We start from the raw sequence: 72,089 nt of genomic DNA, 5'->3' as shown, positions 1-72,089 counted from the left end.
CTCTCTGAAATTAGCATCTTATTAGAGAGTTGCCTAAGAATGCACACGAGAGAATAAATGACCTATCTAGGGTTTCCCTGCTAATAGGCAAGACTTAGATCAAGGTCTTTCTAATTTTGAGGCCAGCTCTCTACCTATTATGCCACAGAGTCTCTTTTACAAATGTAAGACCCAAAATATACTTGAGAATTTAATAGATTTTTGTTGTCCTTTTTGTTATTGGGTCATTTTAGGTCATGTCTGACTCTCTGTGACCCCATTTGGGGTTTTCTTGGCAAACATACTGGAGAGTTTTTGCCATTTCCTTCTCCAGCTCATTTTATAGAAGAGCAAACTCTGGAAAATAGGAGTAAGTGATTTGCCCAGAGTCACACAGTTAATAAATGTCTGAGGCCAGATTTGAACTCACAAAGAGGTCTTCCTTACTCCAGGCCCACCATTCTACCCACTGTACTACTTAACAGCAGCACCATTACAAACATAAGTATTCCCCACAATCATACAATCATAATTTAGTGATTTTTTGAGTGGATGTCATCAAATTGAATGCACTTTTTTTTTTGCAGGGCAGAAGACAGGGCAATTGGGGTTAAGTGACTTGCCCAAGGTCACACAGCTAGTAAGTATGTCAAGTGTCTGAGGCCAGATTGGAACTCAGGTCCTCCTGAATCCAGGTTCGATGCTTTATTCACTGCACCACCTAGCTGCCCCAAACTGAATGCTCTTAATCTCCAAATTACATGGAACAAAAAGTTTTCAAAATATAAAGGTCTAACATAAGAAATCAATATTGTGTGGGAACAGGAGGAGATACATTTCACACCTATCATACTATTTCCTATTGGCATTTTCCCAAAATGCTTCTGATGAGACTAAAGAAGATGAACTTACAGCCCCATACTCTTATTGAATTACAAAAATAAGAAATAACTGTTTTATCTACTAGTCAATAGGCCACAAAATATTAGAATAAAAAAAAATAGCAACATATCAACTTAAATTCAGACTATTTCTAAGTTGTGTCCCATTAGAAGAAATAAGAAGCATGAGATAATATCAACAGTAAAAATAATAGCATATATTTATATAGAGCTTTCAGACATGCAAATCACTACATACATTATTCCACATTAATCCATTGCAGTTTTAAAGAAGACACTCTGGTTTAAAGAGTTTGGAAGACTTAACCAGGATCACATAGATAATAAGTGTCTGAAGATATATTCCACGATTAGAATTTTGTACCCACATTCTAGCTGTAGCATCCTAAAGCTTTACTTCATTGGTCTATCTCACAAAATTAAAATTCAATCCTAAGACTTTGATTTTTTCCTCACCCCAACAATGCCAGTTCCCTGAATATGAGTTTATCCCTCCCACCTCTATACCCTCATTTTAAGTCCTGATTCATGCTACTTCCCCTAGAAGCAGCTAAATAATACAATAGATAGAATGGTAGACTTGGAGTTCAAATCTGGCCTCAGACACTTACTACACGTGAGACCCTGGATGAGTCAATTAACTATGTGTCACAGTTATCTCATCTGAAAAAATGGGAATAAAAGTAGCACCCACCTTCTGGGATTCCAGAGAGAATAAAATGAGACTATGTTTGCAAAGTACTTTACAAACTTCAAAATATTATCATATTGCCATTATCATTGTCATCATCATTATTATCACCATCATCACCTTCATCATCACAATCTATTCCTCTACCTAATCTTTACCTGTTACTTTGGGAGCCATCTCCAGTCATCCTGATCTCTGTCTTGCCACTGGACCCAGATGGCTTCAAAGGAGAAAGTGAAGCTGATGACTCTGCGTGGCCCTCCCTTACTTAAATCTAATTCACTTGAAAGTCCTGGCATCACTTTCCTCATATAATGGTCATCTTCAAGAATGAAGAATTGTAGTAGCAATTTAGATCTGAATATCTCTCACCCACTAATAGATCGTTCAACCTGCTTACATCACAAGAAGCCTAAGTAACATGTGGTGGGAGGAGCTTCCTGACAGGAAAAGGAAGTTATGTCACAGGAAATGGAGAGAGAGAGAGAGAGAGAGAGAGAGAGAGAGAGAGAGAGAGAGTGCAGTTACGTCTGCTAATGGCTGCTAATGGCCACCATCATGATGGTTAGAACTGAACAGGCTGACTTAGCTCTACTGTGAGTTTGTTTTTGGGAAGACCCCAGCAGGGGGTTGGAGAGGTGTTTGGGATAGCTGGGCTCCATGTTGTGATATTGTGTATTGAATGTTTTACTACTCTGATGGATTGGATAAATGACTTGTGGGATAATGGTTTACTTCTACCTTCTATCTGGAGAGTCACATATACTTTGCAATACCGAACCACATAGGCACGTTGACAATTATCATCTACATTGTTATTATTGCCTTACTGATACAAGGACAAACAACAACAATCTATTATTTTAGATTTTGGGGGCTTGGGGGTGGGTGGATGGAGAAAGCATAGAACAGCCATGATCTAGGTGGCCAGATGAGTATGTGAGAACCTCATTGTCTTCCCTGTTTTGTTTCTTTTTTTGCTTGTTTGTTTGTTTTTTTGCTTTTTGAGCATGCTCAGTGGAGTGAAGAGGTTGAGTAAAGAGAAGTTTTCCCTTGTGGGAAGGCGAAAGAATGATCTATTCATTCCCACAAATTCCAAAGATGGGGACCAGAGAAAGGAATAAGTCTTCTCTTTCATTTTTGCTTTTCACCTTAAACCTAGAATGCTTACTTGACATCACCACTTGCTAATACAAATGTCTTTTAAAACTGCCTGATTGTACTGCCTTTCATCTAATTTTATATTATGTTTTAAGGTTCACAAGTGCAGCCAGGTGACACAGTGGATGGAGCACTGGGTCTGGAGTCAGGAAGACTCCTCTTCCTGAGTTCAAATGTAGCCTCAGACACTTACTAGCTGTATGACCCATAAGTCTCTTAATGTTGTTTGCCTCAGTTTCCTCATCTATAAAATGAGCTGAAGAAGGAAATAGCAAACCACTCCAGCATCTTTTCCAAGAAAACCTCAAATAGGACCATGAAAAATCCAATCCAATATGAATGAAAACAACTGAACAATAATAACAACACCAAGGTTTGTAAAGTATAACATATATATATATATATACATACATATATATGTATATATATACACACACACACACACACACACATATATATATATATATATATATATATATATATATATATATATATATATATATATATTCTCTCATATAGAATGTGTCTTTATCCCAGTGAGCTAATTGCACATTCTTGCGGTGAACAGGGTTTCTAACCCTCTCCCCCACATTGTTTATTCTGATTCCGCTTTCATCCCCAGCTTGAGCTCATACTTATGTTTTCCTCTGGGGTGTAACCCTGGGAAATACGTGTTGTTATTATGACCATTTTATGGATGGGGAATGTGAGGCTAAGGAGATTTGGTGGCTTTTCCAGGTTGCACGACTAGAAAATACCTAGAAGAGGGTTTGAGCTCAATCCTTCTTGATTTTAGACCCAGTACCCTATCCACTATTCTGTATAGCAGAGTGAGCAACTACCCATATTTTGATCAAGAATGCCTTCAGTGTTTGTGTATGTTATTCTCATAAGTACTTTGTAGAGATGGGAAAATATTCAAATTTCTTGGTCATTGCTGAAATTCTGTTAAGAAAACTATTTAGTTGTTCTTGTAAAAAGATAAGTTATTACAATAAAGTTAACAATATTTTCTAAAAAAATTCCATTTCCTTTTTAAATTTCAAAATGTCATTCAAATGCTTTTGTATCTTTCTATTATACTTCAGGTACTTATCACCGCATAACTCCAGGACTGAAATAGCATCCTCTCTGGTTTCAGTCTTTATCTTTTCCAACCTATTCTGTATAACATGACCAGACTTATTTGCTAAAAGCATCATTGATATTACACTACTGCTTAAAGTCCTGTAATGATTCCTCATTGCCTCTAGCGTAAAGTATAAACTCATTAACCCAAGATCCAAATCCCTTAGCTATCTGATCCTAATGTGTATTTTCAGGCTTATTTTTCATCATCCTCTAATGTAGGTCCCTGCATAACAGTCTTTCAGTACCACTTCATGAACATCCAGTACATCTTCCTTTCTCCATGCCTGTGCACAGCTAGTTCCTTCTACTTTGGACAGAATTCAGATAGATTTATAGATATTCTTGACAGTCCTCTTCAAATATAACCTCCTCCATATCATCCTTGATCAACTGAACATGTAATCATTTTAGTTATCCCACCCTCTATACTCTCAGGTGGTCTGACAAAAGATAACACATTCCACTTGTCACTTAGTGCCTTGAATTGTAGTTATATAAGCAAGTATTTTTAAAGACAAACACATACACACATGCTGTATGTGTGTGTGTATGCTTCCTCCCTTCTGTTGAGTCAATTCGGTCATGTCTGACTCTTCATGGCCCTATGGACCATATTGTCCATTGGATTTTCTTGGCAAAGATACTGGAGTGGTTTGCCATTTCCTTCTCCAGTGGATTGAGGCAAACAGAAGTTACTTGACTTGCCCAGGGTCACACAGCTAGTAAATGTCTGAGGCCAGATGTGAACTGAGGTCTTCCTGACTCCAGACCCAGTGCTCTATCTACTGAGCCATTTAGCTGCCAATGACCTAACTTCCCTATGACATTCCAAATAGAGAAGACCACAGATCACAGAACCATAGATTTGGATGGGTACCTGAAAACTATTAACTAACTTCTTTTGATGTGATTCCATTAAGGTTAGCATCTTCTTTTGGCTTTGTTTCTTTAAGGCTGGAATCTGGCAAGAGACAATATTATGCTGTGCACAGTACCAGCATCATTGTGCCATGATCAACTATGATAGACTTAGCCCTTCTCAGCAATACAATAATTCAGTAGAATTCCAAAAGACTCCTGATGGAAAATGCTCTCCACATCCAGAGAAAGAACTATGGAGTCTGACTGCAGATCAAAGCATACTATTTTCTCTTTTTTTGTGTGTGTGTTTTTCTTTCTCACAGTTTTTCCCTTTTATTCTGATTCTTCCTTCACAATCTGACTAATGTGAAACATTTGACATGATTGGCCATGCATAACCTGTATCAGTTTACTTGCTGTGTTGGGGAGGAGGATTGGGAGAGAGGGAGAAAAATTGGAACCCAAAATCTTACAAAAAATGAATGAAAAATTACTGGGAAAAAGTACTACTAAGTACAGAGAAAGAGAGAGAGAGAGAGAGAGAGAGAGAGAGAGAGAGAGAGAGAGAGAGAGAGGGAGAGAGAATATGATAAGGGGAAAGCTCTCTCCCTCCAAGGCCGACATGTGGCCTTGTGAAAATAGGCCTCTGTTTTTTACCTGCATTAATGTTGTCTTTTTTTCCCCCAATTTAGGTTAAATTAATCTGAAATCTACATCCATGGGAGTTTTGTAAAGTGAGGGATATGAGTTGCTCAGCCTTTGGGAGTCAACTCCATGCCAGATTTTGCAAGTAGCCCAGGATTTGTTCCCAAGGAATTAATTTCAGTATCCAGCCTAGGAGGAGCTGAAACAGAACTCATCCTTCAGGAAAGTTGTATTTGAATGTGAATTTGGTAGGAGTGTTGCTCAGTAGAAACTGCATGGTTTGAACCCATTCATCACAGAGATCAAGGTGATACAGGAAAATTTTTGTACTTCTGTTTTTGCTATATCTTTGAAATAAATATCTCTTTGTATAATCTTTATTTTTTTAATGCCCACTACAGTGTCTACCATAGATTATTCCATTTTGTCTACAAGTATAGCAGAAAAGACTTTGCTAAATGCTTTTCCAAAATTTAGACAAATAGCCATAACATTTCTCTGATCTACCAACCTAGGGATCCTGCTTAAAAAAAAGGAATGACACATGTACTATTGTTGATGTCATCATACTGGCTGGCTCTTTGTGATCAATACTTTCTTTTCTAGATGTTCACTAATGATACCATTAGCATTACATATTTTTTTGGACTCCAATTCAAGCTCATTGGTCTACAATTTCTAGATTCTATTCTTCTATTTTTGTAAATTAAGATATTTACCTTTTTCCAGTATGATGAAATCAAACCTATTTCCCACTGTGTTAAAAAAATACTAGGAATATCCATTTAATATCAACATAAAAACAAACTTTGTATAATATTTATGTACAAATTAAAGAATTTTAATTGATGAAATGAGTGAAAAAGTATTTCTCAAGTGCCCATTACATGTCAACCACTGTTCTAAACACTAGAAATAGAAATAAGATTTAAAAATAAGCAAGGAAAGAACAACAAAATGAGTCAGTCTTTGCTCTCAACGGGTTCAAATTCTATTTGGGGAGTCTACATGTGTGAGTTTATCTATAGGGTGCCTTAAAAGACCTGGAAATCCTTCCCTCTAAGTCACCATAAGGATTCCTTGTCCTTTCACTCTCATCCAATTTTCTTCATATGATCGTATTTAGTACATTCTCTACACCTCTGGTTCTACATTTTTATTTTCACCTTATTTAATAATTATTGATAATATCTCAGCAGTTGTAGCTGCCAATTATTTCAATACCTTTGAATATGATGTATCAGGACCCAGTGACATAAATTTACCATGAACTCCAGGTGGTCCCTTATGCTCTCCCTACGTATCTTGAGTGTCAATTCCCTGTTCAGCACTTGTGCTTTGTGAATGTTTAGCCTGGGTAAATTACACATAATCGGGAATTAATAAATATATGTTAATTGTAACATGTTGAAGACATAAAAGTATAGCCTTAGTATGTAAGAGAATCTATTCTTATTCCTGCTCGAGTCAACATATTAGGTGCTTCTCTCCCACCAACCAATTCAGTGCTCTTACTGTGAATAAGTTGCACCTAAGCCCATTCAATAAGAAAAACATACCCACCCACAAAGTTAACATTCATCTGGAATGAATGCCAGTACTGCTTATTGCCACAAAATTTGGGGAACCCTTTGCTGTTGGCTACTTGAACAGGAAGATAAATCTAAAAGTGAGAGCTGATTCTGTCTAATCTGAGTAGGCAGTTCTGGCAAGAAACAGTGAGGAAGAAAAAAGAAAGTGCTTTTAGTCCTGGCAAAGTTGCCCTCCTGCATGCCCACATGCTTAATTACAACCATAATTCATAACCTCCCCCATTTTTCCTGTACACTCGTAATATTATAAATATGAACTACTATTTTTCCAAGGTTGCTTATGTAGGCCAAGAAGACTACTAAAGCCAGAAAGCAAAGTGATGTACACGCGTGATTACAAGCATGAAGACATCAACTGAAAAGGAGCTGTTTTTTTTTTCTCCCAGTTGATTGTATGGTATATTTCATTCACCAGTGGAAAATACCCAAGATTTCTCAAATAAAAACTGAACTATCAAAGGGTGAAGAGATCCTGCCTTGAACAACCATAACAAGGGAAAAAATGCTATGTCCCACTCCCCAAAGGTTCTATTTATTTATTGTCTCAAGTTCAGGTCCATAGAGAATAATCTTCAGACCTAGGTAGTATTTTAAAAGCAAGAAAACATTACCCATGCTGAGGCAAATTAAAAGAAGCCTGTTGTTTCTGGCTGGGGTTACAACCTAAGGATTCTGCAATATTAAAGATCCTGGTACTCCCCCTAAAGAAGAAGCCATTGGGTGTGACTTAGGTTCCCTAGTATTTTGGTTGTTTTTAAAAGTTTTAGTTTAGCTACTTAACTGATAAAAGTTAGATTTGATTGTTGTTCTCTGGGCTGTTTTTTTTTTTTTTTGGAAGAGCAAAGAAATAAAAGGACATAGGTGATGCAACAAATTCAGAATCACCCAATGTAGCTTCAAGGAAAGATCCACCAGTAGGAGTTTTGTCCTTCAGTTTTCCTTATTAATATCAATATAAATATTGATATTAATGTTCATATCAGTATTAGCACCCCATCCTTCTGATTTTTGTTGATGTGGTTCTGATAGAAGCAATGTGAGGACAAGTCTATACTCTGATATTTTTATTATAAATAACATTATAGCTATTGGTATCTCATTTGAATCTTTATAGATGAAATTTATATAGAAACAATCCTGGTTTAAATGCCTACCATTCTAATATTCTTTTATTATTAATATCTTTATAATTGCATTTGAATTCTTACAAATGAAGTTAAGATAGAAATAGTCCTGAACAAGTTGCTCTCCTTCTAGCATGACTTTATAGCGGATGTTCTATGAACCATTGCACAAGTAGACAAAGTAATCGCTTATTATAGCTGAATAAAAATATTTAGATGTAAGTTCATTCTTTGTAAGCTCACTGTAAGCATTCTCAGTGCCACTCCAATAGCTCGCTGTAGGATGGGGATAGTGTATGTCTCATCCTGTTCCCATATATGATTTTGATTTCATCAGTAAGAGTTCTATACTTTGAAAACTTTTTGTTCCCTGTAGTCTATTAAGCATAAGCATTTGAGATGGCAACAATTATTTAAAATATTAATATTGTTTAAAAAGATATTCTTAAACATTTATGAAGCAATGTCTAGGTGATTATGAGCAACAAATTGGTCAAAAATGATGGCTCGTTTCAAGAAAAAATATCACACAAAATATCTCTAGGAAATTTTGAATTCTTTATATATTTGTAGTGTGAAGACTTGCTATCCATTAGTTTAGGAAAAAGAGTAAGCTTCTTGTTAATAATTCCAACCACCCAGACTGGTTTTGGTATGTATTCGGCATGTGTTACACTTTTAAGCCTTCAATGATATGTTGCACAACTTCTACCATTTCGTTGAGTAATCTACATTGATTACAAAGTCCAGGCTTTCTAAAGATAACTCTTCTGCAACTTCCAATGGAAAACATCAAGTCCCAAATTGCCATCATAAACCTTTTCTGTTTCCACAAACAATTCTATGTGATTCAGTCATTTGATGACATATAGTTGGCTAAGTACATGTGGATGTTAGCCATGAAGAACCTTTTAGTATTATTATTGTTTTTATTTTGTTCCCATCTTTTTGATAGAGTTCACAGAGAAATGGTCCCAGGACGAAACACTACCCTATTATTCTTTTACAGGAAGGAAGGAAGAAAGAAACAAAGATGCATTAAGTAACTGCTAAGTGCCAGGCACTTTGCTAAGTACTTTGCAAATATCATCTCATTTGTCCTCACAACAACCTTGGGAATAGGCATTATCATTGCCATTTTAGAGTTGAAAAAAATGAGGTAGGCAGAATTTAAATGACTTGTCCATTCTCTGTCTCTCTCTCTCTCCCTCTCTCTCTCTCTCTCTCTCTCTCTCTCTCTCTCTCTCTCTCTCTCTCTCTCTCTCTCTCACCCTTGCTCTCCCTCTCGCTCTCGCTCTCACTCTCACTCTCACTCTCGCTCTCTACACCCACACATTGTTATATAGTATATAACGCTCAATGAACAATCATATAGGGAAGTAAAAGAGCTGCTTTTTGTAGCTGAAAAAATAAATTACCCTCTACAAACTCATTATAAGCATTCTTGGTACTAAGGATGAGGCTTATATATTTTTAGTATAGGGATTTTGTTGTCTGTGAATCTGTGAAAGACAGTGAACTTTTGATGTATAATTCTAAATACAGGATCATGTTTAGCAAGGTATTTGGTTCGGGTTAAATTTTTAGGGCCTGCAGTGTAATAGTGCACACTTTCTGCAATTTCCATGTATAATCTGAATTGAGTACCCAGTCAGAGTTCCTTAAGGATAACCCTTTTGTAGGTCTTGAATTGCCAGCCAGGTGATATGGAATTGTGACTGGTCATTGTGTTGATCAGAGTTACTAAGTTGTTCAAAATGTATTATCTTCACCATATCATTGTTATTCTGTACATTGTTCACCTGGTTATACTCCCTTCTTTTGCATCAGTTCATACAAGTCTTCTCAGTTTCTTTCCCTGAAACCATCTCCTTCATGTTCTTACTGCACAGTAGTATTCCACTACATCCTTATACTATAACTTATTCAGCAATTCTGCAATTGATGGACATCCTCTCAATTTCTAATTCTTTGCCACCACAAAAAAAGAAAAGAAGAAAAGAGAAGAGAAAAAAAGAAAAAGAAAAAAGAATGAGGACTTGAAAAGAGGTGGTCTACAATTATGTAGCACTTTACAGCCTGTAAACCTCTCTACAAAATCATATCATTTTATCCTCACAATTCTGTGACATAGGTACAATTATTGTTTCAACTTTAGAGATGTGGCAATAGAGGCAGATAGATGTTAAATGTCTTGCTTAGCATTAATGCTCTGAACCTGGATTTGAACTCATTCCAGGAGTCTTTCTATTGTATCACCCAGGTTCCACTAATAGAAATGTAATGATGATAGAAATGACTAGGTTTGGCAAGTGACTGGGTATATGGAGTGAGCATAAGTCAAGGATGACATCGAACTTGCCAGTCTAATTAATTGGAATGATAGTGGTGTCTTTGACATTAATAAGGAACTTTAGAAGAGGGTAACTTGGGAGGTCACATGGATGTCATTCACTTGTGGGCCTTGTGATTCTACTCCTTATTGTCCATTGTTTAGTCATTTCAGTCATGGATGACTCTGTGAACCCATTTGAGGCTTTTCTAGGCAAAGATATTAAAGCAGTTTGCCATTTCCTTCTCCACATCATTTTACAGATGAGGAAACTGAGGCAAAACTGGGTTAAGTGACTTGCCCAGGGTCACACAGCTAGTATTTGTCTGAGACCAGATTTGAACTCAGGTCTTCCTGACTCCAGTCTAATGCAACACCTAGCTGCCCTGATTCCACCTTTAGACCTTAGCAATTTCATGGGTATTATCATTATTATGAATAATTATTATATTCTCACTCTTTCCATCTTTTTAATGGCTCTAATCAAGAGATAAACCACTTTCAGTTATTACCTGACAAATCCAATTGTGTCTACCCATTGTTAGCCATAACTATTCTTTTTTGATGAAACATTTCACATTTTCTTTCATTTTTCATTATTTTGACTTCTTGTTTGTTTATTTCTTGATGTCCCATGGAGGCATGAGCTTCCAATTGACCAATTCTGATTTTTAAGGGATTATTTTCTTCCTTTTGTGCCTTTTCCCCCCATGTGGACAATTCTACTTTTTAAGGAGTTATTTTCATCAGTGAAGTTTTGATCCTCTTTTAAAATTGGGCCAGCTCTGTGAGGGGCAGCTAGAGCAGTGAGGTTTCATATCTTTTTTTACCATTTGGTCAATTCTGTTTTTTAAGGGGGTATTTTCTTTAATATTTTTTTTTCTGTGCCTCTTTTACCAGGCTATTAATTTTCTTCTGTGGCTCTCATTTCTTTTCCCAATTTTTCCTCTAAACCCATTTGATTTTTAAAATGATCTTGTACTCTTTCTTTAGCTCTTCCAGAATTTCTATTTTTCTTTGAGCTTCTAATTGTAGTTGTTTTCACATCATTGTCTTTCTCTAAGTTTCTGTCCTGATCTTCTCTGTTGCCATACTAGCTTTTTATTGTCAGGTTTTGTTTTTGTTGTCATTGTTTGTTTATTTTTTTCCACCTATTTCTTGACTTTGAACTTCATGTTAAAGTTGGGTTCTGTTCATTTTGGTGGAGGGCACTTTCCCAAGCTTTAGACATTTTGTGGTGCTATAGTTCTGATGGTTTGTAAGTTTTTGGTGCTTCTGAGGTAGTATGATCCAAGGACAGGTGTGGTCATTGCTCTCCTGACCTTATCCAAGCAGGTTACCTGCTTCCTCGAAGCCTCAGGCACTGCTTTCTACCCTCGAACTGTGGCTCAGTACTGGGTATGGGTTAAGGAGTTGCCAACCAGAGCCCAGTCCTGAACCCAGTGCTAAAACAGAGGTCCCTTGTGATCTCCTCCTGGCAAGTTGTCCAATCCCCTTGACATATCTGAGCTAAGAACTTCCAAAGCTGCTGCTTCTACTCTCAAAGCCCTCTCCAAGGTCCATAACTGGCGATGTTGTCGCATAAGTTCTGGGCCAGCCCCCACCTCACTGTCACAGACCTCTCCTTCTGACCTACTAAATTGTCTTTGGCTGGAAAAAAATGTCTCATCCCAACCTTTTGTGGGCTCTGCAGCTTCAGAATTCTTGTTGAAATATTAAAGTTGTTTGGAGGGGAATGTTGGGACAGCTCAGCTGTAAATCCACTCTGGCATTTTGGTTCAGCCATTACTATTTCTTGAGGAGGTAGATATCTAATTGTTCTGAAAAGCATTTCCCTAGGGTTTAAATGTGTTTGTCATGTTCTATAAGAATTTCTTTCAATCCTTTTTCCTCCTTTTTATGAGAAAGGTGTTAATATTTCTATGATTGCCTTGTAGTAATGATAGATCCTCTGCTTTAATAATATTGTATGTGTTTTTTAAGTATTCAATCTAAATCCTTTATGCTCTGTATTATAATTCTGAAAGTAGGGGCAGCTAGGTGGCGCAGTGAGTAGAGCACCGGCCCTGGAGTCAGGAGGACCTGAGTTCAAATCCGGCCTCAGACACTTGACACATGTACTAGCTGTGTGACCTTGGGCAAGTCACTTAACCCCAATTGCCCTGCCAAAAAGCAAAAAAAAAAAAAAAAATTAAAAAAAAAAATAATTCTGAAAGTGCACATTAGGACTGGCTATCATGGATGATAATTTCTTTGAATATATTCTTCCTAGCACTCGGCATAAATCATACAAAAGCAGCTATGTTGATAGCAAGAAATAAAGGTAGTTTAGTAACAATGGACACTAGTAGTTGAAGGATCAGAGGAGGCTTTAAGTAAAAGGAATACATGATCTAAAGGAAAATAGTGGTTTTTGAATGAAGTAAGGTATCCTTTGGGCATAGGTAAGGGGGAAGAACATTTTAGGTATGGAGATAGGAGATGAACACAAGGAATATCAAGAAGCTAGTTTGAGCAAATTGTAGAATTCTGTAGTTTGAGGTAGGTAAACCATAATATGCAAGGAGAATAGAAAAAGGTATCTTGCAGGCATTTGTGTTGTTTTGAAGGAACCTAAGGTTTTGAAGAGGTGGCAAAGAATGAGCAGATCTTAGTCCTTGATCTTCCCTCTGAAACATGAAGACACAGCTAAGTTTGATCCGGATTTATCTGTGTATTATACTTTTTTGAGCTTTAAAGTTTTCTCCAATTGTGGATTTTCTTTTGACAATTTCACCATTTCTTCCCAATGTCTTTTACATTCTTCTACTAGGTTTCTTGATTCAGTATCATTTAGTAAAATCAACCACATGATTTTGGCATGGGTACATTTTATTTGGATGACTTCAATGAAACAGGTTTGCTAGGCTCAATATTGACCAATTTGTCATTTTCATTGGGCATTTCAAGTGCACATCTCAATTTGGAATTTATTGGTTCAGTAGGTTTTGCTTTTTTCCACCTGGCCTCCATATTTAAAATATTCATGGAGCAAAAAATTATCTGTACCATAAACTTTTGTAGAACATTCTAATTTGGTCATAATTAAAAGGCTATATTACTGAAGCAGTTACAATGGACCCAGAAAACAATAATTCTACTATTCAAGTTCATATATTAGTGATGAGGTGCTATAGTCTTGACTCTGAAATACTCTTTTGAGATCATGTGTCCAGCCTAGAGAAGACCAAGGTATTCATCTGTAGATATTGGTTCAACATGGCCTTCCTTCTTTACTTCTTTCTTTCCCTCTGTCCTTCTCTCCTATTCCCTCCTTTCTTCTCTCCTTCCTTCTTTCCTTCCCTCCTTCCTCCTTTCCTTCTTCTTTTATTTCCTTGGTTTCTTCCCTCTGTCCTTCCTTCTTTGCTCTTTCTCTTCTTCCTTCCTCTTTTTCTCTCTTCTCTTTTTTCCTTCTCTTTCTCACTTTTTCTTTCTCCCTTCTTCCTTTCTTTCTTTCTCTCTCTTTTCTTTCTCTTTCTTTCTCTCTTTCTTCTTCTTTCTTTCTTTCCTTCTTTCTTTCTTCATTGCAATAGAGAACTCTTGGTGAGAAGAGTGCTCATACCAATGAAGATAAATAACTGCCCTGCACTTAAATTCTCAGTTGCCTGTGAAGCTAAGAAGTTAAGTGATTTTCCCTGAGTCATATAGCCCCTGTGTCAAAGTTAGGACTTGAATCCCATTCTTCCTACCTCAGTGCCAACACTTCCAAGTGCTGGCACAAACCAGATTAAAATGTAACTATTGCTTCTCCTTGTGTGTAATCAATGTACTCCATCACAGACTCCCTTTTACCTACAGTATTTAAATTTGTCTCTTCAAAATTGAATGTTCACCTGGAAACCTTTGATGAGAAGAAAAATATCCACCTAATCAACAAATGAATGTTTTAAATCCCTACAGATTTTAATGATAGTCATTCATTCATTCCACAAGCATTTGTACCAGTACTATGTGCAGATCTCTAAGTGGTGTCTGGGGAGAAATTTAAAGACAAGTCTTTGCCTTTGAGGATCTTGACAGAGAGAGAGAAAGAGAGAGAGAGAGAGAGAGAGAGAGAGAGAGAGAGAGAGAGAGAGAGAGAGAGAGAGAGAGAGAGGGAGGAAGGAAGGGAGGGAGGGAGAAAACATATACGAAGTACCATAAAATCAATAATTTAAAAACACACAGGTTTATATCGGGTTTATAGTACCAGCTTTATTACCATGCTAGAACATTTCCCAATGAGAATATATTCCAAAACTCCTTTAGCTTTGTAACTTTATACCCGTGGGACCTTAAGCAAGTTATTTAACTTATCAGAAACTTAGTTCTACATCTGTAAATTGAAAGGGTTTGACAAGATATCTTCTAAGGCACCAACTCTAAGCCTATGATTCTGTGACTTATGAACATGGAAACTTCCCCCTGCCTTTCTTTCTGTCTTCAGTGTAAATCCGTAATTTCATTATTATATGGAACTCCTGATGTGCAAACTTCTCACTGGTTTGGCAATTTTTCTTTCATTTATAGTAGGGCACTAAAAGATTAAATGATTTGTCCACAATTATATAGCCAATATGTGGGAGCTGTAGGGCTTGAATCCAGGTTTATCCTAATAGAAAGAAAGCCATCTAACCAACAGGCCACTCACTTCTAGTAGGAGTGGGGGAGAAAGAGAGAGAGACAGAGAGAGAGAGAGAGACAGAGAGACAGAGAGAGAGAGACAGAGAGAGAGAGAGACAGAGAGAGAGAGGGAGAGAACTTAAAACACAAAAATTCCAAGTTAGAATAGCTATGATAACCACTTTGTTGTTTGAAATCAGTGAGCAATATGAGAGATTCTGGACTAAAGTGAAGTAGAGATTTGGAATGATTATCTCGAGAATACAGAGAAATGGATCATAGTGAATAAGAAATTGCTTTGGGGCGGGGGCAGCTAAAAATACCTAGAAATTGAAAGGTTTTTCGGTAAGAATATCCCTGATACCTATCTCGATGCCTGAATAAGAAAGAGACTAGGGAATCCTGCACGTAACAAATCACAATGCACTTCCCTCTTCACCTTTACGGTAACCCAAAGGGCAGTCTTACCAAAGGTGGGCTGAACAAAAGGTCAAAGGGTCCTGAAAAAGTCTTAGCTTCTTGCACTTACTTGACTCCCATTTCAAACTCATTTTCATTAGGTGGGTTATTTGATTGCATGTGTGTTTTTCTTCCTCTGCCTTTCCCCCCTGCAGGGAGCTGTCTACCCGTTCTGTTTTTATTGCTGTACTAAAGACTCAAACAGAGGGCCATGTGATTTGGCCGCTTCCATAAAAATGAATTTACTGCAAAAACCCTTGTTTTCTTTTTATTCTTATGGGGACATGAGAGGCTGTCTGGGCGGCTGGAGTAATTGCAGTATAACCTCCGTAGGACTTGTCTGAAGTTGTTTAAGGCACGATATTTCAGTGGGCTGAGTGGGAATGAGTCTTGGACTTGATGTCAGTAGCCCTGGATTTGTCTGCTGATTTTACCATTTACTACTTAAATGACCTTGAGACTTAGTTTCCTCTTCTCTACTCTCAAAAGGCTGCACTTAAGGATCCAGAAGGCCACATGTGGCCTCAAGGCCACCAGTTCCCCACCGCTGCCCTAGACCAAAATTCACTTTCTTACTCATGACTCCCATATGTATCTCCCCTTATTACAGTGAATGAATGGATGGATAGTTATACGAATGAATGAATGAATGAATGAATGAATGAATGAATGAATGAGAAACACTTATTAAGCATTCTCCATGTGCCTAATACTCTTGATACAGACACCAAAGTGAGATAGGTATGGGCTAAGAGAGGAAACAACAGTTAGGAGAGCGGTATCTGGGGAAAGAAATTAAGGTAATCACAAAGATTGTGAGAGAAACAGTAGGGAATTAAATTGGCCTGTTCTTTCCAGAGGAAATAGAAGTTTTGAGTTGATTGCAGTTCTCAGCAAGAGATAGAGGAATGGGCTAGGATAGTTATGTGAGGAAAGGACAAAAAATGGTTGAATGAAGAGGAGACTACATGGACCTGGGTAATGACTGGCAAGGGGGCTTATATACTCCTGTACATGGTCTCTAGGGGTACAGTATGGACAGTAGAGCAGCAGCTGATAGAATAGTCAAGTCAAGTCAACAAACCACTATTAGGTCCATACTATGTACCAGGCTATTGTGCTTAGTACTGGAGATACAAAGAAGGGCAAAAACAGAAAAACAAGAATTTCAGATTCTATTAGATGAAAAAAATGCAAATAACTAGGTTTGTATAAGACTCTCTCTCTCTCTCTGTCTCTCTGTCTCTCTCCATATGTATATGTGTGTATGTATGTATATACATACATATATCTGTATGTATTAATAATGAAATATTTAACTAATTTATTCATTATTACCAAATACTTAATGGAATATTTCTTTTTTAATCAAATAAGGAAATTAATGAAGTAGCAATATTAATATTTATCAAAATGTGCATTTTTTAAAGAAAGAAAATGAGTTCACTTTTAAATATATCTAGTTGAAGACATATACTGGACATCCTGTTCAAGATGTCCGAAAGTCAGTTGGACATGTGAGATTGGAGTTCAGCAAAAAGAATGAAGAATCATAGATAGATTTGACAATTGCCAGCATCAAGATGGTAATTAAACCCATGAATTTTAATTTTTTTAAATAAAGTTTTAAAATACTGTTTTATTAAATATTTGGTTAAATAAAGAATAAATTAATCATTTTGTTATGTATGCATGTGTGTGTATGAGAAATTGAAGGTAGTCTCAGAGGAAAGACATTAATGATGGGGAGCTACGAGTGGTTGGGAAAGCCCCTTTGTGGAAAGAAGGATTTGAACTAAACAGAAGCTTATTCTGTATAACAGAGGCTATTTCATTTTTTTTTTGTATTTTTACTCCATATGCCTAGCGCAGTATCTAGTACATAGTAGGTGCTTAATAAATGCTTTTTTCATTACTTTCTAATGTCATCTGATGAATAGAAAGGTGTGAGACATTCCTTTGCAAATAAAGTGAAATAGTTCTCAGTTGAGAAACTTGTTTCAAATTTTATAGCAAAAGAAATGAGGCCACTCACTGTGAGCTCCCTTTTCTCCCCTCTTCCTCATCTCATATCACTCATAACTTCTGCCACTATTTCCTTCTTCACCCCTGTATCACATAATGAAGTGGCCTTACTCCTTACCCCTCTACTTCTTCAAGTGATCCCATTCCAACCCATCTCCTCCAATACATTACACTCTCAGTCTCTCCCTCTCTACTGGCACCTTCCCTATTGACTACAAATATTCTCATGCCTCCCTCATTCTCTTTCTTTTTTTTTAGAGGGGGTAAGGCAGGGAAATTGGGGTTAAGTGATTTGCCCAACGTCACACAGCTAATAAGTGTGTCAAGTGTCTCAGGGTGGATTTGAACTCAAGTCTTCCTGACTCAAGGGCCAGTGCTCTACTCACTGAGCCACCTAGCTGCCACCTAGCTGCCCCCTCCCTCATTCTCAAAAACCCCTCACTTTATCTTTCCATCACCATGGTCATCCTATAGCTTTTTTTTGTGACTAGACTCCCTGGCCATCTATAATTGGAAATTAAGTAATCTAATCCTACGAATGAGTGGGTCAAGCAATAAATCATAGAAACAATAAATAATTTCATTTAAAAGAATGAAAATATTGAGACAACGTACAAAAATTTATGGACTGCAGCTTCAGCTTAAGCATGATATATTCTGTTCCATGTTTTACCTTTACTCTGTGTACGTCTCTCTGCTTCAAATGTGTTTATTGTTTACAACAATACACATTATTGTTTACAACAAAACCATTTATGGGAGATTTCATCCATTCACATTCACAGTTATGATTACTGTGTATTTCCCTTCATTCTATGTTTCCCCTGTTTATACGTTACTCTCTCCTTTAACCCTGTCCCTCCTTACCATTGTTTTACTTCTGACTACCACCTCCCTCAATCTGCCCTCCCTTCTACCAGACTCCCCCCCTTTTTTTTTTCCTTTTTCCCTCCCAATTCTATTTTCCTATAGGGTAAGATAGATTTCCTTATGCAAATAAGTGTGTATGTTATTCCCTCTGTGAGGCAAATCTAATGAGAGTAAGGTTCAAACAATATTCACCCCCTCCCTTCTTTCCCTCTACTATATCTTTTCTACCTCTTCATGTGATACAGTTTATCCTATTCTGCCTCCCCATTTCCTCTGCTCCCAGTACAATCCCTTTTTTACCCCTTTTTTATCATCACATCAAAGTCAAATTATACCCACACCCTCTCTCTGTATATAGCCCTTGTAACTGCCCTCATAGAGATACAGTTCTTAAGAATTACAAATGTCATGTTCCTATGTAGGGATACAAATAGTTTAACCTTATTGAATACCATATTGTTGTTGTTTGCTTTCCTGTTTACTTTTATATGCTTCTCATGAGTCTAGTATATTTGAAGACCAATTTTTTTTTTCTGTTCATCTCTGCTCTTTTCATCAGGAAAGCTTGAAAGTGCCCTATTTCATCAAATATCCATTGTTTTACCCTGAAAGATTATGCTCGGTTTTGCTGGGTAGGTGATCCTTAGTTGTAATCAAAGCTCCTTTGCCTTCCAGAATATCATATTCCAATGCATTCAGTCCTTTAATGTAGAAGCTGCTAAATGCTGTGTAATCCTGACTGTGGCTTCTTGATATTTAAATTGTTTCTTTCTGACTGCTTGAAATATTTTCTCTTTGACCTGATAATTGTGGAATTTGGTTACAATATTCCTTGGAGTTTTCATTTTGAGATCTCTTTCAAGAGGTGATCAGTGATTCTTTCAATGACTATTTCACCCTCTGGTTCTAGGATAATCAGGGAAGTTTTCCTTGATAATTTCTTAAAAGATGATGTCTAAGCTTTTTTTTTTAATGATCTTGGCTTTCAGGTAGTGAAAATATTCTTAAATTATCCCTCCTTGATCTGTTTTCCGGGTCAGTTGCTTTTCCATTGGGGTATTTTACATTTTCTTCTGTTTTTTCATTCTTTTGATTTTGTTTGACTGATTCTTGATGCCTCATAGAGTCATTAGCTTCCACTTGCCCAATTCTAATTTTTAAGGAATTATTTCCTTCAGTTAGTTTTTGTATCTTTTCCATTTGCTCAATCCTAGTTTCAAAAGATTCATTTTCTTCAGGAGATTTTCCCCAAATTGGCCAATTCTATTTTTAGGGTTTTGTTTTCTTCAGTAATTTCTGCACTTCCTTTTCCAAGATATTGACTCTTTTTTCATAATTCTCTTTTATAATCTCATTTATTTTTCCCAATTTTTCTTCTACCTCACTTATTTGATTTTTAAAATCCTTTTTGAGCTATTCCAAGAGGACTTTTTGGGCTTGAGACCAATTCATATTCCCCTTTGAGGCTTCACATGTAGGCATTTTGACATTGTTGTCCTCTTCTGAGTTTGTATTTCAGTCTGCCCTGTCATCATAGTAACTTTCTATGGTTGGGGCTCCTTTTTTGTTGTTTTTTTCCTCATTTTCTAGCCTGTTGCTTGATTTTTCAAATAGAACTCTGCTTCTGGGGTACAGGGGGCACTGGCCCAAACTTCTGGCACTGAGGGGCAGGAACCTGGTCACTTGCTTTCCATACTAGGGCCTGCAGGGCTGGTGGCTTGCTTACTGCACTGGGGTGGCCCAGCTTAGTCAGTCCTGTTGCTCCTGGGGTTCTGGAGCTAGCAGTTTTCCTGCTTTGCTGGGGCTGGAGGCCTCTCAGCTGGCTTACGGTGCTACTGTTCTGCTGAGACAGGAAAATGGGGTGCAGAGGAGTGCTTAGTTGCTGATCTATGCTGTGGCTAAGAGCCTCCTACTGGCTTGCCCAGATACCGCCCGCACTGGGCTGTGCTCCCCTTTTACCCAAGCGAGACAGACCTTTCTTGAAGTCCTTCTAATTTATCTTGGACTGGAAAATTGTTTCACTCTGTCTTTTGTGGGTTCTGTCACTCTAAAATTCCTTTAGAGGTTTGATTTAATGTTGTTTCTGAGGGAAACTGGGGAAAGCTCAGACAACTTCCTGGCTTCTCTCCACCATCTTGGCTCCCCCGAACTTATTTTTTTCAAATAATTTAATATTGGCATTAATTATTGCTTAAATTTGAATTTAAATTCTTTAAGTTGGGTAGAATTCACTTTTAAATCCATTTGGTCCTGGGGGTTTTTTTCTTAGGAGACTTGTTGATAGCTTCTTTAATTTCTTTTTCTAAGACAGGATTATTTAAATATTCTATTACCTCTTAATCTGGGAAGTTTTTATTTTTGTATATAATCATTCATTTCACATGGATTGCCAGTTTTACTGGCATGTAATTTGACAAAACAGCTCCTAATAATTGCTTTAATTTTATCTTCATTGGTGGTGCATTCACCTTTTCATTTCTGATGCCAGTAATTTGGTTTTCTCCTTTCTTTTTTTTAAATCAAATTAATCATTGGTTTATCTATTTTATTGTTTTTCCCCATAAAACCAGCTCCAGTTTTATTAGTTCAATGGCATTTTTACTTTCAGTTTTGTTAATCTCTCCTTTAATATTCAGGATTTCCAATTTAGCATTTAATTGGTGATTTTTAATTTGTCCTTTTTTCTGTTTTTGTTTTGTTTTGATTTTAGTTACATGCTCAATTCATTGATCTACTCTTTGCCTCTTTTATTGGTGTACATGCTTAATGATATAAATTTTTTTCTAAGTATGGCTTTAGCCACATGACACATTTTGAAATATTATCTTTTTGCTGTCATTATCTTTAATGAAATTATTGACTGTTTCTATGATTTGTTTTCTTTGACCCATTCCTTCTTTAGGATTAGGTTATTTAGTTCCTAATTAATTTTTAATCTATGCTACCACAGCCCTTTATTACATATAATCTTTATTGCATTATGAATGATGCATTTACTATTTCTACTTTTCAGCATTTGGCCATGAGGATTATTTTTTCCCCAATAAATGGTTAATTTATGTGGAGATGCCATATATAACTGAGAAAAATATATACTCCTTTTTATACCCATTCAGCTTTCTCCAGAGATTTATTTTATCCCACATATCTAAGATTCTGTTCACCACTTTAACTTATTTCTTATTTTTTTTTATGGTTAGATTTATCTAGCACCAAGAGGCAAAAATTGAGGTCCCCCACTAGTAAGGCTTTACTGTCTACTTCCTCCTGTAATTCATTTAAAGTTTTCTTCAAGAATTTGGATGCTATGCTATCTATAGTCATAGGAAAAAATGTTCTAAATCACTATTGTTTAGAGAAATGCAAATTAAAACTTCTCTCTCTTTTTACCCTGCCATTCCTCTATTATCTTTTTTGTTTCTGACCACTGTCTTCTTTCATCTACCCTTCTTTTTGTCACTCCTCCCCACTTTCACTTTTTCCTTTCCCCTCCTACTTGTCTGTTGGGCAATGTGTATATTTATATATATGTATATGTATATATATATATATGCATATGTATATATATATATATATACACACACACACATATACATATACATACATTTCCCCTCTCTGAACCAATTTACATGTGTGTTAAGTACAAGTGTTGCCCACCCTACCCCCACTATTTTCCCCTTCACTTTAAAAACTTTTCTTTGTATGCCTCTTTTATATGAGATAATTCCCTGCATTCTTCCTCTCCCTTCCCTTTTCTCCCAAGGCATCTCTCTTTCTCATCTATCCATTTTTTTTACATCGTCCAATATAGTCATTTCACTCCCACAACCTCTTTCTATGTGGAGTCTTTCTAATTGCCTTAATAATGAAAATGTTATTATTAGTTGCATGTTTCATCTCATATTGGAAGATAAACAGTTTAATCTTATAATTACTCTTTCATGTTTACCTTTTTGCACATCTCTTGAGTTTTGTATTTGAAAGTCAAATTTTCTGTTCATCTCTGGTCTTATCAACTGCAACACTTGAAAAGTCCTCTATTTCATTAAATTTCTATTTTTTTTCTCTTGAAGGATTATATTCAGTTTTTCTGGCTAGGTTATTCTTGGTTGTAATCCCAGCTCTTTTAACTTCCAGAATATCATATTCCAAGACCTCTGCTCCTTTAACATGGTAGCTACTAAATCTTGTGTGATCCTGACTGTCATTTCATGTTATTTGAATAGTTTCATTCTAGCTACTGGAATTATTTTCTGTTTCACCTGGGAGGTCTGGAATTTGGCTAAAATATTCCTGGGAGTTTTCATTTGGGACGTTTTTCAGGTGGTGATTGGTATATTCTTTTAACTTCTACTTTACCCTCTGGATCTAGGATATGTGGAATATTAGTTATAGGATATCTAATTCTCCTAGACAATTTCTTGCAATATGATGTCCAAGATCTTTTTTTTTTCATCATGGCCTTCAGGTAGTTCAATAATTTTTAAATTATCTCTACTTAGTCTATTTGCCAGGCCAGTCATTTTCTAATGAGTTATTTCACATTGTCTTCCATTTTTTTTCCCATTCTGTTGATTTTGTTTTATTGTTTCTTGATATGCCATGCAGGTATTAGCTTCCACTTGTCCAATTCTAATTTTTAAGGAATTATTTTCTTCAGTGTACCTTTGTACCTCCTTTTCCATTTGGTTAATTTACTTTTTAAGGTGTTCTTTTTTTCAGTGAGAATGATTTTTTTTAAGTTTTTCCAGAAATTTTTTCTGGGCTTATGTTTAATTTACTTTGTTTTTTCTTTTGAGGCTTTGGTTATGACTGTTTGGACTTTATTGTCTTCTACTGCATTTGTGTCTTGATCTTCCCTGTCACCATAATACCTTCTCATGGTCAGGTTCTTTGTTGTTTGCTCATTTTTCCACCCTATTTCTTGATTTGGAACTTTGCGCTAAAGTTGGGCTCTGTTCCCAGTGTGAGGTAGGACATTATCAAACTTTAGGCTTTTTTTACACTGCTGTTTTCAGAGCTAGTTCTGGGGTTGGGAAGTTTTCAGTGTTTTTAAGGTGGTGTTATGTGGGGAGAGTACTGCTCTCCTGGTCTACACTCTGTTACTTAACCATAAAAAGCCCTTGACCCCTTAGGATTGGAGTTAATGCTGCTCCTCAGGGTCCTTGCTCCCTTGAGGCTAAAAACAAAACTGTTTTTCAGGGTCCTTGATCCTTCCTGATGAGCACTCATCTGCACTTTCCAACATTCCCCTCCAAATTTTAAAATAATGCCCCAAATTGAATTCTGGAGTGGCAGAGTCAACAAAAGGTCAGAGAGAGAGACACTCTTCCAGCCCAAAACAACTTAGGAGGCTGGGAAGACAGATCTGTGACATGAAGATGAAGGCTGACCTGAAATGCAGAAGGATGCAATAGCTTTAAGAGTTCTGAATCCAGAAATGGTAAAGAAATTTGGCAACTGGTCAAAAGAGATTAAAGGGGACTCCTGTGCTAGCACTAGGCACAGGACTAGACACTGTTTGACAGTTCTGTTGCCTATACCCACTTCTGGGTCATAATTCAAGGATAGAAAGCATTTTCAGTCAAAAGGGAATGTAAGCCCTGAAGAGAAGTATTACTTTTTATGAGGAGGGATCAGGGACCTAGAGGGTCCTCAAGTGCTCTGACCTAATCCAAGTGTCACAGAACAAATCCCCTTAATAAAAGGATTTGTTCTGTAAAACTTTGACTGATGCAAAAGGCCACATCCAAAGACCTAGAAGGCCATATGTGGCCCCAGGGCCACAGGTTCCCCAACCCTGGTCACTAGCCTAAGGGACACAAAGGCCCAGAATAAGTTGAAACTGGTATAGAAAGCTAAATCATAAAAAAAAAAGATTTTTTACAATTTTTATGTTGATTTTCACTATATTGGGAGGAAAAAAAGAGGATCCAAGAAGGGATAGGACCTTTGCTTTAGGGGTGGATGGAATGATGGTAACTGACAACAGAGAGAAGGCAGAGCTGCTCAATTCTAATTTAGATTATCTTTTCTCTGCAAAGGAGAATTACATTGACACTGGAAATGACAGAACATAAATATCAAACAAGAAGCTGATACACAAGAAGAGCTAGTAAGCTAGCTACCTTTGACGAATCCAAGTCACAAGGCTAAGATGAACAACATGCTTGGGTTCTGAAAGGTCTAGCAGATGTGATTACTGAATCACTTTCAGATGAAGCACAAGATTGGGGAAGGGCAAATAGTGTGTAAATTTCATAAAAGGGAATAGAATAGTCTGTGAACAAAAGCCAGTGAGCTTGATTTTGATTCCTGAGAAAATTATAGAATCAATCATTAAAGAAATGGTTGGTGGACATTTAGAAATAGACATGGTGATTATGAAGAATAAACATGGCTTTATCAAGAATGGGTTATGCCAAATTAACCTAATTTCATTTTTTGACAGGATTATTAAAATGTGAGATGAGGACAATGTCATGTGTTCTGGGCTAAGCCTGACTTAGGATAGTTCTCTGGTAGTTTAAGTTAAGTATTGGAATGAAATGAAATACTCCATTTAGAAATTAGCAAAAGTAGATTTACTAAGTCATAGTATTGAGGTTTAGGGGTGCCAGGATCCCAAAATAGCAACACACAGGTCCTGCCCAAATGAATTCAACTCAGGCTTTCTTTCAGCCAAAGACAAGGTTTATCAGAACACCAATAGAAGGTGGGCGTGATTCTAAAAATCCATCATATTGGCCAGACTCTTAAGGAATCTAAACACCTTAATGGAGGCAAAATGGATCTTATATACAGAAAGACTATGGGAAAGATCTAGGAGTGACCAAGTTGTCTGGGGTGACTGGGAGGTCCAGGGATGCCAGGGATCTGGGCCACATGGCCAACTGAGAATGAGGTCTAGATAGGATCAAGGGTGGGAAGTACTGGGAGGAGGGGCATGATCCAGAAATAATAGAGAATTGGGAGATTGGGCATAGGACACAATGAAAGGCCAGTTGAGAGCGTTACTAGAATGGGTAGATGAAGGCAAACACTAGAGTTGACTATGTGGGAATGTTCAAGGAGAATTGGGGGCGGGGCCACAAGGCTTGTACACTGTCTATAGCAGGGGAAGAATACTCAACAAAGATACACAAGTATATTGCAGCTTAATTCAGTTGAACTCATCTCCCTGTCTCTCGATTACCCATTGTAGTTAAATGAACCATGCCTCACAGAGAAGCTAAAACTAACATAGTTATTTTATATTCTGGAAACCAGGCAGTAATTTTAGTGACCTAAGCCAATCAAATCTCAAGGACAGTTTTAATACCTTTTAAGGAAAAATTAACCTAACTTGCATGCAGGCAAGGGGTCAGGATGCTTCTCCCAATACATTGTAGTTATAGTTTACCTGGGTTTTAGCACAGCTTTTGATAAAGTACTTTACACAATTCTAGTGGAAAAAAAATGGTGAGATATTGATTGGACAATACAAACAGATGAATGTAGAACTGGTTAGATGTCTGGACTGGCTCAATATTAACAGGACATGAAGTTGCTAGTGGAATAACCTCAAGGATCTGTGCTGTTTAACGTGTTTGTCTATACCTTGAATAAAAGTTATAGATGGTATGTTCATCAAATTTGCTAATGATGGAAAGCTCAAAGGGAAAGCTAATATAATTGATGATAGAGTTAAGATACAAAGGGATCATATGCTATAGCACTGGGTTGAACCTAAAAAGATAAAATTCAATAGGGATAAATACAAAGCCTGGCACTTAGGTACAAAAATAAATTTCATAACCTCAAGATTGGGAAGGCACGGAAGACAGTGATTGTTTTAAAAAATGTCTGAGGAACTTAGTGGACTGAAAGCTTAATATGTCAATGGTATACTGGGGCAATCAAAAAAACTAATGAGATCTTGGGTTGCATTAAGAAGGGACATCACTTCCAGGAATAAGAGATGATAATCCTATTATAATCGGCCCTCGTCAGACCTTATCTACTCAAGTCTGGCCACCATGGTTGAAGAAGAGAAGAATCAGGGCACATGATAGTTATTTTCACATTTTGAAACATAATAATCTAGAGTAGGGCTTAGATTTATTCCATCAGGCTCCAGAGGACAGAATCAGGAACAATGCGGACAATGTAGACCTGATGTCAGAGAAAACTTTTTAATAATTAGAACTGTCCAAAAATTAAATGGAATGGAATACATCTGGACCTGAGGGGGTCCTCCTCCATGAAGGTCTTCAAGCAGCTACTGGATGGTCCACGGCATGTACATTATAGTGTGAATTCTTTTTGTCTATGGACTGGAGCTATTCCTGGCTGATGAGGTCCCTTTCAACTCCTAAATTTAATGGTTTTTGTAAGTCCCCATTTGTTGCTCCAACTTGTTTTATTTTTTTCTTTGTGAAATCTTATACTTGGTATCTGCCCTTATGAAGATTATCTACCTTTCCTTTCTTAGTTCATATTAATACTTGTTTAGTACTCAAACTTTCCAGACTTTCCTCTCTGTTCGCCAGTTTTGTCTCGTTATTTCATGAGCTGCCACAAGGCATATCTGTGCCTGGAAAAGAAAAATCTTCCCATTTTTCATTTGCTGAAATCTTGCCCTTCCTTCAAAGACAATGTCTTCACTCTGATGCCTTTCCTGACAGCTATAAATGACTCTTCCCTTCTTGAATCTCTCATATCATCTGATTCAACCTCTCTTACACACTTACCACATTCTGCCTTTTTATTACACTTTTTCTTATACATCTTATCCCTTAACTTCTCCACCCTGTATTACATTTCATCTCCTTGAGAACAAAGGCATTAATAAGTGTTCATCAAGCTGATGTGAGTTAAATTACAGACTTGTGAGAGGAAACTAGGAAATCAGGAAGATCTGAGTGCAAGTGGCCTCCACGACACACACTAATTCTGTAACCTGGTCAAATCATTTGAATTCTAAGTGACCAAGGAATGCCCCTAAGACTCAAAGTTGCAAAACAGTGATTGACCTGCATTGCTGGAATTTCTTCATCCAGAATTCCCTACAACAGTAAAATCACAGGTCTAGTTTACCCATCAGAAATGTCCACACAATAACAAAATCTGGTAAGGAAATGCAATATATAGCAATCAAAAAACATTTATTAAGTATTTTGTGACCTTCCCAACTAATCTCAGCTAAACTCACACATTCTACAAGAAGGCTTTCTCTGTTTTCCTTACTCTTTGGGCCTTTCCCTCTGAGATTACCCCTAATTTATCCTGTCTGCCTCTTGTTTGTTCATAACTGTTTGCATAATGTATTTCCTCACCCCTGCATTAGACTATTAGTTCCTTGAGAAGAGGAACTGCCTTTTTCCCCCCACTTTCTTTATATCTCTAACACTTAGTAGTGCCTGATACATAGCAGATGATCAATAAATGCTAGTTGCCTGACAGACTAATCCTGAGGCTTGCCATTTTCATAGATGTCACTACCACCATCTGCACTTTCTATCATATTAAATGCACAAAACAACGTTCTCTGCCCTCCAAGTATTTGTACTCTAAGCTAAGTGTAAAAATAAATATAACTATGCTCAGGAAGATGTGTGTTGACAACAAGAAAAAGAAGAATAACAGGACTTTGAAAGTTTCTAGGGTTCAACAAATTTATCCTCATTTTCCAGTGAAAACTAAACAATTCCTAACCATCCAATTTTTAAAGTCCTTCAGTTTCCTGAGAAACATTACAATCCCTCTATCTATCCTGGTATAATCAACTTCTGTTTCTTTGATGTTTCTATTTCAAAAGTAGAGGTGAGAGACACTAACATGATTTGAGAAAACTGAAGTAAACAGGGTTAAGTGACTTGCCCAGAGTCACACAGCTAGTAAGTGTCTGAGGCCAGATTTGCCACCTAGCTGTTAAGCCAAAAGTGCATCCTAACCAAATATGACATTATTATGGTGTACGCCCTAGGATCAGGGGAGAGAGGCACCAAGTCAACTAGGGAGGGATGAACTGGACCAGGTTGGAAATAAAGCAGGTCAAAGATCCTGTGATGATAAGAATGGGATCAGTGGGATCCCATTAACTTCTCCACCCTGTATTACATTTCATCTCCTTGAGAATAAAGACATTAATAAATGTTCATTAAGCTGATGTGAGTTAAATTACAGACTTGTGAGAGGAAACTAGGGAATCAGGAAGTTCTGAGTGCAAGTGGCCTCCATGATATACACTAATTCTGTAACTTAGTCATTTGAATTCTAGGGGATCTAGAGATCCCCTTCACTACTAACTTAAAAGAGAGAGGGAGAACCAGTTTAAAAAATAGTAGAGCTGAGGAATCTCTGAGGAGTCAGAGCATAGCATAAAATATATCATAGATGTCTAATTATAGAATTCTAAAACTGGGAGGGAATTTGGAGAAAGCCCCTCACTTTATAGATTCAGAAACTGAAACTTTGAGAGGTAACATGGTTTGATTATCCCACCAATGCTCTTTCTACTCTACTCTGCAAAGATTCATATTTTAGAAGTATAGTTTCTTCTTTTAAAGCCTAGAACTGTTTCTTTTAAGAAAAAAAAATAGTAAGAAAACAGTTGACCTTGTTCCTTCTCCACATTGTAGGCGGTTCACACCAGATCTGAATTGCCCAGGTGAAATTATTTTACAGGTTATGGCCTCTTGACTATACAAGATCAAAGCTCCTCCTGCCTGTTAGTAACTTTGGGGTATAAATAACAACAGTTTGTTCACTTCAGAGCTGTATAAAGAATCTTTGGTTTAGCAGTAAAACAGTTATTTTTATGGAAGCCAATGTCAAGGGCTATAGCCACAGACTTAAAATATTACAATGGAGAAAAAAAAACAAGCCTGGGACCTTGTGATATTAATGTTTTAAGACTTTACCAGCAGGATAGCATTTATGAGAATTTTCCAAGCAAATGAAGTCAACTAACAGTAGAAGGCTATGCTCCATCTTAACGACATTTTATCTTACTCATCATTTATGGGATCTTTGTTGGTCTCCTCATGTAGTCTTAGGATTGGAAAAGTGGGACATAAATCCAAACTGGTCTCTTTAAAGAGAGACTTTGACAGTCTCAAGAGAGAATGGCATTGAACTAATTCCATTCTTGAACCAGTAAGCTGGAAAAGAGACCATAGTTCATATTTATCCCATCACAGCATGGTTCAAACTCTTATATGCATGATTTCCCTGTTTCAATGTGGAGCAAAATAATTTATTACCCAATCTCCAATGCATTTGTTGGTTTTGTTTCTCAGAGGCTTGTGTAGCATTGTTGGGAAGTTCACTCAGATGAACTAAAGCTTCATTTAAATCCCTCCTCCCTTCCTTTCCCAGTTATACCTGAAAACATATATTTGCAGGGCATTCAATAAATTATTTAAAACGTTGGTTTTCTAGCTGTTACATGAAGATAGACTCTCTAAATAAGTATAAGTTTTATGAAGGAAAGGAAAAGCAGCTCCTTGAATATTCCCTCTTCATGGCCTAGAACAGTGTTATAAACTCAGGAATTCTAGATTTTAAGTTGGAAGGGATCTCAAAGGTTATGCTAACAGTTAAATGAACAAGAGACTCATGTACATATCCAACAAGTGGTCATCCAACTTTTTCTTGAAGACCTTCAATAAACAGAAAATCATTTTCTGAGGTGACCTGTTCCACTTTGAACATAGCTCTAATTTTTAGGAAGCTTTTCTTTAAATCAAGCCTAAATTTGCCTCTTTGTGATTTCTATACATTTTTCTGTCCGCTGGAGCCAAGAGAAAAAGTCTAATCATTCTTTCATAAGAAAGTCTTTCAAATACTTAAGGGCAAATGTCAAGTCCCCCACTAAGTGCTTTTCCCCCTCCAAATTAAACATGAGTTCTTTTAATGGATCTGCAGTGGAATGAATTCAAGGACTTTTCACCATTCTGATCACTTCCCTTGGATACTCTCTAGTGCCTCTATATTGCCACAAACTCCTCCTCTTCTTGCTAAATTCCTTCCTCTTTCTCTTTTCCATCTTTCATCACCACCACCACCATCATCATCACCGTCATCATCATCATCACCATCACCATTGTCCTTTTTGTGTACCTCTTTACACTTAAAACACATTTTATATGTTTTTCATCAGATCAATCAGGAACCATGACAAAGTAGTATATTACTGTGTGATATTGGTAAGAATAAGAGCTAAGAGGGACAGCTATGTGGTGCAGTGAGTAGAGCACCAGCCCTGGAGTCAGGAGGACCTGAATTCCAATCTGGCCTGGGACCCTTGACACACTTACTAGCTGTGTGACCTTGGGCAAGTCACTTAACCCCAATTGCCCTGCCTTCCCACCTGCAAAAAAAAAAAAAGAATAAGAGCTACAGGAAAATTGTTTTAAACAAGCAGATTATTGCAAATTCTGTAGTATATGATTAAAATGCTCATACCATTCTAGACAAGTTTTAAGTACCTTCATCAGCCAACAAAAAAAAAAAATAGGTTTCCATAATTAAAAAAAAAGAAGAGATGAATCATTTCAAGTTTTTTTTCCTTCTATGCAATAGCATCCATAGGGTATTTATATGCATATATACATATGTGTGTATATGTAAGACACTCATACATACATGCATGTCTATACATATGTATTCATGTATATATGTGAGGATAGCTATGTATGTTTTTGCATATATATATTTATAGATATGAATATGTGTGTATATAATACGTAGTTAGCTAGGTCTCTAACTCTACATAAGAATATATCATATATATGTATTATGTGTTTAAAGAGGCACACATATTTATGTGCATGATAAATGCATGTATGTAACATGTGCTATACACATGTACAGACAGATGCACACATGTACATCATATACATTTAGAGGAACATATGGATATATACATATACATATGGGTATGTGTATATTATACACGTTTTATATATATGACATATATTATATATACAAAAAACCCTTCAAACACATCTACACATATGTGTGTGGTACATATATGCCTTGTGTATGTGTATATAACTTCAAGCCCACTGTATGTGGCACACGCCTTGTCTTCTGGCACCAAATCCAGTGCCCTTTCCAGTAATCTTCACAGCCTCCCATGGGTAATGTGTTGAATATGGTATGGGTTATTAAAGAGGCTCAACCTGCCTGCAATGTATCCCAGCTGTTCCATCAAACTATAAAACCAAACTGAACCACTCATCTGCTAAAGCACTTAATGATTTGTTTGGCTTCATTTTTTTTTCTTTTATGCTTTGATGAAGTAGCATCAGAGAAGCAAAGTGACTTTGGGAGACTGAGGAGGTCCAAGACTGCCTCCACAATGCCAGAGATATGAGCTACTATTGCATCTGCCACATAGGCTGGTATAAGAGAACAAGTAGCCTGATCTAAGGATTTCAGAAAGATGGCCCAATTCTCTAGGAATTGCCCTTGTTATGGAGGATTGCTCTCATAATTAAAAATGGACATTGTTCCATGATGTTTGTAATTTAGCAACACTAATAGTAGTTGTAATATTGCAATCTTGCTATTTGTAACCACTGCTTCATAAGTGGAATTTAGGTTGAAGGTCATTATATAATAAAGACATTTTCTTAGTCATTCCTGAAAAGAACAGGTGCAGAATGTGGGTGGAGGAACATATAGATAATATTAAAGACATTCTCCCCCCCTTCCCCCATCTGTTCTACGCATAAGAAAAAAGGAATTTGATCCATTGAACAGGTGCAAAGTATCCTGGGAGGGACCTTTCACTAGCAACAATTGCTATGTGCAAGAATTACACAGAAAGAAAAAAAAATGATAACAAGAATAACGCTCAGCATTTCTCTTTCCTCCTTCCTCGATGTGCAGAACTTTGAGAACCAGATAAGTTGTCATCATATTAAGAAAGTAAACATCTGTCTGGTGATGATAAGGATCTCCTCTGAACTTTCAGGAGCCTTCCGTGCTTTGCCTCCCAGCTCTCTTCTTATCACGGTGTCATTATAAACTATCATCTGCAGAGCTGGGCCAGCTTTTCCAAGCAACTTTCACCTGGCATCAATTGTGGCCATAAACGAAGTTTATGAGTAATGCAACAGCCCAGGTGTCTGCAATTTCCAACCTCCAACTCACTAGAAGTTTCACAGCCAATCAGCCACCTTCCAATTCAGTTTTCCCTATCTCTATGAAAGGACAGTGAAGAGAGCACTAAGAGTTGTTCCATGTCCACAGACCATGCTTGGAGGAGTGTGATGTCCTTCCTAATTTCCTGGCTTGACAGTAAATAATGTGAGTGATCAAAGAGCCATGACATTCCTGGAGAGAAGTGAGAGGAATTAGGTGGGGATGTGAAAAGCAGCTTACAAAATCATGGGGCTATTCTTGAGAAGAACTGCCTTGGCTTGTTAATGAACATTTAATTGGATAACTAGTTTGGTGATATTCTTGTACCTCTCTTGGGGTCAGTGCAGGGATCTGCACGAAGTAGGTACTAAATAAATGTTGAATTAAAATTCCAACTAGGCTGGGAGGAGATATTAGTGATCATTTTCTCCAATTCCCTCATTTGAAGAAACTGAGACCCAGAATGATGAAGTGACTTTCTCAGAGCTACAGGAAATAAAATGTCAAATCTCAAATTTCAACCTAGGTCTTCTAGCTCCAAATTCGGTGTTGTTTCTACAGGGTGTTCCTAAATTCTGGACATATAGGCAAAAATGCATATTTTCAAGAAATGAATGAAATTTTCAGCAACATTTTATTTAATTGGAATATTAACGAATAATATCTTCAATATGATTTCGGTCATTTGTGATGCAAAGGTTGATGTGCTTTGCAAGATTCACATGAACTTGATGCATTAACTCCACGTTGCCGTCAATTTTAGCACATTAACTCTTTATGCGTTCAATCAAATGTGTTGCATCTGTGTTTTTAATTGAGTACACCTTCTCCTTTAGCATAACCTAGAAGAAAGAAGTCACTGAACAGCACAGAGTCTTCGGTGAAATGGTTAATGAGATGTTAATGAGATTTCCTGTGTACCCAGACTTTAGGGACACCCTGTACACCTCACTGCCTCAAACTTCAATCAACATTCATGAAACAGTGAGCTGAATGAAAGTTGACAAGTTCAGAATGTGTCATCCAGAAAAGGTAGCTACATTAAAAGAAATTGGAGCCCTGGAGGCAAGAGTTGCTTGTTTTCCTAGACAATGAAATCCCGAAATCAACCAGGAGAGGAAACTTAATATCAAGTTCATTAAGATGAGAAACAGCCCCTAAAACAACTGGCCCAACATTTTTTGTGAAGAATTTATCAACTACAGCACATTCCCATGGGCCTGAGCACAAAAGGGCCAGGGAATCCCACTGCATTCTGGGTCATCTCCAGTCATCCAGATGAATATCAGGTCACTGGACCCAGATGGCTCTGGAGGAGAAAGTGAGGCTTGTGACCTTGCACACCCCTCCCTCACTAAAATCAAAGTCAACTGCAAGTCATGTCATTCATTTCCCTGATGTCATGGTCCTCTTCGAAAATGAAGGACAAACACAACAGCAACATAACAGTGATTCCATTGGTTTAGATACTCCTTTTACATTTCTTCTAACAAGCTTCTATTTAACATGCTGGTGTTCCCTATTGGCTACCACCTCCCTTCTCTTCACGGGGTACCCAAACAGTACATTCTGTCTTATGAAAGAAAGGACAGGCCTTTATCTGTGGAAATCACCTTTTGTAGGTTTTTAAAAGAATATCAACTATTATAGACACACTGGAAAATAATGGTTGGGAAAAGAGATATTTAAGGGATACTTTATTTCTATCACTCTCCAAATTTCAAAATCTTTCCACCATAATAGTAAATATCAGAGCTTCTGCTCCACTGGTATAATCTTCAAAGTCCTAGGGCCACTTCTGTGCAATGATAAGTATCTTGTTATGTACTTCTTCAATGGAATATTCATGAAGAAATATACACAAAAGGTACAGAACATTACAAAGGTATGAAGGATGTTTCTCAGATAACTCTCTAAAGTTATATAGTAAAGTTCAGATCTGCATCAATGGATGAGTTTTCCACACTGGAATCTCCCCAGTGATGAAATCACAGGTCTGGAAGGATTTTTAGTCAAACCTACATTTTTATAATAAACTAGGTTGATAAATAAATATCAATATATTAAATGCCTATTATGTGTCAGTCACTATTCTGGGCACTGGAAATACAAAGAAAAAAATGAAACAATCTGAACCCTCAAGGAACTTACATTCTATCGGAGAAGACAAACCTTTGTGTATATGTATGTGTTTGTATATGTGTGCGTATGTGTGTATGGACATGGATATATCTGACCAAGGCCTTTGATACTGTCAGACATAAGGGCTTATGGAAAATTATGTCAAAATTTGGTTGCCTGGAGAAATTCATCAGCATTGTATGTCAATGGGTTCTGGTTAACGGACAATGCTCTCGTGCCTTCCCAGTCACCAATGCAGTGAAATAAGGCTGTGTGCTTGCTCCCACACTTTTTAGCATGATGTTTTCAGCCATGTTGTCAAATGCTTTCAATGAGGATGAACATGGCATCAAGGTCAGCTACTACACTGAGGGTAAATTCTTCAACTTGAAAAGGCTACAAGCCAAGACCAAAGTGGAGGGAGTGTTGGTGCATGGTTTTCTGTTTGCAGGTGATTGTGCAATCAGTGCAGCCTCTGAAGCTGAGATACAACAAAGTATGGATCATTTCTCTGCTGCTTGTGCTAATTTTGGCCTAACAATTAACACCAAGAAAACACAGGTGCTCTATCAGCCACCACCACAGCATCTATACGTGGAACCATCAGTTACAGCAAATGGAGAAGTTTTGAATGCTGTGGATAATTTCACTTGCCTTGGTAGTGATACTTTCCAGGGATGTACACATTGATAACAAGGTTAACACACAGATTGCCAGAGCTAGCTCAGTGTTTGGGAGACTCCAAAGGGACGTGTGAGAGAGAATAGGTATTAGGTTGACCACCAAACTGAAGGTCTACAGTGCTGTCATGCTGACTTCATTGTTGTATGCCTGTGAAACCCAGACAGTCTACCAGTGACATGCCAGGAGACTGAATCACTCCCATTTGCATTATCTTAGGAAGATTTTGAAGATCACCTGGCAGGATAAGGTACCAGACACTGAGATCCTTACTAGAACTAAACTGCCAAGCATTCAAACTCTACTTCAGAGAGGGCAACTCTGATGGGCTGGCCACATTTTTTCAAGTGCAAAATGTATACTTGCTAAAAGATTATTTTATGGAGAACTCACACAGGGCAAATGCTCACATGGTGGTCAGAAGAAGTGATATAAGGACACTTTGAAGTCTATCTTAACTTTAGAATTGACTGTGTGACATGGGAGACACTGGCACAGGACCGCTCAGTATAGCATGCCCACATCAGAGAAGGCGCTGTGCTCTCTGAGCAAAGCAGAATTGAAACAGCTCAAAGGAAACACAGGATGGGCAAATTTAGAGAATCCACCCCAAATGTTCATATGGACTATTTTTGCCCAACCTGTGGCAGAGCATTCTGAGCTCGTGTTGGTCTGATCAGCCACAGCTGGACACATTGAAACTTGATGCTAGCAGAGTGATGTCATTTTGGTCCTCTTCGAGAACAAAGGACAACCAATATGTAAATATGTGTATATGTGTATGAATATATATATATATATACACATGCATAATACAAACACATATATGTATATGTACACACACACACATATATATGTGTATATATATGTGTGTGTATATATATATATATGTATATATATATATATATATGTAATCCCGATATGGATATACAAAATACCTACAAAGCAGATAATTTTGCAAGGCATTAAGAGTCAGGGAAATCAGGAAAGATTTCACGTAGAAGGTGATGTCTGAGGAACATTTTGAAAGATGGGGTAAAGATGCAGTGAATTCCCAGCATGGGTGGCAGTCAGTGCACAGACATGGAGATAGGAGCCAGTTGGACGGAATCAGAGACCATCGATGAGGATAATTTGTTCTCCAGAACAGTTAGACTCATTCACAGCTCTACCAAATACGTAGTAGTTTGTCTTCCTACAGTTGTAAAAACAGATCTGAGTTGGGGCAATCCTCAAGTAGTTTAGGTTCTATATTGGAATGAAATGAAATTGGAATGAAATATACTTATGCATATAGCAGGGGAAAGATACGTAAATGAGCATGTCCCATCGATTCAGCTGAGACTGGCTTCCCAGAGTTGGCGAACACAGTTGGTCCTTGGTCAGAAGGCTCAGATACTGAGCTAGAACTCTTAGTAGTTCTTTGTACTCAGGCTACCAGGAAATTACACCAGTGGCCCAAGCCTTAATACCACACAGCCAATTTAATCTCAAAGAAAGTTCAACACTTTTTAATGGGGGGAAGAGGGGTTGGGGGTGGGGAGGTGGGCAGGAGGAACTAACCAGCATAGGGCGGAACCTTAAGATATTGTTTCCGCTCTGCTACATTCCCTCTTAAACTGATTGTTTCTGAAGCAATGTACTCTAATACAGCATTTCTTTGTGCCCCACAGTTTAAGGAGTGCTAAAAGGATCACATGTGGAAAGTTTAAGAAGCCCTGCTTTAATAGATAGAGCACTGGACTTCATATCAGGAAGACCTGGGTTCGAATCCCTTTTCAGACTCTTACTAACTCAGTAACCCTGGACTAGTTATTATCTTATGTGAACCTAAATTTCTTCATATAGATTATAGAAAATGGGAATAACCCCACCAGGTTGTTCTAAGGATCAAATGAGATGACTCTGTAAAACACTCTGCAAATCTTAAAATGATGTATGAATGTAAATTACTCTTGTTTGCTATATTTAGGAATTCTTCCTTTTAATTTGAATGGCAGAGTGCAACTCACACTAAGAAAAGGTGGGAAATCTGTACAGGAGAAAATGGAATAACCAAAGCGAGACAGAGTTTACTTGTTTGGGAGTCCTTTGGCCTGTTAATACTCCCTGTATGCCTATAGCCTTTCTCAAAGCTTCTGTATTAAAATCTATAATCACTCATACTTGAAATAGGTTGTTTGACTAGCTCTCCAGGACAGGACTAGCTTTTATGCTTGATGATTAGTTCACAAGGGTCTTGCCACCTACAGTCAGACATTAATAAGCAGCTGCCTGCACTGGGACTAGTCTGATGTTTGCTCTTGCAGAAAGACTGAGAGAATAGTTGAAAGATTAAAGAGGCACTCCCATGTTGGGATCCATCTGTCAACAGGTTTGCCAAGGTTCTCCTTTGTAGCTGCAAATTATAACACAAACTTATCAAGTGGGAAATAATAGAAGACGTCTGCACTAGGAAGAATAATTGGCTTAACAGGGCCATTACTTTGTATGTGTAATAACCCTGAATCTCTAAAAAGCATGAACTTCTGAGTAACAAGCATAATGTGTGTACGTGGATGCACAACTATTTATATATGTATGAATACATATGATATGCATATACTATGTATGTATGTATATATGTATGCTCACACGTATTTATAAATAATGATGACCTTCTACCTAGCAGGCAGAGGCACCATACTTTGGCCTGGATGACTGTATTCCATAGGCTTATGTGATCAGAGATCGGACACCTAGACTTGAAAAGGACCTCACAGGGCATCTATGCCAACTCCCTCATTTTACAGATAGGAAACTGAGACCCAGGGCAATTAAGTGATTTGCCCAAGGTCACAAAGGTAGTAAAGATCAGAGGTGAGAACTGAACGCATGATGTCCAATGCAAGTCAGGGCTCTTTCCATTGTATCACTTTACTTCCTAATCTATATTGTGATCCTGACAAGGAAGGGAGGAAGTAAGGAAGGAAGGAAAGAATGAAGGCAGGGAATGGAAGAATGGAAAGAAGGAAGGAAGGAGGGGAGGAAGGAAGGAGAGAAGGAAGGGAAGGAGGAAGGGCGGGAGGGAGGAGAAGAGTGCAAAGGAAGGGAAAAGAAAGGATGGAAGGAAGGAAAGAAGAAATGAAGGAAGGGATGGAGGGAGGAAAAGAAGGAAGGAAGAAGGAAGGAAGAAATTTAAACACATTTATTAAGTGCCAACTATTTGCAAGACACTGTGCTAAGTATTTTACAAATGTCTCATTTGATGCCAACTCTAGGAGGTAAGTGTTAGGATCCCCTTTTACAGATGAAAAAACTGAGGTGAACAGAGGTGATTTGCCCCAGGTCCATCAAGCTGTGTTTGAAGCTGGATTTGAACTTGGGTCTGCTGATCTGAGGAGGGATCTTGTGGTCAAGAATTAAATACAAAGTATATATATATATATGTGTGTGTGTGTGTGTACATATGTGTGTATACATATGTGTGTATGTATACATATATACATATATATATATATATATATACATATCTTACAATGTCACATAGACTGCATTTAGGAGGGGGCATGTGAGTGGCACTTGAAGGATGCTAGGAAGTCTAGGAGGTAAGGTGAGAAAGAATGCCCTTCCTATTTGGGAGCTGGAGGTACAGGGAAGCCTATGCAAAGATACAGAAATTAGAGATGAAAATAATTGTCCTGGGATCAGCAAGCAGGGTAGTTTGACTGGAATGTAGACTGTGTGAAGGACAATAACGTACACTCAGCATAGAAAGGTAGGCTGGAGCCAGATTAGGAAGAGCTTTAAAAGCCAACAAAGAGTTGCTACTTTGTCTAAGAGGCAAGAAGACATTGGGGTTTCTTCTTGAGCTGAGGAGTGGCACGGTCAGACCTGTGCATCAGGATTATCAATATACTTTATGGAAGATGGATTGGAGGGGAAGAGAACCTGGAAACAGGAAGAACAAGTAGGATGCTATCAATACAATCATGACGAGAGGAGATGAACATCTGGACTACAATGGTGAGACCAGAGAGAATAGGGTACTCCTTGAAAAGATAGGGATGTGAAAGATTCTAGCTAAGCTAAATTCCCCTGTCGAACCTCATTCCTAATCAAAGATGTAAAAGAGTAGCAGATGGAGGAATGATCAATAAAACTGAAAGGAATAGGCTTCTCCAATCAGTCCAGGACTATTAAAAGAAAAGGCCAGAAGACCGAGATTGTTCTCAGGAAGGGATGTGCCATGGAGGACCTATGCACAGGACAATCTCTGGTAAAAGGCTCTTAAAGTCAGTAGACTCTTTCCTTTGACCTATCAAATCAACAGCAGAGGACAAAAAGATCATATTAAATTACTATAAAATGAAATGGGTCTGCCTGGGGCAGTGAGTATGTGCTTCAGGACCCTGCAACTGTCCTGAAGCCAGTATGAGCTCCTCTGAAGAAGGCAACAAATTCCATTCCCGGTGGAAGCCTGGCCAAGGAGACTGAGACGTATCAGAGTCATCAAAGCAAGATGCAGAAGAAGACTTTACAGAAGACTTTACATGCAAACCAGCATGATCTCTAATATTTGGTGACCAAAACAGGGGATTAAGGATATTGAGAAGAAACAGTTGTCCGAAGCCCTCCAGGAAGCTTGAACCAAGCTGGATTTCAAATAACCAGTTTAGCCTGTTAGAGCTGTAGTCAGGAGACAAGACTACATCCTCATTAGTAAATTGCACAAAGAGAAATAGAGATAGGGCTCACACACATGTTGAACTTCCAGGAAATGCAGATGGAAGCCAAGAATTGAGGCAGAAGGTAGGAACCAATATCCCTAATGAATATTGAAGCAAATATTTTAAACAAAATATTAGCAAAGGATTGTAGGTTTGGATTTTATCAGGAATTCAGACTAGGTTTAATATGGGGAAAACAATAAATGTAACAAAATGTAATAAAACATATTAATAACAAATTAACAAAATAATAAAAATAACAAAAACCACATGAATGTATCAGTAGACATTTTTGACAAAATTCAATGCCTGTTAACAACACTAGAAATCCTAGGACTAAACGGGCCTTTCCACTAATAAGATAAATAGTATCTCCATAAAGCCAAAATCCAACATTAAATGTCACAGTGAATGGCTACAGGCCTTTCTAGCAAAAAATCAGGGATAAATCAATGCTGTCCATTATCATCACTATTATTGGCTATAGTGCCAGGAATGCCAACCATAGCAATAAGACTAGTGAAAGGAACTGAAATGCTGAACATTGGCAAGGAGAAAGCCATTTAATCTCTCAGCGTAGCAAACAATTCTCCAGGATTTATAAGTTACAGATGAAGTTATAATTGAGTTGCTATTCTGCAGCAGTAAAAGGAGTTTCCGTAGTGGGACTCCCCAGACTACTGAGATAAAACAGAGATGCACACACACACACACACACACACGCACGCACATACACACACCCCATATCCAAATAAACTTAGGCCCAAGCATTGACTTGGGAGCATTTAATTCTACATGGAGCTGCCAAGTAATTGAAGATAGGGTGTGGTGAGACAGTCTTGGCATCTAAAGTTGCTGAAGATAGATGCCCTGTAGGGGTTTGCCATATTTACACCCACACATTGTATTGTCCTTTGAACATACTAGACAATATCACCACACCCTGTCATATCCAACTGGTTTCAATGGTAAATATTAAAACATATCAGGTTTTGATTTTGACAATGGAATATAGGCCCTTGTTTCTCAAGATTCCCATCTCAAAACTATGTCTAGATGTGAATAGGACACATACAAAAACAAGTTTAAAAAATAAATACCTGGCTTATGTGACATTGAACAATTGAAAACATCTCTTAAGCTCTTGCATGATTTGAAGTCAGTGGACTTGTGTTTGAATTCTATCCTATCTATGTGACAACTATGTGATAGGTAAGTGACAACTTCTCTAAACCTCAGTTTCCTCATCTTTCAAATAAATGTGTTGGACTATATGACCTCTAAGGTCTTTTACAACTCTAAATTTATAATAATATGATTTTTGTTATTGTTCAGTCATGTCTGACTCTCCATGACACCATTTGGGTTTTCTTGATAAAGAAACTGGAGTGGTTTTGCCATTTCCTTTTCCACCTCATTTTACAGATAAGGAAACTGAGGTAAACAGCATTAAGTTACTTGCCCTGGGTCACACAGCCAGTAAGTGTCTGAGGTCAGATTTGAACTCGAGAAGATGAGACTTTCTGATTCCAGGCCCAGCACTCTGTCCACTGAGTTACCTACCTGCCCAGACAATATGATACATTGAAGTTATAGCTTGGAATCACCAATTCATTCTTTTTATTTTATTACCTAGCATCATATTACCCACTAATGTTCTACTTGGCAACACAATTTCAGCCACTTCTCCTAAGACTGAACAGAACATTGGAGTGAGCCCCATATCTATTTATCTAGGACAAAGAAGAATTTGCATCAGGAAAAATGAAAAGAATTCTTATTTCATTTTCTTGTTACCAAAAATCCATCCATCTTAGAGAGGCACATACACAAACACATATATTTACATATGCACATATGTGTATATCCATGTATATCTGCACATATTACATGTACACGTGTGTGTATACACCATTTAAGAAAAAGACCAGGAGTCTAAGGTTGTTCTCAGGAAGGGATGTGCTATGGAGGGCCTGAGCACAGGACAATCTCTGGTAAATGGTAAAGTCAGTGGACTCTTGGCTTTGACTTATCAAAGCAACAACAGGGGACAGATTTTATATACATATACACATGTGTATATTCATATCTACACATACACATGCACATACATATACACATACACATACATAGTGGTCCCAGGAGTTAGTCACTTGCCTTTCCCTGTCCCCTTTCCAATTTCCTAGTTTCTCAACTTCATAAAACACTGCACATATAATGCTGAATATCAGTTGAGCTCTAGTGGATTGTAATACCTCTGGATAAATGATAATAATACAGGTCTCCTTCCTCTCAGTAGGAAGGTAGAGGCCCATAGATGCAGAATGTAATAGACCCCGATGCACAGTTTTTTGTTTGTTTGTTTGTTTTATTTAAATGTTACTCCTTATTACAAAGAGAGTCCAGTGAGGGAGGAAGTTTAATGAATGTAGAGTAAAAAGAATAAAAATAAACAAATAATAAAACAAATAAACAAACCAAAAAACACAGTTTTTTCTATAGGTCAATGGGAAATTACCCTATTATCCTCTGGACAAATCACAACTTGTGCCATTGCTTCTGTGAAATCTCTATCCAGCTTGGTCAATTAGAACTAAAAATCATACATCTTCTCTGTGCCTTATTAGTGCAATGAAGATTCATGATAAGACATACTACAAGACCAAAGAGAAGAAATTTTGTTTGACTCTTTGGACAAAAGCACTCAAATTTATATGTTGTTCATTTTCTGATGAGTGTTATCTTCTGAACCAATAGAAGGACTATATGTGACAGGGTACAGGCTCTAGAAACCTGCTCCCTCCCCCTAACTCTACTTGAACTTTCCCATATAGCCAATTCTCTGGCATTGGCATGAGGCATCCCAGTAATCCTCTCAACTGGCCTTTCATTTTGGCCTATGCCCCGTCTTCCAATTCTCTGTTGCCCAGACCTCCATTCTCTATTACCTCCAGATCACTCCTGGCTACTTCCCACCCACCCTTGATCCTCTTTCTACCTCATTCCATGTGGTGGTTCAGGTGGGCGTTCCTAACATTCTCTGTTATCTCACAGTCACCCCAGCTTACTTGCCACTCTTATCAAAATCCTCCCCAGACGCCTCCTCCAGTCACCTCAAATTACTTGGCCACTCCTAGATCCTTCCCAGTCTTTCTGTAATATAAGATCTATCTTGTTTCCATTAAAGTGCTTGGATTCAGTCTAGCCTACTTGTCAATACAAGCATCACCAATGCTGAAATTCCTTAAGAGTCTGGCCAATATGGTGGATTTTTAGAATCACACCACCTTGAACAGTGTTTTAATAAATCTTGTTTGTCTTTGACTGAGAGAAGGCTTGGGTTGAATTCATTTGGGTAGGACCTGCATGTTGCTATTCCAGGGTCCCAGCACCCCAAAACCTCAATATATGTATGTATACTCACACATATGTATATGTTTCTGTCTAAACACACACATACATACCTACTGTCAAATAGATATGCAACACACGTCATATATGTCACATATATGTAATATATACATCTAAAGCTAGCATTTACTAAACAGCTACATGGTGCAGTGGATAGAGTGCCAGGTCTGGAATCAGGAAGGCTTATCTTCCTGAGTTGAAATCTGGCCTCAGATACTTAGTTGTGTGACCCTGGACAAGTCACTTAACTCTTTTGCTTCAGTTCCTTATCGTAAAATGAGGTGGAGAAGTAAATGATTAACTACTCCAGTATTTTTGCCCAACCCCCCCCAAATATCTCTATATCTCTATGTCTATGTGTATGCATGTATGTATATGTATATATGTATGTACATACCTATAAATACATACATATACATACATACACACATATGTATATATATGTACATACCTATAAATACATACATATACATACATACACACATATGTATATATATAGTCACAAAGAATCAAATACAACTGAAAAATGACTAAACACATATCAGACATTGCACTAGACACTCATATTATTTGATCCTCATAACAGCTCTGGGAGGTAGGTATGCTATATTATTGTCCCCATTTTAAGGATAAGGAAACTGAGGCTGTTAAATGACTTGATTAGGATCATACAATAAGTAATTATCTGAGTCTGTATTTAACTTGGGTCTTCTTGACTCCAAGCCTAGCACTCTATCCACTATAATTTTGCCCAGGCTAGAAGTGCAGTAACCAATACCTATTTGTGCACAGCAGCTTTGGCCTGGTTGTGTTTCTGACCTGGGTCAGCCTGCACTCAGGCAGCCTGGGGGCCTCCTTCCTGGGGACTAACCATATTGGTATCAGACTGAGGACTTAAGGCTTACCCAATTCATCAGCCTCAACCTTCCAGGAAAAAGGAATTGCAAATGTACACCACCAAGCTTAAAGAAAATAAAACTCTTAAGAAGATCTTAGGAGAGGTCCTGGAAATCACTAATTCACAGTCAGGTCAGCAGCCTTTTCCTATTTTATGCAGACCCTAATTAATAAACATGAGTATGCAAATGCCATAGGAATTGGGCCTCCAGCCAATTATTAACTTCTCTGTATTCTGTTTCTTAATATTGACCTAATAAACAGCTCAAGATATAATGGAATCTGAGAGCAAATAAACCAAGAACTCTGGGAATATTAAAACCATCCCTACTACAGTGATTTTCAACAAGGAGACAAACTGATAATCATTCCCATTGCTCAGCTAACCTTCTGAGAGCAAAGCAACCTCTGTCTTTCCCAGAAAGGAAACCCCACCTTAACTAACAAAGAAAAAACATGTACTAACCTTCAGGTATCCTTTGTTTCTGAGCTTTCCTGGCAGATTCTCTCAGTCAGCAATGCATACCTTAAATTCTTTTGCTAAGAGATTTGATGGTTGAGCTTTGGAAGGTAGATGAAGATGAATGACTCATAACCCATCATTCATCTTTCATTAAGGGGAAAACCCTAGAGCAAGGCAAAATGCCTTGAAAAGTACAAGTAGTAAATTGTCTTTGATTATCTTCTATTAGTTAAAAGTTCAAGTTTAACTCAGTTCTAGAAAAGTCTATCTAGTAGTGAAGTAACATTTTGTTGATGGGGGAAGGAGTCTAAGTCTGCCATTTTAAGTTAAGAAAAGAACTCACCAGTGAGGAAAGTCCCTCCACCAATGCAGACTGGTAATTCATCTGCAAACTTCACCTTAAGAGTCTTGACCTGGATGCTAAAAGACTATGTGAGTTACCCACAGTCACAAAGCTATTGTCTCTGAGATGGGAACTGAATCCTCAGCTTCTAGACTACAAGGCTGATCCTCTATCCATTTTATCATTTCTGTTTCATCACCGAATGATTTGACATTGGCCTGAAGGAGGTGGGTCTTTGTCATTACAAGTCAGTTGATATTATGTCTCAAAAATTCAACCTATCTATGCAAGGCAGGTTTTCCAAAGGTGATGACATTTTCTGGTCCCAATATTTTCCTTTGCCTATATTGTGAGATTTAAGCCACTCATTGCCTTGGGGCCTCAGTTTACTTGTCTATAAAAAGGCAATAACCATACCATATTGCTTTTGGTAGATTTGGGAGATTTGAATTTGGAGCACAGGGATTTCTCAACTCTTAGTTTAGAAAGTTGAGAACTTTTAGTGTCTAATTCTAGTCACCCGATGTCTTTCTAAGTATTCAATGGATGCAAATTTATTTGTTTGTTTATTTACTTATTGTATTCTGCAGTAATAAGTTGAATAGTTTCTTTCTGGTATGTACTTGTGAAAGAGTGGACCCCAGGTTTATTGTGGAAGTATTTTGTTACTACTGTCCTTAGGATATTTTCACAGTAAATGCCTTTGCTTTGAGCTAATTAGGTCTACTCACTGACTACTAAAAGTAAGCATAGCAGTGGTATCTCACAAGTGATAGTTTTAGGAGTATGGACCCACAGAGTACCGTGAGTCCAATTAAGTTGTTCCCTATGATCCAACTTGCCACTTCTGAGTTTCAAGGTGGGAGGATAGCCCTTAAAGGGATGTTAGGCTGTGGGGGCTCGTCTGGGATATACCTGGGTACACTACTCATGTTTGAGGCACCCAGGTGACTTGAGAAGCTAGGTGGCTCAGTGGACAGAGTGTTGAGCTTTGAGTCAAGAAGACCTGAGTTTAGATGCAGCCTCCAGACACTCACTAGCTGTGTGACCCTGAGCAAGTCACTTGACCTCTGCTTGCCTTAATCTACTGGTGAAGGAAATGGCAAACCACTCTATTATCTTTGCTAAGAAAACTCATGGGATCACAAAGGTTCAGACATAACTGAATGACATTCTCGTTTGGGAGCATACTGGAGAGATTCTCTATCTGACGCTCTCCTTCTTGGATTCTCTGGTATTGCAAGGACAATCAGTTTTCCAGTGTGTTAATTTTATAAATCATACCAGTATCTTTCTGATAACTTTTCCACTGTTGAATACTTAAGTACTGCTATCTGTTGTATTAATGAATTCAGTGAGCAGTATGAATTTTACATCTTTAGATCCTGATCCCAGGAGCATACTATGTTCCTCCCTCACTCCCTTTCTTCCTTCCTTTCTTTCTTTCTTTCTTTCCTTCTTTCTTTCTTTCTTTCTTTCTTTCTTTCTTTCTTTCTTTCTTTCTTTCTTTCTTCCTTCCTTCCTTCCTTCCTTTCTTTCTTTCTTTCTTTCTTTCTTTCTTTCTTTCTTTCTTTCTTTCTTTCTAAAGGTGAAGGCCACAGTGAATATAATGCTGGGTTTGGGGGCAAGAATACCTGAATTCAAATCTGGACTCAGACACTTACTAGGTGTGTAAACCTGAGTCAGACATTTAATCTCTGTCTGCCTTAATTTCTTCAACTATAAAATGATTTAATATTACCTTCTTTCAGAGTTGTTACAATGATCAAATGAGATAATACTTGCAAAAAATTTATTGGAGTGCCTAGCATGCAGTAGATGCTTAATAAATTCTTTTTTTTTTCCTTATCTACCATTTAAAGAAATTTACATCTAGACCACTTGCCTTATTTTGACATGAGTCTGAACTGCTTGCCCTTATACCCTGGGCTCAAGTCAATAAGAATACTCCTTAGAGAATGCAATCTTTTTTTATTCATCTGCTATCCACTACCACTCCTATAACTATCTCTCCACAGATGTTTCTTTCCTTATCACTATATTCATCAACTACTGGCCTCATAAGGAACAAATGATCCCAGCCTCACATTCTCCTATCCTTAGTCTCCTCAACTTGTTTCCTTTCATGTCTCCCTCTAGCCTGACCTATCCTCCATCCCTTCTACTGTGTTCCCTGCAGTTCTGTCACATATAGAACAGTCTTCCCTTTGTTCTAACAACTCTTTCTCCTGCACTCTTTCTCTCTACTAGCCCTCACTGTCACCTGACACCCTCCCCCTAACAACACTGTATCACTGGCCATGCTCTCTACCTCTGGCTATACATAGTTCACTCACATCTCCTTCTCCAACATATTATTTCTGGAGGGGGAGATGGAAAACCTTTTTTCCACTGCTACTTCTACAGTCTCTCCACTCTTACTCATTCTCCTTCCTTTCTCAGAGAATTCAGCATCTGGCTCACCACCTAACTCTCCTCCTGATACCCTGTGCTTTTGCTAGGAGATTTCAGTATCCATATTGCTGTTCCCTCTAGCTCCCTACAATCAGAAATTTTTAGTATTCTTAAATCCTATGACCCACTCTTTCAGTCCACCTCAGTTACACATAGTGATGGTCACACCCTGGTTCTCACCATTACCCACAAATATTCCACTGTCTTAATCAAAAAAATCTGACATTCCTCAATTTAACTATAACCTCTTATCACTCCATCTCTCTCTATGACTCATCCCTCCTAAACCCATTCTTTTCCTTCAGTGAAACTTCCAATTCTCTTTGCCCTTCAGTACTTTCCCATGCGAGCCATCAATCAATTTTTATTTAAGTGTCTACTATGTGCCAGAAACTGTGCTAAGCACTGAGGATAGAAAAAGAGGCAAAAGACAGTACCTGCCCTCATGGCGCTTGCAATCTAATGAGGGAGAAAACATTTAAACAAGCATATCCAAAGTAAGCTATTTACAGGATAAATAGGAAATAATTAACAGGGAAGGCTTTGGAAAAGTCTCCTGTAAAAGACAGGATTTAATTGGGAGTTAAAAAAAGCTGGGAAGTTAACAGGAGTTTAGAAGGGAAAGCTTCCCAGGCATGGAGGACAGCCAGGGAAAATGCCCAGAGCTGAGAGATGGAATATCTTGTCATTAGATTGTCTTATCATTAGATTGTAAGATTCTTGAGGACAAGGACTCTTTTGCCTCTTTTTCTATCCCCAACATGTAGCCCTGTGCCTAACACAGGGTAGGCATGTAATCTTTATTGATCTGATTTCATTTATGGAACAACGGAAAAACCAAGTGTCACTAGATCAAAGAGTATATTTAGGATAGTAAGGTGCAGGAAGAGCTAGGTTATGAAGGGCTTTGAAACACAATATAGTGCTTTGTTTTGTTTTGTTTTTATCCTGGAGGTAACAGGGAGTCCTTGGACTTTCTTGAATAGAAGAGTGACATGATTAGACTTGGACTTTAGGAAAATCACTTTGGTAGCTAAATAGAGGATGGACTGGAGTGGGGAGGGACTTGAGACAGACCCATCAGCAGGCTTTTGCAATACTCCAGGTGTAAGGAGAAGAGGGTGTACTAGAATGGTGTCACTATGAGAGGAGAGAAAAGGACTTATTTGAGGTAAATCAACAGGTAACAGCTTAGATATGAGATAGTGAGGAGTCAAGAATAATTCCTAGGTTATAAGCCTAAAGGACTGGGAGAATAATATTGTTCTCTACAGTAACTGGGAAGTTAGTGGAAGGGTATGGGGGTGGGCAGTAAAGGGTGAGTGTTTAGAGGGGAAAATAATAAGTTATATTTTGGACATGTATAGTTTAAAATACCTTCTGGACATCTAGTTTGAACTGTTTAAAAGATATTTGGAGATGCTGGATAGGAGGTCAACAGAAAAGTTGGTGAAGGATAGGTAGATTTGAGAATAATCAGCATAGAGATGGTAATTAAATACACGGAAATTGATGAGCTCACCAAGTAGTATAGAGGATGAAGAGAAGAGGACCCAGGACAGAACCGTGAGGGACATCTATGGTTAGAGGATGTGATCTGAAGGAAGTTTGAGCAAAGGTGACTAAGAAGGATTGGTCAGATAGCTTGGAGGAAAACCAGAAGAGAACATATCCCAAAAACCTAAAGAGAAAAGAGTACCAAGGAGGAGAGAGTGATCAATAGCATCAAAGGCTGCAGAGAGATCAAGGAGAATGAGAATGTCACCCCAACTCTGATTTAACTTTACTCCATTTCCAATCTTGACCTTGGAGTTAGCCAATTCAACTCTACACTGCCCTTTATTGCTGAACCACGTGATCTTGGCCTAGTGCTGATCATCTTTTGTCAGACCTCATCCCTGGTTTTTATCCCATCATCTTCCTAATCAAATGCTAGAGAATGAAGTTGGAGATTATTCAGCCTTGCTAAGGGGATACATTATAAATTCATCTTAAATTAATCTTCAATTAGGCTTTCACTGTAGCAATAAAATCACTTTATTCCTTCTTAATCGATGCCTTTTCTCACTCTCCACAGAAGGTACTCCAAAACCTTCAATTTTCTCAAGTATTCCACATCTCCACCTTCCCCATTCCATTCCCCCTCTCAGATGCTGTCCTCAGCTCTTACTTCTTTATGAAAATTGAGACTATTCAGCTTAATCTGCTTTTCCTCTTTTACCTCAAAACCTTGCCATTATTTCTCTTTCTCCACCCTCTTCTCCCTAGTTTCTGACTGTGAGGTGGCCCTACTTGCCAAGGACATTCCCTTGGTCTTCTCTCCTCCCATCTTCTCTTGCAGATTGAGATTGTCTATTCTGAAGAATACCTCTTCCTATCTGCTAGCTCCTTCCCTATTGCCTTTAAAGCTGCTCAACTCTCCACAACTCTTAAAAGAAAATAAAAAGACTGAACTAAACCAATCAAACTATTATGTCTCTCCTCCCTTTCTCAGTCAAATCATCCTCCTCTTAATCATTTCTCAGTCCTTTGTAATCTTGTTTATCCCTCAAGGGAATCCCTCAAGGCTCTCTCCACAATCACCCAAAATCCCTTAATCGCCAAATCTGAGGAGTCTTTTCTCAGTCCTTATCCTCCTTGACCTATTGATAGCATTTGAAACTATTGACCATGCTGGCTTCCCTTCTTCTCTTGGTTTTTATGATAGTTCTTTTCTGTTTCTCTTCCCTAGGTAGAACTATTCCACTCTCCTTTGCTGGCTTATTATCCCTGTCAAAGCTATTTATTTGTGCAAGTTCCCCAAAGCTATGTCCCTGGCCCTCTTTTCCTCTCTATGTGTTCTTTCTTGGGAACCTCAACAGATTCTATTAGTTTAATTATCATATTTAGGCAGGTAACTCATACTTCTAAATATCTAACATGGCTCTTCCCTAACCTTTAGTATTGCATCACCCACTGCCTATTGAGCAATTCATATTGTATATTCCGGAGGAATCTTAAACTTATCTAAAACCCAGCCCTCTTCCAAATTTCCTTATTTCTGTCTTCAGTTAATAGTATGGCCTCTGACCACTTTATTTTCTTCTATGTCTCTTCCCGCTACACTGGAGTTGATTTGCTCACTGATTTTGTCCTCACACTACAAGGTCATAGAAGAGAAGCAACATTACTACAATTTACTTGCAAGTCATAGTGATAAGGTTCAGAGGCACCCCAAAACTTTGAGGTACAATGTTGTCCCAAAAGAATTGGCTTAGGCCATCTCCAAATCAAGTTTAGGCATTTATTGGGAGTAATGCAACAAAACACAATACAGCAACCACAATATACCAAGCAGGCTCCTCTGCCCTTTAAGGGAGATGTAGCTTAAGGGAGACCCCAGGTTAAGGGGGTGGTGGCAGGTCTCCAAGGGAGAGGGCCACTTAAGAGAGATGGGCCCTTAAGGGAGCCATCCATCAAGGGAGACCCCAGGCTAAGGGGATACCCTCTGATTAAGGAAGATGTCCACTATCCAGGAGAGGCCGTGGATTCTTAAAGAGTAAAACCTGCAGTGGGTAGGAAGAGGAGGTGATCAGGGAGAGTAGTTTCAGAGTTTTCCTGCATTATCTATTTCATGGTTCATGGGGTGGAGGGGCCTCTGTTAGTTTTGGTATTTCATTGACCAGCCTACTTTATTGTCTCCTAAAGTGACTTTAATGGGCTTCTCATTGACCACTCTTATTTGCATCTCATCTATGGCATCATCTTTCTGAGGTCAAGTCTCACAAACAACAACCTTTGAGTAGTCCAAGCTGCCCTACTGGGAACCTAACTGGCCATTTCCAGTTGGATAACTCAGCTCCTTCCTCCTTTCCCCTACCCTTCCTCCTTCCTCTTTTTCTGTCCACATGGTGTATCATGCCCTTACCTGTGGATACTCTGCCCAGTGGAATGTAAATTTCGATGCAGAATCCTGGAAAGATATCTTGGAGTTTCCTAGTTAAATTCCATTCTTAAAGACTATACCTTAAACCCAGTTCACTCATTGGCCAATAATAGATCCCACCAGGCACCACTTAGTAGTCATTGTTTGGGCTGGGATAGCAGAGAGTAAATGTAGATAGCAATTGTTTCTGTTTTGGCCAGAAACCCTGAGGGTCTTCCCCTCCCTGATGGATTTTCTCTTTTGATAAAAGGGGCCATTCCTGGACTCATTTCTTAACCAGCCTTAGTCACTGAATGGGTATTTTCTCAGTCAAAGTGAGAACTTGGAAAGACCTTAGCTTAAAAAGCCAAGCTCTTCCACTGCATCCTGGGTCATCTCCAGTCATCCTAATATATATCTTACCATTGGATCCAGATGGCTCTGGAGGAGAAAGCGAGGTTGGTGACTTTGCACAGCCCTGCCTCACTCAAATTCAATTCACTTGCAAGTCATGGCATCATTTTCCGGATGTGATGGTCCTCTTCAAGAACCATGGAGGTCATTGATCAGAAAAAAGTTCCCATATACACCAAAGTATTTATAGCAATACTTTTGTGATAGCAAGAAATTGAAAAAAAAAGAGGAAGGAAAGGAAAGAAAGGAAAGGAAGGAAGGAAGGAAGAAAAGAAGTTACCCATCAATTAGGGAATGACTGAACAAATTAGGGTACATGAATTTTGTAGTACCCAAATATACAGTAATCACAGCATACATTAATGAATATAATTTATACAATTTAATGAGAGGCATATATTATGTTAGTGTGGTTATCTGGCTACAAGGGTATCCACTTTTCCCTTTTTTGCCCTGTTCTTTCATGGGCTAGATTGGAAATAGACCTTTTCATCTTGTCAACAGTGAGACTCTTTCAAATGTGAAGTGCTTTGAAAACTTGAAAGTCCTATATAAATATAAGAAATTATTTTGATGGTGTTAAGCATTTATCTAAGACTCTAAGCCACAGTCAGTTTCCAAAGACAGAGATATGAGAGTTGATGAAAATAGGAAGAGATGGATGTCTCTCTTACTTGATAGATGTAGGGAGCCTGAGGTTATAATGAATAGGCAGTAAAGGCTTCATCTTCTAGGTCTGAGGCATTTCAGAAAATAATAATTATAATTATAAAAAATTACATTCCCTATGGGCCTTATCAGATGATTTGGAAGAACACTCCAGGCAAAAATGACTTCCCTTTTCCCTGTTATTTAAAATACCTTCTTGGAAGTTCAAGCCTGAAGTCTGTTCCCTAACACAAAAAAACATATTCTTTCACTCTCACCCTAAGCCCTGGGGCTACAACTGAACAGATCAAACTAGTTAATGAAGAGGAGAATCTGAATGAGGAGTTTTCAGGGAAATTCATTGAAGAAGATAATATCATAGTGAATGAAGGTATGGGGATGAGGGAGAAGGGAAGGAACCTTAGCAAAACTACTGAGCATTTCTGGGGCTGAGGTCAGCGTTAGGGAAATACAACTGCTGCTAATCCAAGTAGCCTGGAAGTCTCACAGCTTCTCACGTAGCTTTTCAGGAATTTCTCTGATAATGAACAGCTCACTGGGCATCTTAGACAAAAAGAATCTCACATATATCCCAATCAACAAAAATTTATTGACTACAAAGTGATATGTTGCCCCAAGATATATTGTTCCTAACAGACTTGCAGTCACGCAAGCAGAGTGGAATGGCAGAACATTCCTTTTTCGAGAATACCGTGGATATGCTTACGGAGACCCAAATAGAGCCTCTTATTATGAGCTGAAGTGTTTGCAGAAACTTGACTGGGATTCAGGAATATTCCTGGGATAAAGAAGCTACTCATAAGCCTCGAGCTACATGGACCAGCATGTTAATAGGCAAAAGGCCTTCCACATTCGAACATGACAGTTTCCCCATCAAGCTATGCTAAGAAAGTTAATCAAGAATCTAAAGGAAAATGTCCAAGGTTCACATCCTAATGGCCTTTTTTTTTAAGTGAGAGAATGTAGGACTCTGTGTGTGGCAGACAATCTGCTTTCAAATTATACTGAGGTTCCCATAATTTGAGGAACTGAACACACTAAGATAGAAATGGTCTAAATTCAAAAGGAAGGTGTCAATTCACTGGGTTTGAAAAGAAGCAAATAGAAAAATTAAAGTCACCTAATTTGAAGGGATTAAGAGAGCAAGATTTTATCTCATTTGGTGACAGGCCAAGTAGCAAATAGGGATTCTAGGCAGAAAAGGCCGATCAGTCAAAGATGGAAAAGTAGGCCGGGGTAGTACAACCCAAAGCAGAAAAGGAGATTTCCAGGAATCTAGGTAGAGATTATTTGGATATTAGTGTCAACCAATTCATTTTTATCTGACATCTTAAACCAAGCAAGACAGTTTCTTATGTGACTTTGGCAAATCACTTTAATCACTCCGTGCCTCAGTCTCCTCATCTGTAAAATGGAGATTTTTGGACTTCCTGGCCTTTAAAATTCCTTGTAGCTAAACCTAGGAGCCTATTAACCATACAGTAGATAGGAATATTGATTATCTGGTTTCCTTACAATTAGTCTTTAAGTTTCACCCTCACAGATTTATAGTCCAAGATTACATTAGCTTTTTCTGGCTTCTACATTAAGCTGCTGACATGTAAGAATCTGCAGACAACTAAAATCCCCATTTTTTATTTTTAGAATAAGTAGTGTGGAATCATTCCTCCCCTATCTTCTATTTGTGAATTTGTATCCAAGTACAAGATTTAACATTTTTTACTATTGAATTTCATCCTATTAAGTCCAACCCAGTGCCTCAGCCTTTTGGACCCTGATGGTCATTAGTATCTTAGGGCTTCTTCCTCTTGCTTTTTCTTTGTCTGAAAATTCTGTGAGCATGTCTTGGACGCTTTTATCCAAATCCCTGAGAAAATGTGAAACAGCACAGGGCCAAGCAAAGATCTTTGAGGTCTTCCACTCGAGACCTCTTGATACATCGATGTTTTTTCTTTATTGTTTTGGGTAGTTGATTTAGTTTGTATTTCTAGTTTTAGTGCTTAGATTTGAACTTGGTGCCAAAAGCAGGATCCATCCTCTCTGACACTCCTGAATGGGTTTACCCTGTCTGTTCCTGTTTCCTTTCTATTCTGGATGAGCTATAACTGCAATTCAGGGAGGGCTGGCTGATAGTAGACCCTACCTTTTCTGCCTTTTGCCTTGATCCCTGGTTTCTATGTCTGTTTCTTGGTGCTTGCCTAGGACTATTTTATCTCTTCCTTGCACCATGTCCAATCAATAATTCATTTAACCCTTCTACTATGGCCCTGATAAGCCCTATGTAGATATTAGAGATCTTGGTATCAGACTTCCTGCAAAATGCTTACTTCCCCTTGCCACAAATTGCATAAGTCTTCAGATTCTGAATTCCTACTTTGTCTCCCACTTCCCCAAGAAGTACATTGCTGGGCTCTTTATCTCTCTTTAGTGTCCTATGGGAGCTGCCTCTGTCCCCATCTCCTGAACTAGAAGACCAGGAACAGGGTCTAGCTGTAGGCCCTGATTCCTAAATCTTATAGTGGTGAAACCCCTGGAGTATCTTTGGTTTAGGTTCACTTTCCTGAGTTTGTTTTGGCTTCTCTTATGTGACCCCCTCCCCCTACCCAGTCTCCACAGGCTTCTGGTTGTCTTTTTCTATAATTCTATGCTAAACGGAGAAGTTAACTCCTTTTAGCTTTTTTTTTAAATCATTGCTCTTCTTGGTGCCCTTTTTGTACATATCCTGGGGTCTAAGTTGGAGAGATGAGTTCCTCCATAGAGATACTTCTTCTATGCCAGTACTGCTGATTTATGTCATTTTCAATATGGACCTCAAAGGATTTCCTGTGGTTTGAGGAATTCCAGTTCAAAAAATGACATATTTCAATTAATAACAAAAAAATTTCTTTCCATAAATGATTCAGGGGACTTGAGGATTAAGCAGAGGGACATATAGAAGAGGCAACAGGACATTAATTGATCTGTCCTATTCATATACCATCTTTATCAAAGCCCGAAAACACATGAAAAAATTCTTCCGTAGGAAACAGCTTTTAACACTTCACAATTCTAGGTAATTTTGATTATTTCTCTGTCTCCCTTCTTCTTTCCTTCCTCTTTCCAACCCTTAATCTCTATTCCTCTTACTTTCCTTTGCCTAACTACTCCCCCATTTTTTTCTCATAGTTTTAAACTAGCAGCTTGGCCTCAAAATTTAGGAAGAAGTCTGGTGGCTTCAACTTGTATTGCTATGAAAATTTATTTTCCTTTTTCTGTTCTCATCCATACCCCATGTGTGTCACCCTCTCCCCCCCCCCGCAACCCCCAAAGGTATTCTGCCAGGAGAAAATGGTGTCTGGAGGATGTCTCCTTTGGGAGTGAGCTGTTCTGCTGAGGGGAGATGGGAAAGGGGAAGAGTACATGAACACCTTTTTACTGCTTTCACCTTGACAGGAAAAAAATATAAATCGGGGCCAGGCATGGGTTTCAGAGTCCTGGAATATCAGGAAACTCACTCCTGGCCAAGAAAGAACACCACAGTGATTGTGTGTGGCAGTGACACCTCAAGAAAAATCACTTTGAGCCGTGAGCCTGATCATTTCGCTGTAGTGGGCATAGGCCCAGCTTTCCAAAGTCAAACGTAAATGTCTTAAGGAAGCTGTTCTTTCTCCACCCACCCCCATTCCGCCCCCCACCTTTTTAAAAAATACATTAGGTCTCATAGTTATTTCAGTAGGTTCAAAACTAATGAAAAGCCATGATAGCCAATACTGGAAAATATTGAAAAATTGAATGAACTAAGCTATAACTAGGCATTCCTGCACCCAGACCAAATGACTGCATGCCCTCAGTTGTGGAGTGGGGTGGGGTGATGCAAAATTGCCCTGTGGCGAAGAAAGAGACCACAGAAAACCAGGCTGCCATGGGGGAGTGCGGAATGTTTAAAGGGGGTAAGTTAAAATGAGGACCAGCATACCTTTGGACTAAACTTTTAGGCTAATAAAGTTTTATACTCTGTTCTTTCTATGAGGCAGATCGTGATTTCACGAATACAGCAATGGGATTTGGATTTAGGAAGACATAAGTTTGAATTCTGCTTTAGACACATACTAGAGTGAGCAGTTAGGTGGCACAATGGATAGAGTGCTGGGCCTGGAGTCAGGAAGACATGAGTTCAAATTTGGCCTCAGACACTTAACTAGTTATGACACTGGGCAGGTAACTTAATCCTGTTTCCCTTAGTTTCCTTACCTGTAAAATTAGCTGGAGAAGGAAATGGCAAACCACTATAATATCTTTTCAAGAAAACCCCAAATGGGGTCACAAAGAGTTGGAAACAACTGAAGAACAAAATCTATGTGACCTTGGGCAAGTCATTTAATCTCACCTGGCCTCAGTTTCCTCATATGTAAAATAGAGATAATAATAGCACATGTCTCACAATGCTGTGGGGATCAAATAAGCCAACATATGTAAAACCTTAAAGCACTAGAGATGATGATGGTGATGGTGATGGTGATGGTGATGATGGTGGTGGTGGTGATGGTGATGGTGGTGGTGGTGATGGTGATGGTGGTGGTGATGGTGATGGTGATGGTGGTGGTGATGGTGATGGTGGTGGTGATGGTGATGAAGTATAGATCAGTCCTAGCATTGGCATCTAGGTGGTACACTACATAGAGCACTGGACTTGGAGCCAGGAATGCTTGATTTCCCATCTTCATAAATAATTAGACGAGGATGATAAAATCCTTCCTCCTTTTTAGTTTTATCAGATGTTGAATCCAGGACCCAGTCTGGTGTTACAATTTTAATGCTTTCTTGCTTAAGAGCACATTCATATTTTGCCCCCTTTGGTTCTAGTACAATCAAATGAGTACACTTCTTATTGAGGCTCAACTGGCAATCCCCTCCATAAAACGTAATCAAAGCCCACAGCGCACTTCGGCCTTCAGACGAAATCTGAGAAAGGCAGGCAGTGACTCCAAAAAAGATCTGACAAGATTTTGGAGAAAAACCATTCACTGGCAGAGGAGCTCCACATCGAACAGATAAAATCACCGAAGAAGGCTTTACTACAGGGAGATCAAAGACCTCACGAGCTTCTCCAACCTCTGGATTGTCCCCATCTTCTGAAATTATATGTGAAGCTAGTGCCTTATAGGAAACTTCCTTAGCTTTTCCAGCTTTCAAAAACTGGATAACTACCGAGCAAAGCGCCAGGTTTCCCTGCCAAAGCGCGACGTCAGGCGGCAGCCGGGGACAGCTAGGCTTTGAACACTATCTGTGTGACCCTAAGTTCTCTCAGCCTCAATTTTCCTGACTGTAAAATGATGATATTACTAACATCTACTTCACAATTGTATGTGCATCAAAGAGATGACACATTTAAAGCACTTTGCAAACCTTAAGAAGCTGTATAAATGCTAGCAATGAACTATTATTATATCCTACACTCCGACTCATAGGTTGCAGGACATCACTGAAGGAAGTCATAAAAAGGTCCTGTTCACTACAGATTTGGTATCTAGTTTTATTTGGTTGGCGCTTTATCACACTCTTCATCCTGGATATTATCAACTTCCTCTCTTCTTCTCAAACCACTTACATCACCACTGCTTCAATTCTTTATCAGCTGGGGGGATAGCAAGCTGGACTTGGAGTCAGGGAGACCTGAATTCAAATATTGCCTCAGACACTTAGCAGCTGTGTGACCCAGGGCAAGTTACTTAACCTCTCTCTGCCTCATTTTCTTCTTCTGGAAAATGAGAATAATAAGTACCTACCTCACAGGGTTGTGAAATTCATATGACATAATGTACAAAGGGCTTTGCAAACCTTAAGGTGCTGTATAAAGAATAAATTCTAGCTATTATTATTATTGTCATCTTTGTTATTCCTCTCAAAAATGGATCTCAGTTCTCATTTCTTTGCAAAAAAATCAAGGCTTTTATGAGATCTCTCTCCTCTCTTCCTTAACATTCAAATCACCTCAGCTTCTCACCCAGTCTTTTCCTCCTTTGCTCCAGCTTTGGTTAATGGGGTGACCTTCCTCTATATCTTCCTGAACCCTCTACTTAGTCCCTTGATCCTTTCTCTTCCCATCTCCACTGGCAATTTGCCTGTTAATCATCATTTCTCTCTCACTAATTTTTAACCTCATTCTCCACTGACTTTTTACCTGATGCTTTCAAATGTACCTATATCTCCCCTATCTTAAGAAAACGAATGTTTGTTTGTTTTTTTGTTTGAAAAAACCTCCCTTAACTTGACTCTAACATCTGTTCATAGAGATTCTTTATCTCTTCTCCATTTCGTAGCCAAAATTCTTGGGGACAAAAATGTCTACACTCATTTCTTCTCAAGGTTTACACATCTCACTCACTTTTCAATTTCTTGTTGCCTGGCTTTCACCACTCAACTTAAACTGTTCATTAGGTCACCAATTATTTCATTATTGCTAAATCCAGTGGAGTTTTCTCAGTTCTCATCCTTTAATGATTCACTTGTCTTTTTTTGACACTATTGGCTTCCTTTTTCCCTGTTAGAGCCTCTCTTTTCTTTATTTTTGTTTATTTGTTTCTGTTTTGTGACATTGCACTGTCATGGCTCTTTTTCAATCTTAGTGGAGCACTACTTCTCAATAACCCTTTCAAGCCATTCCTACAAGTCTCGACCTCTATAGTATACTTGGGCATATCCCAGGACTCTCTCCTGGGCCCTCTCCTCTTTTCTCTCTAAATATTTTCTCAATGCTCTCATCAACAACCATGGATTTAGCTAACATCAGTGTGCAGGTCTATCTATCGACAAGCATTTATTAAACTACTATGTGCCAGTTAGTGTCATAGGCACTAGAGAAACAAGGGACAAAACTGAAATACCCCCTTTCCTCTACGAGCTTATATTTTATCAAGGATGACTATATGTACATATGTAAGCATAAATAAAATGAAGACATTTCTTTGTTTTGTTGGCATTGTCATTTTAGGTGGAGGCATAGGTGGGACATCTAAGAAAGGCTTAGGGAAGTTAGAGATTTTAGTAGGTAGGGAGACTGCACTCCAAGCATGAGGGAAAGCCAAAGCAATGACATAGAGACTAGAAGTGGAAAGTAATTTGTGAGGAATGGTACAAAGGACAGTTTTTCTGAATTATCCAATCTGTCAAGAAAAGTAAAGGACATTTCAGCAAAGGCTTGGGAAGGTAGGTTGGAGCCAGCTTCTAAAGGGTTCTGAAGACCAAGCAAAAAAATTGCAATTTGAACCACTTCTAGGTCTGTATCCCAAAGAGATCATACAACTGTGAAAAAGGACTCATGTGTACAAAAATATTTATAGTGGCTCTTTTTGTAGTGGAAATAAATTTGAAATTGAAGGGATATTCACCAATTGAGGAATGGCTGAACAAGTTGTGATATGAATGAACCAATGCTGAGTGAAGAGAGAAGAACTAGAACATTGTACACAGTAACAGCCACAATATGTGATGACTAGCTTTGATAGACTTATCTCTTCTTAGCAATGCAAGGAGCATGATGTGAAGAAGAGTTAGAACTAATGGGAGGAACCACAAGAAAAAAAGAAACAAAACAAAACAACAGAAGAAAAGGAGAGCAAATAGTATGCTTCCATCTGCATTCAGACTCCAAAGTTCTGTCTCTTGATGTGGGTAGCATTTTCCATAGTTAGTTAGTCTTTCGGAGTTGTCTTAGATCCTTGCATTGCTGAGAAGGGCTAAGTCTGTCAAGGTCAGTCATCACACAATGTGGCCGTTATTGTGTACAATGTTCTCCTGGTTCTGCTCATTTAATTCTGCATCAGTTCATTTATGCCTTTCCAGGTTTTTCTGAAGTCCACCTGCTCATCATGTCTTATAGCACAAAAATATTCAATCACAATCATATACTACAACTTGTTCAGTCATTTGCTACAATGTAATTTTAAAAAGAGAGAAAGCAAGTGGGGTCACAAAGAGTCAGAAATGACTGAAAAAGGAATAAACAAAATAGATCGTGAACCAGAAAAGAAGATTGAGGAATGGTCATAGCAGTAGGAAGAAAATGAAGAGAGAAGTATTACAAAAACTCAGAAAAGAGAGAATTACGAGGATTAGAGGGGTGGTCAACACTGACAAACATCGTAGAAAGGACCCTCCATGGGCAGCTAGGTGGCGCAGTGAGTACTGGCCCTGGAGTCAGGAGGACCTGAGTTCAAATGAGGCCTCAGATGCTTGACACACTTACAAGCTGTGTGACCTTGGGCAAGTCACTTAACCCTACTTGCCCTGCCTTCCCCCTTGCAAAAACAAACAACCAAAAAAAAAAAACAAAGGACCCTCCAGAAATGAGGATTCAAAACAGGCCAACAAATTTTGTAAATGCACATATAGAGTCTTATCTCTCTCTTTTATTTCTAACTGCCAGGTAAACATATCTGCATGAATGTCCCATAGGTGTTGCAAATCTAACATATAGAAACAAAACCTAATTTTTTTTCTCTCCCTAGCCCACCTTTAACCAGATTACTTTTGTCAAGAGTATCACCAGTCTTTCAGTCCTCAAGGATTACTATCTGGGAGTCATCTTAAAATATTCACAATCAATTGCCCCTCATTCAATCAATTGCCAAGTCTCATAGGTTCTATCTCCTCAAAATTTCTCATATTCATCCTATTCTTTCTACTCACACAACAACAACCTTCATTCAGGTCATTGTGTGTGTGTGTGTGTGTTTTGGCAGGGCAATTGGAGTTAAGTGACATGCCCAAGGTCACACAGCTAGTAAATGTGTCAAGTGTCTGAGGCCTGATTTGAACTCAGGTCCTCCTGACTCCAGGGCCAGTGCTTTACTCACTGCACCACCTAGCTGCCCCTCATTATTTTTTTTTAACCTAAACTACCACAATTGTCTTTTAATTGGTTCCCTGGACTCCATTTTTCTCCTTTTCACAGCTATTCTTCCCACCAGTGATGTCAAACTCCAATAGAAACAGGGGCAACTAATCTGTATATAGGGATCTTTTGAGACTGCATATCAACTTAGTATTAAAATGTAATGTTACTTATGTTTTATTGTGTTTTTATTTATTTTGTTAAACATTTCCCAATTACATTTTAATTGACTATTACTGGCTATGTGCAGCCTGCCATGGGGTCTTTGATATTTCTGGTCTGCTCCACTGCAAATTTTCAGAAAGCACAGGCCTGACTACATCACTCACCTGCTCAAAACAATCTACAGTATTATTACTTTGAAATCACGCGAACCCCTCTACTTGGTGTTTAAAGTCCTACACACTTTGGACTCCAGTTTATCTGTCTGTGTGTGTCCTCACACACAACTGCCCTAACACAGCTGGTGTACTTGCTCTTCAACACACATGAACCATCTCTTATGCCCCCACCGTTCCACAGGATTCACACTGTGCCCCCTCCCCCATGTCTATAAAGTCTGGACACATAGGACAAAATGCATATTTTGAAATATTTGGAATATTAACAGAACTTAGCTGCCTTGACTTCTTTTTCTGGGGTGTGCTAAAGGAGGTGTACTCAATGAAAATCACAGATGCAACACACTTGACTGAATGCATAAAGAGTCAATGTGCTAAAATTGACAGTGATGTGAAGTTATTGCATCGAGTTCACGTGAATCTTGTAAAGTGCATCAACCTTTGCATCACAAATGATGGAAATCATATTAAAGATGTTATCTGTTAATATTCCAATTAAATAAAATGTTGTTGAAAGTTTCATTCTTTTCATTTCTTGAAAATGTGCATTTTTGCCTATGCGTCCAGACTTTAGGAACACCCTGTATAATGCTCTCTCTCATCTCTTGGAATCCTTAGCTCCTTTCAAGGCGTAGTTCAAATGTATCTTTATTCAAGAGGCCTTTCCTCTTACTTCCCCCTTCATTATTTGTTATTTGTCTTTCAGTCATTTTTCAGTAATGTGTGACCCTTCATGACACCTTTGAGGTTTTCTTGGCAAAGATGCCAGAGTGGCTTGCCGGGATCACAAAGCTAGTATCTGAGTTCACATTTGAACTCAAGTCTTCCTGACTCCAGATGGGTACTCTTGACTAGCTGCCCCATCCCCTCATTATTACTATCTCCTTCATTTCTATGTGTTTATTTGTATATATCCTGAACTTATCTGTGAATATATGTATATATGCATCATATATGTGCATATATACATATGTGTACACATATGTATATATGTATATGTGTACACATATGTATACATGCACGCACGCACACACACATATGTATATATATATATACACACACACACATATCTATCCATCTTTATTTCTATCTATCTATCTTTCATTAAGCTCCTTGAGTACAGGGCCTTTTTCATGTTTGTCTTTGTGAACCCAGTTTGGTGATGTGCTTGGCAAATGTAAAGTGCTTAATAAATACTTATTGATTTGCATGTGATCTGTTTGGGAACTGACCACAAGTGCTGGCCAGTTTCCTCTAAATAGGCATCCTGAGGCAAAGTTCCAGTTGGTGTGTCCTAGTTACAGCTCTGCTTTTGACCTCTAATTCTTAGGACAGTTTGAGGTAGAAACTCGCTGTAATGTCTAAAAAAATGAATTACTTGCCTTCTACTTATCCCAACAGATTGTATTATTGCAAATTATTGTTATATTAACATGGAATGCCATTCCCTCTTCTACCCCCCCCCAAACATATATGGAATAGGTAGATTATGGCTAGAGTAAATTAAGAGCATGAAAATAGAAGAATTAAGAATTCAAGATTTCTTTTGCCATGGATTATAAACAAGGGAACTGGGGAAGAGATCACCAGAAACAAGTTTTATAACCTGAATGAGGGGTGATAAATTTTAAAATCTGTCTAAGAGGGAGCAGGCTTTCTTGAAAGCTGACCTTGCTGCTTTCAGACCATCTGGAAAGAAAATCTAAATGTCTCCCTCAATTTGTTTTATGTTTGACAAAATTAATGTATATGTAGTAATAACCCAAAGAATATTAGTGCATTCTAGGGCAATTACAAACTTAGTTAGATTTCATGATAGATAATGATAATTTATCAAATGCCTTTCTTTTTCATAGAACCTCTCTTTTCAGTAGTCAGACTCCTTTAGATATATTAACAGGTTTTTCTAACATTGTTAAAAAAGGAAGGAATATGTGTATATATGTGTATGTGTATATATACATAAATATATATATGTGTATATGTGAGTATTTGTATATGTATGTGTATATATATACTTATTTATCTAATTTATACTTCTTTCTTTATTTACTTATTTATGTATCACTACATACTTATATGGAAACTAGAAACATAGGAACTAAGGCCAGATAACAAGTCAATGGCAAAAGATAATTAGAACTCACGTATCTTGCTTCTCAGTATTGTGTTTTTTTCGATATATGATGTCTCAATTGTATGTGATATGACATTCAACATGGGCAAACACTTGTACTTTACTTTTTAACTTGTCAGATTCTTCTGAAAATATGATTGCTTTTAATCCCTAAAGTGCCCCACTAAATGAGGTTGGCTGAAGTGATGGCCAGGTTTGCATTTCCTTTGTGATTTCTCCAATGCCTAAAACAAATCTCAATGACAGTCAATAAGTACTGGGGGGGGGGGGGCAGGGAAGGGGAGGATGGAGACAAAGAGGAAGCTGTGAACCATTGCCAATTTAACAACATTGAATTTATGGAAATACAACTCTTCTGCACTACCAGATACAGGGAAATAATGGATAAATAGTCTATCTTCAAAGAAATTCTTCATGATATAGAAAAAAAAATCGGTGAGTTTGGAATCAAAAAACTTGAACTTGAAGCTATTATGACTTAGTCATACAACCTTAATCAGTGTTATGTGGTAGCCTGAGCAGTGTGGTGTAGTGGAAAGAACATAGGATATGAAATATGAAAGCCTAGGTTGCGATCACTGCTTTGCCCTCCTAGTGGCCATGCAACCTCAGACCTGTTTATCCCTCTTAAAATGATGAGGGTAGAATAGGTAGGTACCTCTCGGTTTTGAATATTTTGAATAAACACATGCACAGTTTGTTTAAGCACTGTCTGTAGCTACACATCTAAGACTTTCCCAAGTAGGAAATATATAGATGATACCATTTTTAGTCACTTTATCAGTAATATTACTTTCAAATTTAAAGGATGGTAATCGAACCAATATAGATACAGAGATAGACTGATAGAGTTATAGATATATTTGTGTGTGTATCTAGATAGAGATATTTGTATATATAAATATTGATATATATGTGTGCATATACAAAATACTATATATGCATATACATTTATACATGTACACATATTCAAACTCAAATATTTTAGTTATTGAATCCACTAATTGTTTTGTCAACAATAATAATAACTTATATTTATTAAATTCTTAATATATGTGATCTCATTTGATCCCTACAACTGTCCTGTTTTGGATCTATAATTATTAGTACTAACCTCCATTGACAGATGAGTAAACTGAGATTTAGAAGGTTAAGTGGCTTGGCCATACTCCTTTAGGTAGTAAAAGTCTGAAGCAGTATGTGAATCTGTTTCTTGACTCCAGTTATACCAAACTGCCCCAAGTCACATGTGGGAAAGATTTATTGACATAATTAAACAAAAGACTGAATATAATCACGTTATTCATCTTAAATGTATTCTTCCTTAATTCTATTATTTTTCATTCCCTCAATCCATGTATCTACCTTCATTTTTCCATAGTATTCATGCAATTCAATTTGATTAGAATCAAATGATTTCAGTTCAGCACACATTTATTAAGTAATTCTCATATGTAAAACACATTCATTATTCTAGGGTCTGGATGTTCAAAAGTAGATGGCACAACCTCCCACGGAAACAGTGGTCAGTCTTGTCATCCCCACCATTAACACCCCATCCCAGACACTTGGAAAGTGAGTTTTGTTGTTATGGGTGGGACATATCACTATCATTCTGCTTGCTTTCTAACTAATTGCTATCTATCATTATTACCTACTCCCATGTGGGCTTATATAGTTGCAAGGGGTGAAAAGAAAGGAGTTTCTTGGATGTGCTCATTTGGACATGGGTCCCAGTGGCAGTTTATTGATAAGATATGAATGAATTTAGGGAAACCTCTCTGGACTATACCTACAATATATAGTGTCACTTATAGGCTGGGTACCCAGAGGGAAGCTGCTACCTCAGGTTCTAGGGTACCCCATTGATGTCGCCTCTAAAACTAAAGCTCATAAGCCTCCCCCTAGAGTGGCCTCCTTCTAACATTCACAAATAATTGCAATAAGCTCGTAACAAAGTCATTTATTAAAATGATAAAAAACAGTAATATCTACAAAAATCCTCCCTTAAAGCTGGGGTACACTGTCCCACAGTTATAGTATTTCTGGGAAAACTGGGCACGAACTGAGTAAATGATGATAGTGAAAAATACATACAGAGAACATACATTACTAAGGCACTCACAATTCTAGAACTGTAGGATCTTAATGTCCTTTTCCTCTGAGTGGAGTCTTTGGTGGGCACAATATTAAGTCTCAATCTACTGTGGCTACTAATATACTTTTCCTTTTTAATATAAAAATGGGAATTATTGTTTAAAAAATGAATAGACTCATTTTTCATGAGAGAAAAGTAAATAAAAATGCAATGAATTCATTTTCTGATTGTTCGTGTTGCAAAGTAACTGCTGTTCAGTCTGGAACTATGGTATATAATGTAGCCTCTGGGATGACTAATGGATTTTGTGAATTTGATGGACAGGATCAATTATTCAAGCATTAGAACTTAATGACCACCTTCTCATGTACAGGGAGATATGCCCAAGTTAAGCAAAATCTCTTTGGATTTAATTCTGAAAGAGTCCAAACTGCTAACAGGCTGTTCCAGATTTTGAGAAATGTCCTCCAACAGAGAAGCAGGTTCTTAATTAAAAATGGGAAATACCTGATACGCTGAGACAGTGTGTGTTTTCTGAGAAGGAAGCATTTAATGGAATGAGGCAGCTTGCTGCCTCTTTTCCAATTACCATAATTTGGTTATTCTGCATTCTTTCTGCAGCTAGGGCATAATTTAAAAATCAGCATTGCTCATCTACCCTCATGTAAATATCTTGGGAAATGACCAAAAATATCTTGTATTCTATCATTTACTCTCCGAAAATCCTAGAAAGGTAACACACTACAAGGATTCTTTTCAACAGACTCAATCTGGAAATGTGGAAAGGACGTTATCTAAGGGCAGGGAAAACAGGCCTAGGCTAAAAAACTTTATCCTTCACACAACAGGGGTATGTGAAGTCTGGATTCCTTGAATTTCGTTTCTTGCCTTGGCTGCCTTCAAGCAACAAAGTACGAAAAGTAGAGAAGACAAGTTTCCAGAAGTCTTGGCACTTGTCCATACAGTGTTTCTTAGGTAAGTCATTTCCTTTCTCTGTTTTTTTTTTTTGTCCCTGCCAAACAAAGGGGTTAAAGTGGGTGACTTGAGATCCATTTCCAGCTTTGTTCTTTGTTGACTGTGTACTGCATTTAATTTGAGATTGCTCTGTGTTAAGCTCACAAGTGATCATTCTGAAGTTTTCCTCAGTACAAATGAAGAGTTCAGAATTGGACCTTTTGATGGCTTTTGTTTCTGTCCAAACAGAGTGAAATCGTTTTGGCTTTGAAACTTTTCATGGCTGGAAAGCCTATTTATGTTCTAATCAGTTTCTTAGGAAGGTATCTTTTCAATGAGCTATGAACCTAATGTGGTTAAAAACAAATGAAAAATCCACAAAGAAGTCTGGACTCCTGTCCTTTGCTGTTATGTATGTTGTAACACCTTACGGTCCTTAGATGACAGATTTAGAACCAGAGCGGACCACAGAGATCATCATACCCACCTCTTTCATTTTAATGAGGAAGAAAGTAAGGCCCAGGGAGTCAGACTGATTTGCCCGACTTCATACACGTAGTTAAGTCTAAAAGGCAGGATTCAAACAAAGGTTCTGTGCTTTCAGAGTCAATGCTAAATCCACTATATGTCATGCTCTCTCCCCTCACAAAAGCAGGGTATTTGCACTAGTTCTAGGGATGGGGAAAGTAAAGGGTAAGGTAAGGAGGTCAGTAACCTCTGGCTGAGAGGCCACTAATTATTTGAGGCCTAAATTTTAGGCAGCCTTCCTTCTAAGGTGGAATGACTATACCTTTACTCCAGAACACCAGATTTAGAGGACTTTTTCTGCACTTTTGTGGAGGTAAAAATAGAACCTAGCACCTTGTTAGCAAGAATAATTAGTTAAAAATGAGAAGCTACCACATTACCCGGTGGGATGAGCTCAACCCCTTACCCTGGCCAGCTTCCTCAGAAATGGCCTCATGTGGCTACCCCCAGGTTTCTGTCTCTCTCTAATGGGATAGTATCTGTCTGGTACTCCCTAGCAACCAAATGAAAGTAAATTTCGTGTTACCTCTGAAATTATAGTAGACAAGAACTCTGGCTTAAGAGCTAGGGAATAGGTCTCAGGCCTACCTGGACCCTGGAATGGATTGCAATAATTGCCTGGTTACAACAAGTTCTACTTAGAGCTCTGATTGTGCCTCTGTCCATTCTCTACCATCCATATATTTTTTCTTTTCTTTCTCTTTCCTTCTTCCTTCTCTCCCTCACTGTCTTCTTCCTTTCCTTTCTTTTAATCCTCTTACCTTCTCTCTTTTCTCATTATCTCTATATAGCAGTATAGGAATGAATGACCCTAAGTCAGAATAATATAGGTGAAAGATCATCGATTTCTTTTTTTATGAGGTATTTGCATTTTAATGAAATTTTATGGAACTGTCATTTATTCTATTCTTTTTTTTTTTTGGTAAGAAGGGAATGAAGGCCCTGTTTTACTGCACCTGTACCTACTCAGTCCTTGTCATTGATTGTGGGCCAGGCCCTTCCAGGCTCTCCACTATAAAGTGGTTAGAGCCGTTCATATCCACTGAATGAACAGGTCACCAACTTTAAGTCCTTTATTAAAATGGTAAACTGTTGGGTAAATTATTGGGTTTACCCACTTTCCTGGCCATTATACACTAAGAAACATATGTCCTTACCATCTGACCTACTAGTATGCTTTCCAGACATAGAATTTAATTTCTGTGATATTGCTATACCCTGTAGACTTCTAGGTATTGCCATCTAACTATGATATACCCTACAGACTACCAGGCCTCTCTGTTCAGCTAATCCCCTCAAATGTGTTATATTCCCAAAATTAAAATATGAAGTCCTTGGGAACAAGGACTCTCTCACTTTGTTGCATCCATAGCACTTAAAACAGTACTTGGTTCCATAGCAAGCCCTTAAATATTTTTTGTTCATTCATCTCCCTGTGGGTGCTGTAGGGTCAGTGATCTTAAGCTCAGCCAGTTGTGCAGGGGACAGGTTCTATGCTCCCTTCCCAATACAACTGAAGCCATGGTTTTGGCTCTCCTACAACTGAATATACCCAAGGTCAACAATTCCTATTTATAATCCCATTAAGTAACATTGAGTTCATTACAGATACAAACTAGAGCCTTGAAGTATGTTTCCATGTTATCCATAACAGTCATACATCCTGCCTAAAGGAATGATTGGAAGATGGTACAGTGGTGAGCATCTGATAGCATTTCCTGTCTCCTTAACAGTTTAAGCTAACAGTTCAAAATGACTACAGAAAGGAAAGGTGGTGATGGAAAGAACTTTGGACCTACAGACCTGGCTTCTTGGTCCTGGCTCTGACCTTTATTAGCTGTGCGGTCACAGGCAACCTGCTTCATCTCTCCAGGTCTTAGTTTCCACATCTGCAAAATGGAGTTACTTACCTTTGTACTCTCTGCTTCACAGAGTTATTGCAAGGAAAAACGTGTAGATGAGAATTACTATTTGTGCTACTGCTGGAAGACATGTGATTGACTGATCAAAATCCTACAGGGAGTATACATCCCTTAGGAGGCTTTTGTTTTTCCTATCAAAAATTCTGCTTCCTTGGAAATGTGACTTTGGGTTATAGTAGAGGGCAGAGTAAGGGGCTCCCATTCTCAAGCATGGGGAAATACTATGTCTTACATAGCTCAAGAAATAGTAGTTTGGCCAGAGTATTCTGAAGCTAAATTGATCCATATGATTGGAATATTGCCCAGACCTTTAACTGAAAGGGAAAAAAAAGATCATTTTGTAATTAACATTATCAATATGGTAAGACATTGTGAATGTTAGTTGGGTTTGACATAGGAAGTGATGTAATAACGGACCACTTACTGCTCCTGTCCCTTGAACAGGAAATATTTTCCTTGAGGAATAGAATACATGAAAACTGCAGATTGTATTTTAATATTAACCAGATTTCTACATTAAACATGATTTCCGAGAATAATTTGATTTTTCTTTTTTTTCCCCCTCTCTTTACCCCACCTCATTCTTGCCAAATGATCAAAACTGCATTCAACTGTGGGCAGCTCCTGGAACAGGCCCAGGGCTGCCTGCAATTTAAATGTCAGACTGCCTTGTGAAACTTCAGTGAATCTCACTCACCAATATTGCTCCCCTGCCAATCTTCATTTTCTTTTGATGTATCTAGATTGCTACAAATCCTCCTCTGGTTCCTTTGATTATCTTGGGACTAGGGAATTTACAATGGTTCTTCTTCATTGTGTTTATGACATCCAGATAGTATGAAACTCTCCAAATAAATCGACAAAAACTTTAAAAAATCATCAAACTTGTTGGATAAGCCAATTCAGAGTAGTGCCACTGGGTTCCTGGGTCTTGAGAAGTAGCAGAAATCTACAGACCTTTGTAGCTAACGAGTCATTTAATTGCTCAAACTTACATACCCCCAGTGGACAACCACTCCAGTATTCTAAGCTCCCCAAAATGGCCTCTCACAGCATAGATTTGACAGCAGTCACTACCCCTGATTGGTTAATAGCATCACTTCAAGAAATATCTCCATTTTATGCTATTTTCTCTGGCAGCTAGTAAAATAGAAAATTTAAAAGTATTTAACCATGGCTATGGGGCCACAGGGAAGGTGCAGAGAGTTATAAGCAGTCTTATTTTAGTCTGTTTTTTTTTTCTCATTCATGAGCATATAAGAACGATGTGTGAACACATTATGAAGAATGAGCAGATATGCACAATTGGAGTTGCGATGAAATAACCCTTACAATAAAGATAATGTTACACTTTTTGATGGTGTACAATTGTTGCTTTCCTCAATAATTCATTCATTCAATAAATATTCAGAGACTGCTCGGTATAGCGTCTTATAGTAGGTCCTAGGAGGAAAAGCAAGGCAAGTCAACATATGTTAAGTACCTGCTATGTTCTAGGCATTGGACTAAGGGCTAGGGATATAATGTATAGCAAAAAGCAACAAAGCACTGTCCCTACTCTCAAGGACCTCAGTCTAATGGGGGAGCCAATGCTGTCTCCAAAAACACACACAACATTGTATAAACGAGACGTATGTAGGATACAGACAAGAATAAAGAAGGAACATTCCCTATAATTTGACCTAAATAATGAGAGTAACAACTAATCTTTATGTAGGCTCTTCATAGGGATTATTTCATTTGATCCTTATAATAACTCTTTAAACTAAATGCTACTGAAAGTATTGTCCCAGTTTTCTGGATAAGGACTTTGAAGCTCAGACAGATTGTGATGTCACCATGCTTACATAGCCAGTAAGTGTTAAAGGTGGTCTTCCTTACTTCGAGTGTAGCATTCTAAGAGCCATACTGTGGCTTCCTATACCCCTTCCAGTTTTCACTTCATGCATCATTTTCCTTCTCCCCCCCTCACAAAAAAAGAATAAAATAGCTTCATGTTCTCTTCTCTTGACTCTTTTTCTCACAATTACAAACTCTTCTCAAGAAAATATCTAACAAATTATATAGTACAATGATTTTTCAATGAAAAATATTTTCTTTTTTTCCAATTATATGTACAATTTTATCTTTTTTGCAGGGGGGGGGGAGGCAGGGAAATTGGGATTAAGTGACTTGCCCAAAGTCACACAACTAGTGTGTCAAGCGTCAGGTCGGATTTGAACTCAGGTCCTCCTGACTCCAGGGCGGGTACTTCACTCACTATGCCACCTAGCTGCCCCAATTTTTATCATTTTTTAAAAATTTTAAGTTCCAAATTCTTTCTCTTCTTCCCTCCCCACCCACTTCCTTGAAACAGTAAGCAATTTGATATAGGTTATACCTTTGCGATCATACAAAACATATTTCCATAATAGTCATGTTATGAAAGAAAACATAGACAAAAATGAAGAAAAAAATGAAGAAAGTGAAAGATTGTGTGCTTCAATCTGCTTTCAGACTCCATCAGTTTTTTTTTTTCTGGATGTAGATAGCATTTTTCCTCACAAGTCCTTTGGAATTGTCTTAGATCATTGTATTGCTGAGTATAGCTAAGTTATTCACAGTCGATCATCATACAATATT

This window comes from Trichosurus vulpecula, chromosome 4, assembly GCF_011100635.1.
Source record: "Trichosurus vulpecula isolate mTriVul1 chromosome 4, mTriVul1.pri, whole genome shotgun sequence".
Lineage (NCBI taxonomy): Eukaryota > Metazoa > Chordata > Mammalia > Diprotodontia > Phalangeridae > Trichosurus > Trichosurus vulpecula.
Note: the sequence above shows the minus strand (reverse complement) of the source record.